Source organism: Phyllobates terribilis, unplaced genomic scaffold (genome assembly GCF_046119375.1).
Source record: "Phyllobates terribilis strain yellow unplaced genomic scaffold, ASM4611937v1 Scaffold_126__1_contigs__length_5098115, whole genome shotgun sequence".
NCBI lineage: Eukaryota > Metazoa > Chordata > Amphibia > Anura > Dendrobatidae > Phyllobates > Phyllobates terribilis.
The window spans coordinates 3,323,852-3,389,542 of NW_027362886.1; positions in this window are offsets into that span (position 1 = coordinate 3,323,852).

Genomic DNA, 65,691 nt, shown 5'->3' on the forward strand with positions numbered 1-65,691 from the left:
CATGCGAGTGTGTGCGTGTGAGTGTGTGCGTGCGAGTGTGTGTGACTGTGTGCGACTGTGTGCGAGTGTGTGAGTGCGAGTGTGTGCGAATGTGTGCGTGCGAGTGTGCACGAGTGTGTGCGTGTAAGTGTGTGTGTGCGAGTGTGTTTGAGTGTGTTTGTGCGAGTGTGTATGAGTGTGTGTGCGAGTGTGTGCAAGTGTGTTTGTGCGAGTGTGTATGAGTGTGTGTGTGCGAGTGTGTGCAAGTGTGTGTGATTGTGTGTGAGTGTGTGTATGAGTGAGTGTGTGGGAGTGTGTGCGAGTGTGTGTGCGAGTGTATGCACGAGTGTGTGCGTGCGAGTGTGTGCGTGCGAGTGTGTGCGAGTGTGCTCGAGTGAATGGGTGTGCGTGTGTGCGAGTTTGTGTGCGAGTGAGTGTGTGCGAATGTGTGCGAGTGTGTCTGTGCGAGTGTGTGTGCAAGTGTGTGCGTGCGAGTGTGTGCGTGCGAGTGTGTGCGTGCGATTGTGTGCGAGTGTGTGCGAGTGTGTGCAAATGTCCCCGAGTGTGCGTGAGTGTGCACGAGTGAGTGGGTGCGAGTGTGTGCGAGTGTGTGTGAGTGTGTACGTGTGAGTGTGTGCGAACGTGTGTGAGTGTGTGTGAGTGTGTGTGCGAGTGTGTGTGCATGTGTGTGTGTGCGAGTGTGTGCGAGTGTGTATGAGTGTGTGTGCGAGTGTGTGCAAGTGTGTGTGAGTGTGTGCGAGTAAGTATGTGTAAGTGTGTATGAGTGAGTGTGTGTGTGCGAGTTTGTGTGTGAGTGTGTGCGAGTGAGGGTTTGCGAGTGTGTGCAAGTTTGTGTGCGAGTGTGTGTGCGAGTGTGTGCGTGCGAGTGTGTGTGTTCGAGTGTGTGCGCGCGAGTGTGTGCGAGTGTGTGAGTGCGAATGTGTGTGCGTTTGAGTGTGTGCGAGTGTGTATGAGTGTATGTGCGAGTGTGTGCCAGTGTGTGCGAGTGTGTGCAAGTGTGTGCGAGTATGTGCGAGAGTGTGCGAGTGTGTGTGTGCGAGTGTGTGTGTGCGAGTGTGTGTGCATTTGTGTATGAGTGTGTGCGAGTGTGTGTGAGTTTGTGCAAGTGTGTGCGTGTGTTCGTGCGAGTGCGTGCAGGTGTGTGTATGCGAGTGTGTGTGCGATTGTGTATGAGTGTGTGTGAGTTTGTGCAAGTGTGTGCGTGTGTGTGCGAGTGCGTGCGAGTACTCGCAAATGTGTGCGAGCGTGTGCGAGTGTGCGAGTTTGTGTGCGAGTGTGCTCGAGTGAATGGGTGCGAGTGTGTGTGAGTGTGTGTTAGTGAGTGCAAGTGTGTGCGAGTGTGTGTGTGCGAGTGTGTGCGAGTGTGTGCGAGTATGTGCGACAGTGTGCGAGTGTGTGTGTGCGAGTGTGTGTGCATTTGTGTATGAGTGTGTGCGATTGTGTGCAAGTGTGTGTGAGTGTGTGCGAGTGTGTGCGTGCGAGTGTGTGCGACTGTGTGCGAGTGTGTGCGAGTGTGTGAGTGCGAGTGTGTGCGAATGTGTGCGAGTGTGTGCGTGCGAGTGTGCACGAGTGTGCACGAGTGTGTGCGTGTAAGTGTGTGCGTGCGAGTGTGTGCGAGTGTGCTCGAGTGAATGGGTGCGAGTGTGTGCGAATGTGTGTGAGTGTGTGCGAGTGAGTGTGTGTGAAAGTGTATTAGTGAGTGTGTGAGAGTGTGTGCGTGTGTGCGAGTTTGTGTGCGAGTGTGTGCGAGTGTGTGAGTGTGTGCGAGTGTGTGCGTGCGAGTGTGTGCGAGTGTGTGAGTGTGTGTGCGAATGTGTGTGCGAGTGAGTGTGTATGAGTGTGTGTAGGAGTGTGTGCGATTGTGTGTGTGAGTGTGTAGGACTGTATGTGCAAGTGTGTGCGAGTGTGTTTGAGTGTGTTTGTGCGAGTGTGTATGAGTGTGTGTGCGAGTGTGTGCAAGTGTGTTTGTGCGAGTGTGTATGAGTGTGTGTGTGCGAGTGTGTGCAAGTGTGTGTGATTGTGTGTGAGTGTGTGTATGAGTGAGTGTGTGGGAGTGTGTGCGAGTGTGTGTGCGAGTGTATGCACGAGTGTGTGCATGTGAGTGTGTGCGTGCGAGTGTGTGCGAGTGTGCTCGAGTGAATGGGTGTGCGTGTGTGCGAGTTTGTGTGCGAGTGAGTGTGTGCGAATGTGTGCGAGTGTGTCTGTGCGAGTGTGTGTGCAAGTGTGTGCGTGCGAGTGTGTGCGTGCGAGTGTGTGCGTGCGATTGTGTGCGAGTGTGTGCGAGTGTGTGCAAATGTGCCCCAGTGTGCGTGAGTGTGCACGAGTGAGTGGGTGCGAGTGTGTGTGAGTGTGTACGTGTGAGTGTGTGCGAACGTGTGTGAGTGTGTGTGAGTGTGTGTGCGAGTGTGTGTGCATGTGTGTGTGTGCGAGTGTGTGCGAGTGTGTATGAGTGTGTGTGCGAGTGTGTGCAAGTGTGTGTGAGTGTGTGCGAGTGTGTGCGACTGTGTGCGAGTGTGTGCGAGTGTGTGAGTGCGAGTGTGTCCGAATGTGTGCGAGTGTGTGCGTGCGAGTGTGCGCGAGTGTGCACGAGTGTGTGCATGTAAGTGTGTGCGTGCGAGTGTGTGCGAGCGTGCTCGAGTGAATGGGTGAGAGTGTGTGCGAGTGTGTGTGAGTGTGTGCGAGTAAGTATGTGTAAGTGTGTATGAGTGATTGTGTGTGTGTGCGAGTTTGTGTGTGAGTGTGTGCGAGTGAGGATTTGCGACTGTGTGCGAGTTTGTGTGCGAGTGTGTGTGCGAGTGTGTGCGTGCGAGTGTGTGTGTTTGAGTGTGTGTGCGCGAGTGTGTGCGAGTGTGTGAGTGCGAATGTGTGTGCGTTTGAGTGTGTGCGAGTGTGTATGAGTGTATGTGCGAGTGTGTGCCAGTGTGTGCGAGTGTGTGCAAGTGTGTGCGAGTATGTGCGAGAGTGTGCGAGTGTGTGCGAGTGTGTGTTTGCGAGTGTGTGTGCATTTGTGTATGAGTGTGTGCGAGTGTGTGTGAGTTTGTGCAAGTGTGTGCGTGTGTTCGTGCGAGTGCGTGCAGGTGTGTGTATGCGAGTGTGTGTGCGATTGTGTATGAGTGTGTGTGAGTTTGTGCAAGTGTGTGCGTGTGTGTGCGAGTGCGTGCGAGTACGCGCAAATGTGTGCGAGAGTGTGCAAGTGTGGGCGTGCGAGTGTGTGCTAGTGTGCGCGAGTGTGCGAGTTTGTGTGCGAGTGTGCTCGAGTGAATGGGTGCGAGTGTGTGTGAGTGTGTGCTAGTGAGTGCAAGTGTGTGCGAGTGTGTGTGTGCGAGTGTGTGCAAGTGTGTGCGAGTATGTGCGACAATGTGCGATTGTGTGCGAGTGTGTGTGTGCGAGTGTGTGTGCATCTGTGTATGAGTGTGTGCGAGTGTGTGCAAGTGTGTGTGAGTGTGTGCGACTGTGTGCGAGTGTGTGCGAGTGTGTGAGTGCGAGTGTGTGCGAATGTGTGCGAGTGTGTGTGTGCGAGTGTGCACGAGTGTGCACGAGTGTGTGCGTGTAAGTGTGTGCGTGCGAGTGTGTGCGACTGTGCTCGAGTGAATGGGTGCGAGTGTGTGCGAGTGTGTGTGAGTGTGTGCGAGTGAGTGTGTGTGAGAGTGTATTAGTGAGTGTGTGAGTGTGTGTGCTTGTGTGCGAGTTTGTGTGCGAGTGTGTGCGAGTGTGTGAGTGTGTGCGAGTGTGTGCGTGCGAGTGTGTGCGAGTGTGTGTGTGTGTGCGAATGTGTGTGCGAGTGAGTGTGTATGAGTGTGTGTAGGAGTGTGTGTGATTGTGTGTGTGAGTGTGTAGGACTGTATGTGCAAGTGTGTGTGAGTGTGTGCGAGTGTGTGTGAGTGTGTGTGAGTGTGTGCAAGTGTGTGTGTGCGAGTGTGTGTGTGTGAGTGTGTGCAAGTGTGTTCGAGTGTGTGTGCGAGTGTGTGTGAGTGTGTTTGTGCAAGTGTGTGCGCGTGTGTGTGAGTGTGTGTGAGTGTGTGCATGAGTGAGTGTGTGCGAGTGTATGTGAGTGTGTGTGTGTGTGAGTGTGTGCGAGTGTGTGTGTGCGAGTGTGTGCGTGCGAGTGTGTTCGAGTGTGTGCGAGTGTGTGTGTGTGAGTGTGTGCGAGTGTGTGTGTGCGATTGTGTATTAGTGAATGTGTGCGAGTGTGCGTGAGTGTGTGCGTGTGAGTGAGTGAGTGTGTGTGTGCGAGTGTGTGCGAGTGAGTGTGAGTGAGTGTGTGCGAGTGTATGTGTGCGATTGTGCATAAGTGTGTGCGAGTTTGAGTGTGTAGGACTGTGTGTGCGAGTGTGTGTGCGAGTGTGTGCGAGTGTGTGCGAGTGTGTGTGAGTGTGTGCGAGTGTGTGTAGGAGTGTGTGCGATTGTGTGTGTGAGTGTGTAGGACTGTATATGCGAGTGTGTGCGACTGTGTTCGAGTGTATGTGCGAGTGTGTGAGCATGTGTGAGTGTGTGCAAGTGTGTGCGTGCGAGTGTGTGTGTGTGAGTGTGTGTGATTGTGTATGAGTGAGTGTGTGCGAGTGTGTGCGAGTGTGTGTGAGTGTGTGTGTGAGTGTGTGCAAGTGTGTTTGAGTGTGTTTGTGCGAGTGTGTATGAGTGTGTGCAAGTGTGTTTGTGCGAGTGTGTATGATTGTGTGTGTGTGCGAGTGTGTGCAGGTGTGTGTGATTGTGTGTGAGTGTGTGTATGAGTGAGTGTGTGCGAGTGTGTGTGAGTGTGTGTGCGAGTGTGTGTGCGAGTGTATGCGCGAGTGTGTGCGTGCGAGTGTGTGCGAGTGTGTGCGTGCGAGTCTGTGTGTGCACACGAGTGTGTGCGAGTGTGTGAGTGTGTGTGCGAATGTGTGTGCGTGTGAGTGTGTGCGAGTGTGTATGAGTGTATGTGCGAGTGTGTGCCAGTGTGTGCGAGTGTGTGTGTGTGCAAGTGTGTGCGAGTGAGTGTGTGCGAGAGTGTGCGAGTGTGTGTGTGCGAGTGTGTGTGTGTGAGTGTGTGTGCAATTGTGTATGAGTGTGGGCGAGTGTGTGTGAGTTTGTGCAAGTGTGTGCGTGTGTGCGTGCGAGTGCGTGTGAGTGAGTGCGAGTGAGTGCGAGTGTGTGCGAGTGTGTGCGAGTGTGTGTATGCGAGTGTGTGTGCTATTGTGTATGAGTGTGTGCGAGTGTGTGTGAGTTTGTGCGAGTTTGTGTGTGTGTGTGTGCGTGTGTGTGCTAGTGTGCACGAGTGTTTGAGTGTGTGCGAGTGTGCCTGAGTAAGTGTGTGTGTGATTGTGTGCGAGTGTTTCCGAGTGTGTGTGTGAGTGAGTAGGACTGTGTGTGCGAGTGTTTGCGAGTGTGTGTGCGAGCATGTGTGTGCGAGTGTGTTCGAGTGAGTGCAATTGGGAGCGAGTGTGTGCCAGTGTGTGTGTGCGAGTGTGTGCGAGTGTGTGTATGAGTGTGTGTGTTCGATTGTGTATAAGTGTGTGCGAGTGAGTGTGTGTGAGTGTGTGTGCGAGTGTGTGCATGCGAGTGTGTGCGTGTGAGTGTGTGCGTGCGAGTGTGTGTGACTGTGTGCGACTGTGTGCGAGTGTGTGAGTGCGAGTGTGTGCGAATGTGTGCGTGCGAGTGTGCACGAGTGTGTGCGTGTAAGTGTGTGTGTGCGAGTGTGTTTGAGTGTGTTTGTGCGAGTGTGTATGAGTGTGTGTGCGAGTGTGTGCAAGTGTGTTTGTGCGAGTGTGTATGAGTGTGTGTGTGCGAGTGTGTGCAAGTGTGTGTGATTGTGTGTGAGTGTGTGTATGAGTGAGTGTGTGGGAGTGTGTGCGAGTGTGTGTGCGAGTGTATGCACGAGTGTGTGCGTGCGAGTGTGTGCGTGCGAGTGTGTGCGAGTGTGCTCGAGTGAATGGGTGTGCGTGTGTGCGAGTTTGTGTGCGAGTGAGTGTGTGCGAATGTGTGCGAGTGTGTCTGTGCGAGTGTGTGTGCAAGTGTGTGCGTGCGAGTGTGTGCGTGCGAGTGTGTGCGTGCGATTGTGTGCGAGTGTGTGCGAGTGTGTGCAAATGTGCCCGAGTGTGCGTGAGTGTGCACGAGTGAGTGGGTGCGAGTGTGTGCGAGTGTGTGAGTGTGTACGTGTGAGTGTGTGTGAACGTGTGTGAGTGTGTGTGAGTGTGTGTGCGAGTGTGTGTGCATGTGTGTGTGTGCGAGTGTGTGCGAGTGTGTATGAGTGTGTGTGCGAGTGTGTGCAAGTGTGTGTGAGTGTGTGCGAGTGTGTGCGACTGTGTGCGAGTGTGTGCGAGTGTGTGAGTGCGAGTGTGTCCGAATGTGTGCGAGTGTGTGCGTGCGAGTGTGCGCGAGTGTGCACGAGTGTGTGCATGTAAGTGTGTGCGTGCGAGTGTGTGCGAGCGTGCTCGAGTGAATGGGTGAGAGTGTGTGCGAGTGTGTGTGAGTGTGTGCGAGTAAGTATGTGTAAGTGTGTATGAGTGAGTGTGAGTGTGTGCGAGTGAGGATTTGCGACTGTGTGCGAGTGAGGGTTTGCGAGTTTGTGCGAGTTTGTGTGCGAGTGTGTGTGCGAGTGTGTGCGTGCGAGTGTGTGTGTTCGAGTGTGTGCGCGCGAGTGTGTGCGAGTGTGTGAGTGCGAATGTGTGTGCGTTTGAGTGTGTGCGAGTGTGTATGAGTGTATGTGCGAGTGTGTGCCAGTGTGTGCGAGTGTGTGCAAGTGTGTGCGAGTATGTGCGAGAGTGTGCGAGTGTGTGCGAGTGTGTGTGTGCGAGTGTGTGTGCATTTGTGTTTGAGTGTGTGAGTGTGTGTGAGTTTGTGCAAGTGTGTGCGTGTGTTCGTGCGAGTGCGTGCAGGTGTGTGTATGCGAGTGTGTGTGCGATTGTGTATGAGTGTGTGTGAGTTTGTGCAAGTGTGTGCGTGTGTGTGCGAGTGCGTGCGAGTACGCGCAAATGTGTGCGAGAGTGTGCAAGTTTGGCGTGCGAGTGTGTGCTAGTGTGCGCGAGTGTGCGAGTTTGTGTGCGAGTGTGCTCGAGTGAATGGGTGCGAGTGTGTGTGAGTGTGTGCTAGTGAGTGCAAGTGTGTGCGAGTGTGTGTGTGCGAGTGTGTGCAAGTGTGTGCGAGTATGTGCGATTGTGTGCGAGTGTGTGTGTGCGAGTGTGTGTGCATTTGTGTATGAGTGTGTGCGAGTGTGTGCAAGTGTGTGTGAGTGTGTGCGACTGTGTGCGAGTGTGTGCGAGTGTGTGAGTGCGAGTGTGTGCGAATGTGTGCGAGTGTGTGTGTGCGAGTGTGCACGAGTGTGCACGAGTGTGTGCGTGTAAGTGTGTGCGTGCGAGTGTGTGCGACTGTGCTCGAGTGAATGGGTGCGAGTGTGTGCGAGTGTGTGTGAGTGTGTGCGAGTGAGTGTGTGTGAGAGTGTATTAGTGAGTGTGTGAGTGTGTGTGCGTGTGTGCGAGTTTGTGTGCGAGTGTGTGCGAGTGTGTGAGTGTGTGCGAGTGTGTGTGTGTGTGCGAATGTGTGTGCGAGTGAGTGTGTATGAGTGTGTGTAGGAGTGTGTGCGATAGTGTGTGTGAGTGTGTAGGACTGTATGTGCAAGTGTGTGGGAGTGTGTTTGAGTGTGTGAGTGTGTGCGAGTGTGTGTGAGTGTGTGTGAGTGTGTGCAAGTGTGTGTGTGCGAGTGTGTGTGTGTGAGTGTGTGCAAGTGTGTTCGAGTGTGTGTGCGAGTGTGTATGAGTGTGTTTGTGCAAGTGTGTGCGCGTGTGTGTGAATGTGTGTGAGTGTGTGCATGAGTGAGTGTGTGCGAGTGTGTGTGAGTGTGTGTGTGTGAGTGTGTGCGAGTGTGTGTGTGCGAGTGTGTGCGTGCGAGTGTGTTCGAGTGTGTGCGAGTGTGTGCGAGTGTGTGTGTGCGAGTGTGTGTGTGCGATTGTGCATTAGTGAATGTGTGCGAGTGTGCGTGAGTGTGTGCGTGTGAGTGAGTGAGTGTGTGTGTGCGAGTGTGTGCGAGTGAGTGTGAGTGAGTGTGTGCGAGTGTGTGTGTGTGATTGTGCATAAGTGTGTGCGAGTGTCAGTGTGTAGGACTGTGTGTGCGAGTGTGTGTGCGAGTGTGTGCGAGTGTGTGTGAGTGTGTGCGAGTGTGTGTAGGAGTGTGTGCGATTGTGTGTGTGAGTGTGTAGGACTGTATATGCGAGTGTGTGCGACTGTGTTCGAGTGTATGTGCGAGTGTGTGAGCATGTGTGAGTGTGTGCAAGTGTGTGCGTGCGAGTGTGTGTGTGCGAGTGTGTGTGATTGTGTATGAGTGAGTGTGTGCGAGTGTGTGCGAGTGTGTGTGAGTGTGTGTGTGAGTGTGTGCAAGTGTGTTTGAGTGTATGTGCGAGTGTGTGTGCGAGTGTATGCGCGAGTGTGTGCGTGCAAGTGTGTGCGAGTGTGTGCGTGCGAGTCTGTGTGTGCACACGAGTGTGTGCGAGTGTGTGAGTGTGTGTGCGAATGTGTGTGCGTGTGAGTGTGTGCGAGTGTGTATGAGTGTATGTGCGAGTGTGTGCCAGTGTGTGCGAGTGTGTGTGTGCGAGTGTGTGCAAGTGTGTGCGAGTGAGTGTGTGCGAGTGTGTGCGAGAGTGTGCGAGTGTGTGTGTGCGAGTGTGTGTGTGAGTGTGTGTGCAATTGTGTTTGAGTGTGTGCGAGTGCGTGTGAGTGAGTGCGAGTGTGTGCGAGTGTGTGTATGCGAGTGTGTGTGCTATTGTGTATGAGTGTGTGCGAGTGTGTGTGAGTTTGTGCGAGTTTGTGTGTGTGTGTGCGAGTGTGTGCTAGTGTGCACGAGTGTTTGAGTGTGTGCGAGTGTGCCTGAGTAAGTGTGTGTGTGATTGTGTGCGAGTGCTTCCGAGTGTGTGTGTGAGTGAGTAGGACTGTGTGTGCGAGTGTTTGCGAGTGTGTGTGCGAGCATGTGTGTGCGAGTGTGTTCGAGTGAGTGCAATTGGGAGCGAGTGTGTGCCAGCGTGTGTGTGCGAGTGTGTGCGAGTGTGTGTATGAGTGTGTGTGTTCTATTGTGTATAAGTGTGTGCGAGTGAGTGTGTGTGAGTGTGTGTGCGAGTGTGTGCATGCGAGTGTGTGCGTGAGAGTGTGTGCGTGCGAGTGTGTGCGACTGTGTGCGACTGTGTGCGAGTGTGTGAGTGCGAGTGTGTGCGAATGTGTGCGTGCAAGTGTGCACGAGTGTGTGCGTGTAAGTGTGTGCGTGCGAGTGTGTGCGAGTGTGCTCGAGTGAATGGGTGCTAGTGTTTGCGAGTGTGTGTGAGTGTGTGCGAGTGAGTGTGTGTGAGAGTGTATTAGTGAGTGTGTGTGAGTGTGTGCCAGTGTGTGCGAGTTTGTGTGCGAGTGTGTGCGAGTGTGTGCGTGCGAGTGTGTGCGTGCGAGGGTGTGCGAGTGTGTGAGTGTGTGTGCAAATGTGTGTGCGAGTGAGTGTGTATGAGTGTTTGTAGGAGTGTGTGTGAGTGTGTGCGATTGTGTGTGTGAGTGTGTAGGACTGTATGTGCAAGTGTGTGCGAGTGTGTTCGAGTGTGTGCGAGTGTGTGTGAGTGTGTGTGAGTGTGTGCAAGTGTGTGTGTGAGTGTGTGCAAGTGTGTGTGCGTGTGTGTGAGTGTGTGTGAGTGTGTGTGAGTGTGTGTGTGCGAGTGTGTGTGTGCGAGTGTGTGCGTGCGAGTGTGTGCGAGTGTGTGCGAGTGTGTGTGTGTGAGTGTGTCCGAGTGTGTGTGCGATTGTGTATTAGTGAATGTGTGCGAGTGTGCGTGAGTGTGTGCGTGTGAGTGAGTGAGTGTGTGCGTGCGAGTGTGTGCGAGTGAGTGTGAGTGAGTGTGTGCGAGTGTGTGCGAGTGTGTGTGTGCGATTGTGCATAAGTGTGTGCGAGTGTGAGTGTGTAGGACTGTGTGTGCGAGTGTGTGTGCGAGTGTGTGCGAGTGTGTGCGAGTGTGTGTGAGTGTGTGCGAGTGTGTGCGAGTGTGTGAGTGCGAGTGTGTCCGAATGTGTGCGAGTGTGGGCGTGCGAGTGTGCGCGAGTGTGCACGAGTGTGTGCATGTAAGTGTGTGCGTGCGAGTGTGTGCGAGCGTGCTCGAGTGAATGGGTGAGAGTGTGTGCGAGTGTGTGTGAGTGTGTGCGAGTAAGTATGTGTAAGTGTGTATGAGTGAGTGTGTGTGTGTGCGAGTTTGTGTGTGAGTGTGTGCGAGTGAGGGTTTGCGAGTGTGTGCGAGTTTGTGTGCGAGTGTGTGTGCGAGTGTGTGCGTGCGAGTGTGTGTGTTCGAGTGTGTGCGCGCGAGTGTGTGCGAGTGTGTGAGTGCGAATGTGTGTGCGTTTGAGTGTGTGCGAGTGTGTATGAGTGTATGTGCGAGTGTGTGCCAGTGTGTGCGAGTGTGTGCAAGTGTGTGCGAGTATGTGCGAGAGTGTGCGAGTGTGTGCGAGTGTGTGTGTGCGAGTGTGTGTGCATTTGTGTATGAGTGTGTGCGAGTGTGTGTGAGTTTGTGCAAGTGTGTGCGTGTGTTCGTGCGAGTGCGTGCAGGTGTGTGTATGCGAGTGTGTGTGCGATTGTGTATGAGTGTGTGTGAGTTTGTGCAAGTGTGTGCGTGTGTGTGCGAGTGCGTGCGAGTACGCGCAAATGTGTGCGAGAGTGTGCGAGTGTGGGCGTGCGAGTGTGTGCTAGTGTGCGCGAGTGTGCGAGTTTGTGTGCGAGTGTGCTCGAGTGAATGGGTGCGAGTGTGTGTGAGTGTGTGCTAGTGAGTACAGTGTGTGCGAGTGTGTGTGTGCGAGTGTGTGCAAGTGTGTGCGAGTATGTGCGACAATGTGCGATTGTGTGCGAGTGTGTGTGTGCGAGTGTGTGTGCATTTGTGTATGAGTGTGTGCGAGTGTGTGCAAGTGTGTGTGAGTGTGTGCGAGTGTGTGCGACTGTGTGCGAGTGTGTGAGTGCGAGTGTGTGCGAATGTGTGCGAGTGTGTGTGTGCGAGTGTGCACGAGTGTGCACGAGTGTGTGCGTGTAAGTGTGTGCGTGCGAGTGTGTGCGACTGTGCTCGAGTGAATGGGTGCGAGTGTGTGCGAGTGTGTGTGAGTGTGTGCGAGTGAGTGTGTGTGAGAGTGTATTAGTAAGTGTGTGAGAGTGTGTGCGTGTGTGCGAGTTTGTGTGCGAGTGTGTGCGAGTGTGTGAGTGTGTGCGAGTGTGTGCGTGCGAGTGTGTGCGAGTGTGTGAGTGTGTGTGCGAATGTGTGTGCGAGTGAGTGTGTATGAGTGTGTGTAGGAGTGTGTGCGATTGTGTGTGTGAGTGTGTAGGACTGTATGTGCAAGTGTGTGCGAGTGTGTTTGAGTGTGTGAGTGTGTGCGAGTGTGTGTGAGTGTGTGTGAGTGTGTGCAAGTGTGTGTGTGCGAGTGTGTGTGTGTGAGTGTGTGCAAGTGTGTTCGAGTGTGTGTGCGAGTGTGTATGAGTGTGTTTGTGCAAGTGTGTGCGCGTGTGTGTGAGTGTGTGTGAGTGTGTGCATGAGTGAGTGTGTGCGAGTGTGTGTGAGTGTGTGTGAGTGTGTGCGAGTGTGTGTGTGCGAGTGTGTGCGTGCGAGTGTGTTCGATTGTGTGCGAGTGTGTGTGTGTGAGTGTGTGCGAGTGTGTGTGTGCGATTGTGTATTAGTGAATGTGTGCGAGTGTGCGTGAGTGTGTGCGTGTGAGTGAGTGAGTGTGTGTGTGCGAGTGTGTGCGAGTGAGTGTGAGTGAGTGTGTGCGAGTGTGTGTGTGCGATTGTGCATAAGTGTGTGCGAGTGTGAGTGTGTAGGACTGTGTGTGCGAGTGTGTGTGCGAGTGTGTGCGAGTGTGTGCGAGTGTGTGTGAGTGTGTTCGAGTGTGTGTAGGAGAGTGTGCGATTGTGTGAGTGAGTGTGTAGGACTGTATATGCGAGTGTGTGCGACTGTGTTCGAGTGTATGTGCGAGTGTGTGAGCATGTGTGAGTGTGTGCAATTGTGTGCGTGCGAGTGTGTGTGTGCGAGTGTGTGTGATTGTGTATGAGTGAGTGTGTGCGAGTGTGTGCGAGTGTGTGTGAGTGTGTGTGTGTGAGTGTGTGCAAGTGTGTTTGAGTGTGTTTGTGCGAGTGTGTATGAGTGTGTGCGAGTGTGTGCAAGTGTGTTTGTGCGAGTGTGTATGAGTGTGTGTGTGTGCGAGTGTGTGCAGGTGTGTGTGATTTTGTGTGAGTGTGTGTATGAGTGAGTGTGTGCGAGTGTGTGTGAGTGTGTGTGCGAGTGTGTGTGCGAGTGTATGCGCGAGTGTGTGCGTGCGAGTGTGTACGAGTGTGTGCGTGCGAGTCTGTGTGTGCACACGAGTGTGTGCGAGTGTGTGAGTGTGTGTGCGAATGTGTGTGCGTGTGAGTGTGTGCGAGTGTGTATGAGTGTATGTTCGAGTGTGTGCCAGTGTGTGCGAGTGTGTGTGTGCGAGTGTGTGCAAGTGTGTGCGAGTGAGTGTGTGCGAGTGTGTGCGAGAGTGTGCGAGTGTGTGTGTGCGAGTGTGTGTGTGTGAGTGTGTGTGCAATTGTGTATGAGTGTGGGCGAGTGTGTGTGAGTTTGTGCAAGTGTGTGCGTGTGTGTGTATGCGAGTGCGTGTGAGTGAGTGCGAGTGTGTGCGAGTGTGTGCGAGTGTGTGTATGCGAGTGTGTGTGCTATTGTGTATGAGTGTGTGCGAGTGTGCCTGAGTAAGTGTGTGTGTGATTGTGTGCGAGTGTTTGCGAGTGTGTGTGTGAGTGAGTAGGACTGTGTGTGCGAGTGTTTGCGAGTGTGTGTGCGAGCATGTGTGTGAGAGTGTGTTCGAGTGAGTGCAATTGGGAGCGAGTGTGTGCCAGTGTGTGTGTGCGAGTGTGTGCGAGTGTGTGTATGAGTGTGTGTGTTCGATTGTGTATAAGTGTGTGCGAGTGAGTGTGTGTGAGTGTGTGTGCGAGTGTGTGCATGCGAGTGTGTGCGTGTGAGTGTGTGCGTGCGAGTGTGTGCGAGTGTGTGCGACTGTGTGCGAGTGTGTGAGTGCGAGTGTGTGCGAATGTGTGCGTGCAAGTGTGCACGAGTGTGTGCGTGTAAGTGTGTGCGTGCGAATGTGTGCGAGTGTGCTCGAGTGAATGGGTGTGAGTGTTTGCGAGTGTGTGTGAGTGTATGCGAGTGAGTGTGTGTGAGAGTGTATTAGTGAGTGTGTGAGTGTGTGCTAGTGAGTGCAAGTGTGTGCGAGTGTGTGTGTGCGAGTGTGTGCAAGTGTGTGCGAGTATGTGCGACAATGTGCGATTGTGTGCGAGTGTGTGTGTGCGAGTGTGTGTGCATTTGTGTATGAGTGTGTGCGAGTGTGCGCAAGTGTGTGTGAGTGTGTGCGAGTGTGTGCGTGCGAGTGTGTGCGACTGTGTGCGAGTGTGTGTGTGCGAGTGTGCACGAGTGTGCACGAGTGTGTGCGTGTAAGTGTGTGCGTGCGAGTGTGTGCGACTGTGCTCGAGTGAATGGGTGCGAGTGTGTGCGAGTGTGTGTGAGTGTGTGCGAGTGAGTGTGTGTGAGAGTGTATTAGTGAGTGTGTGAGAGTGTGTGCGTGTGTGCGAGTGTGTGCGAGTGTGTGAGTGTGTGCGAGTGTGTGCGTGCGAGTGTGTGCGAGTGTGTGAGTGTGTGTGCGAATGTGTGTGCGAGTGAGTGTGTATGAGTGTGTGTAGGAGTGTGTGCGATTGTGTGTGTGAGTGTGTAGGACTGTATGTGCAAGTGTGTGCGAGTGTGTTTGAGTGTGTGAGTGTGTGCGAGTGTGTGTGAGTGTGTGTGAGTGTGTGCATGTGTGTGTGTGCGAGTGTGTGTGTGTGAGTGTGTGCAAGTGTGTTCGAGTGTGTGTGCGAGTGTGTATGAGTGTGTTTGTGCAAGTGTGTGCGCGTGTGTGTGAGTGTGTGTGAGTGTGTGCATGAGTGAGTGTGTGCGAGTGTGTGTGAGTGTGTGTGAGTGTGTGCGAGTGTGTGTGTGCGAGTGTGTGCGTGCGAGTGTGTTCGAGTGTGTGCGAGTGTGTGTGTGTGAGTGTGTGCGAGTGTGTGTGTGCGATTGTGCATTAGTGAATGTGTGCGAGTGTGCGTGAGTGTGTGCGTGTGAGTGAGTGAGTGTGTGTGTGCGAGTGTGTGCGAGTGAGTGTGAGTGAGTGTGTGCGAGTGTGTGTGTGCGATTGTGCATAAGTGTGTGCGAGTGTCAGTGTGTAGGACTGTGTGTGCGAGTGTGTGTGCGAGTGTGTGCGAGTGTGTGTGAGTGTGTGCGAGTGTGTGTAGGAGTGTGTGCGATTGTGTGTGTGAGTGTGTAGGACTGTATATGCGAGTGTGTGCGACTGTGTTCGAGTGTATGTGCGAGTGTGTGAGCATGTGTGAGTGTGTGCAAGTGTGTGCGTGCGAGTGTGTGTGTGCGAGTGTGTGTGATTGTGTATGAGTGAGTGTGTGCGAGAGTGTGCGAGTGTGTGTGTGCGAGTGTGTGTGTGTGAGTGTGTGTGCAATTGTGTATGAGTGTGGGCGAGTGTGTGTGAGTTTGTGCAAGTGTGTGCGTGTGTGCGTGCGAGTGCGTGTGAGTGAGTGCGAGTGTGTGCGAGTGTGTGCGAGTGTGTGTATGCGAGTGTGTGTGCTATTGTGTATGAGTGTGTGCGAGTGTGTGTGAGTTTGTGCGAGTTTGTGTGTGTGTGTGTGCGAGTGTGTGCTAGTGTGCACGAGTGTTTGAGTGTGTGCGAGTGTGCCTGAGTGTGTGTGATTATGTGCGAGTGCTTCCGAGTGTGTGTGTGAGTGAGTAGGACTGTGTGTGCGAGTGTTTGCGAGTGTGTGTTCGAGCATGTGTGTGCGAGTGTGTTCGAGTGAGTGCAATTGGGAGCGAGTGTGTGCCAGTGTGTGTGTGCGAGTGTGTGCGAGTGTGTGTGTGCGATTGTGCATAAGTGTGTGCGAGTGTGAGTGTGTAGGACTGTGTGTGCGAGTGTGTGTGCGAGTGTGTGCGAGTGTGTGCGAGTGTGTGTGAGTGTGTGCGAGTGTGTGTAGGAGTGTGTGCGATTGTGTGTGTGAGTGTGTAGGACTGTATATGCGAGTGTGTGCGACTGTGTGCGAGTGTGTGTGCGAGTGTGTGAGCATGTGTGAGTGTGTGCAAGTGTGTGCGTGCGAGTGTGTGTGTGCGAGTGTGTGTGATTGTGTATGAGTGAGTGTGTGCGAGAGTGTGCGAGTGTGTGTGTGCGAGTGTGTGTGTGTGAGTGTGTGTGCAATTGTGTATGAGTGTGGGCGAGTGTGTGTGAGTTTGTGCAAGTGTGTGCGTGTGTGCGTGCGAGTGCGTGTGAGTGAGTGCAAGTGTGTGCGAGTGTGTGCGAGTGTGTGTATGCGAGTGTGTGTGCTATTGTGTATGAGTGTGTGCGAGTGTGCTCGAGTGAGTGTGTGCAAGTGTGTGCGAGTGTGTGTGTGAGTGTGTGCAAGTGTGTTTGAGTGTGTTTGTGCGAGTGTGTATGAGTGTGTGTGCGAGTGTGTGCAAGTGTGTTTGTGCGAGTGTGTATGAGTGTGTGTGTGCGAGTGTGTGCAAGTGTGTGTGATTGTGTGTGAGTGTGTGTATGAGTGAGTGTGTGGGAGTGTGTGCGAGTGCGTGTGCGAGTGTGCTCGAGTGAGTGGGTGTGAGTGTGTGCGAGTGTGCATGAGTGAGTGTATGTGAGTGTGTGCGTGTGTGCAAGTTTGTGTGCGAGTGTGCTCGAGTGAATGCGTGCGAGTGTGTATGAGTGTGTGCGAGTGAGTGCAAGTGTGTGCGAGTGTGTGGGTGTGAGTGTGTGCAAATGTGTGCGAGTGTGTGTGAATGTGTGTTCGAGTGTGTGCGAGTGTGTGCGAGCGAGTATGTGCGAGTGTGCTCGAGTGAGTGTGTGCAAGTGTGTGCGAGTGTGTGTGTGAGTGTGTGCAAGTGTGTTTGAGTGTGTTTGTGCGAGTGTGTATGAGTGTGTGTGCGAGAGTGTGCAAGTGTGTTTGTGCGAGTGTGTATGAGTGTGTGTGTGCGAGTGTGTGCAAGTGTGTGTGATTGTGTGTGTGTGTGAGTGTGTGTATGAGTGAGTGTGTGCGAGTGTGTGTGAGTGTGTGCGAGTGTGTGTGTGAGTGTGTGCGAGTGTGTGTGAGTGTGTGCGAGTGAGTGTGTGTGAGTGTGTGTGCGAGTGTGTGCGAGTGTGTTTGGGTTTTTGCGTGTGAGTGAGTGCGAGTGTGTGCAAATGTGTGTGAGCGTGTGCGAGTGTGTGCAAGTGTGTGTGAGTGTGTGCGAGTGTGTGCGTGTGAGTGAGTGTGTGTGTGAGTGTGTGCGAGTGTGTGTTTGCTAGTGTGCGCGAGTGTGTGAGTGTGTGCGAGTGTGTGCATGTGAGTAAGTGAATGTGTGTGTGAGTGTGTGGGAGTGCTTGCGAGTGTGTGTGTGAGTGTGTGCGACTGTGTGTGCGAGTGTGTGCGCGTGTGTGCGAGTGTGTATGAGTTTATGTGCGAGTGTGTGTGCGAGTGTGTGCGAGTGTGTGTGTTCGAGTGTGTGCAAGTGTGTGCAAGTGTGTGTGCGAGTGCGTACAAGTGTGTGCGAGTGTGCATGAGTGTGTGCGTGTGAGTGTGTGCAAGTGTGTGCGTGCGAGTGTGTGCGAGTGTGCTCGAGTGAGTGTGTGCGAGTGTGTATGAGCGAGTGTGTGCGTGTGTGTGAGTTTGTGTGCGAGTGTGTGTGCGAATGTGTGTGAGTGTGTGTGAGTGTGTGTGAGTGTGTGTGCGAGTGCGTGAGAGTGTGTGCATTCGAGTGTGTGCAAGTGTGAGTGAGTGTGTGCGAGTGTGTGTGCGAGTGTGTGTGCGAGTGTGTGTGCGAGAGTGTGCGAGTGTGTGCGAGTGTGTGCAAATGTGCCTGAGTGTGCGGGAGTGTGCACGAGTGAGTGGGTGCGAGTGTGTGCGAGTGTGCATGAGCGAGTGTGTGTGAGTGTGTGCGTGTGTGCGAGTTTGTGTGCGAGTGAGTGTGTGCGAATGTGTGCGAGTGTGTCTGTGCGAGTGTGTGTGCAAGTGTGTGCGTGCGAGGGTGTGCGTGCGAGTGTGTGCGATTGTGTGCGAGTGTGTGTGAGTGTGTGTGCGAGTGTGTGTGCGAGAGTGTGCGAGTGTGTGCGAGTGAGTGGGTGCGAGTGTGTGCGAGTGTGCATGAGCGAGTGTGTGTGAGTGTGTGCGTGTGTGCGAGTTTGTGTGCGAGTGAGTGTGTGCGAGTGTGTATGAGTGTGTGTGCGAGAGTGTGCAAGTGTGTTTGTGCGAGTGTGTATGAATGTGTGTGCGGGAGTGTGCACGAGTGAGTGGGTGCGAGTGTGTGCGAGTGTGCATGAGCGAGTGTGTGTGAGTGTGTGCGTGTGTGCGAGTTTGTGTGCGAGTGAGTGTGTGCGAGTGTGTATGAGTGTGTGTGCGAGAGTGTGCAAGTGTGTTTGTGCGAGTGTGTATGAGTGTGTGTGTGCAAGTGTGTGTGATTGTGTGTGAGTGTGTGTATGAGTGAGTGTGTGCGAGTGTGTGTGAGTGTGTGCGAGTGTGTGTGTGAGTGTGTGCGAGTGTGTGTGAGTGTGTGTGCGAGTGTGTGTGTTCGAGTGTGTGCAAGTGTGTGCAAGTGTGTGTGCGAGTGCGTACAAGTGTGTGCGAGTGTGCATGAGTGTGTGCGTGTGAGTGTGTGCAAGTGTGTGCATGCGAGTGTGTGCGAGTGTGCTCGAGTGAGTGTGTGCGAGTGTGTATGAGCGAGTGTGTGCGTGTGTGTGAGTTTTTGTGCGAGTGTGTGTGCGAATGTGTGTGAGTGTGTGTGAGTGTGTGTGAGTGTGTGTGCGAGTGCGTGAGAGTGTGTGCATTCGAGTGTGTGCAAGTGTGAGTGAGTGTGTGCGAGTGTGTGTGCGAGTGTGTGTGCGAGTGTGTGTGCGAGAGTGTGCGAGTGTGTGCGAGTGTGTGCAAATGTGCCTGAGTGTGCGGGAGTGTGCACGAGTGAGTGAGTGCGAGTGTGTGCGAGTGTGCATGAGCGAGTGTGTGTGAGTGTGTGCGTGTGTGCGAGTTTGTGTGCGAGTGAGTGTGTGCGAATGTGTGCGAGTGTGTCTGTGCGAGTGTGTGTGCAAGTGTGTGCGTGCGAGTGTGTGCGTGCGAGTGTGTGCGATTGTGTGCGAGTGTGTGTGAGTGTGTGTGCGAGTGTGTGTGCGAGAGTGTGCGAGTGTGTGCGAGTGAGTGGGTGCGAGTGTGTGCGAGTGTGCATGAGCGAGTGTGTGTGAGTGTGTGCGTGTGTGCGAGTTTGTGTGCGAGTGAGTGTGTGCGAGTGTGTATGAGTGTGTGTGCGAGAGTGTGCAAGTGTGTTTGTGCGAGTGTGTATGAGTGTGTGTGCGGGAGTGTGCACGAGTGAGTGGGTGCGAGTGTGTGCGAGTGTGCATGAGCGAGTGTGTGTGAGTGTGTGCGTGTGTGCGAGTTTGTGTGCGAGTGAGTGTGTGCGAGTGTGTATGAGTGTGTGTGCGAGAGTGTGCAAGTGTGTTTGTGCGAGTGTGTATGAGTGTGTGTGTGCAAGTGTGTGTGATTGTGTGTGAGTGTGTGTATGAGTGAGTGTGTGCGAGTGTGTGTGAGTGTGTGCGAGTGTGTGTGTGAGTGTGTGCGAGTGTGTGTGAGTGTGTGCGAGTGAGTGTGTGTGAGTGTGTGTGCGAGTGTGTGCGAGTGTGTTTGGGTTTTTGCGTGTGAGTGAGTGCGAGTGTGTGCAAATGTGTGTGAGCGTGTGCGAGTGTGTGCAAGTGTGTGTGAGTGTGTGCGAGTGTGTGCGTGTGAGTGAGTGTGTGTGTGAGTGTGTGCGAGTGTGTGTTTGCTAGTGTGCGCGAGTGTGTGAGTGTGTGCGAGTGTGTGCATGTGAGTAAGTGAATGTGTGTGTGAGTGTGTGGGAGTGTTTGCGAGTGTGTGTGTGAGTGTGTGCGACTGTGTGTGCGAGTGTGTGCGCGTGTGTGCGACTGTGTATGAGTTTATGTGCGAGTGTGTGTGCGAGTGTGTGCGAGTGTGTGTGTTCGAGTGTGTGCAAGTGTGTGCAAGTGTGTGTGCGAGTGCGTACAAGTGTGTGCGAGTGTGCATGAGTGTGTGCGTGTGAGTGTGTGCAAGTGTGTGCGTGCGAGTGTGTGCGAGTGTGCTCGAGTGAGTGTGTGCGAGTGTGTATGAGCGAGTGTGTGCGTGTGTGCGAGTTTGTGTGCGAGTGTGTGTGCGATTGTGTGTGAGTGTGTGTGAGTGTGTGTGAGTGTGTGTGCGAGTGCGTGCGAGTGTGTGCATTCGAGTGTGTGCAAGTGTGAGTGAGTGTGTGCGAGTGTGTGTGCGAGTGTGTGTGCGAGAGTGTGCGAGTGTGTGCGAGTGTGTGCAAATGTGCCTGAGTGTGCGGGAGTGTGCACGAGTGAGTGGGTGCGAGTGTGTGCGAGTGTGCATGAGCGAGTGTGTGTGAGTGTGTGCGTGTGTGCGAGTTTGTGTGCGAGTGAGTGTGTGCGAATGTGTGCGAGTGTGTCTGTGCGAGTGTGTGTGCAAGTGTGTGCGTGCGAGTGTGTGCGTGCGAGTGTGTGCGATTGTGTGCGAGTGTGTGTGAGTGTGTGTGCGAGTGTGTGTGCAAGAGTGTGCGAGTGTGTGCGAGTGTGTGCAAATGTGCCCGAGTGTGCGTGAGTGTGCACGAGTGAGTGGGTGCGAGTGTGTGCGAGTGTGTGTGAGTGTGCATGTGAGTGTGTGCGAACGTGTGTGAGTGTGTGTGAGTGTGTGTGCGAGTGTGTGTGCATGTGTGTGTGTGCGAGTGTGTATGAGTGTGTGTGCGAGTGTGTGCAAGTGTGTGTGAGTGTGTGCGAGTGTGTGCGTGCGAGTGTGTGCGACTGTGTGCGAGTGTGTGCGAGTGTGTGAGTGCGAGTGTGTCCGAATGTGTGCGAGTGTGTGCGTGCGAGTGTGCGCGAGTGTGCACGAGTGTGTGCATGTAAGTGTGTGCGTGCGAGTGTGTGAGTGCGAGTGTGTCCAAATGTGTGCGAGTGTGTGCGTGCGAGTGTGCGCGAGTGTGCACGAGTGTGTGCATGTAAGTGTGTGCGTGCGAGTGTGTGCGAGCGTGCTCGAGTGAATGGGTGAGAGTGTCTGCGAGTGTGTGTGAGTGTGTGCGAGTAAGTATGTGTAAGTGTGTATGAGTGAGTGTGTGTGTGCGAGTTTGTGTGTGAGTGTGTGCGAGTGAGGGTTTGCGAGTGTGTGCGAGTTTGTGTGCGAGTGTGTGTGCGAGTGTGTGCGTGCGAGTGTGTGTGTTCGAGTGTGTGCGCGCGAGTGTGTGCGAGTGTGTGAGTGCGAATGTGTGTGCGTTTGAGTGTGTGCGAGTGTGTATGAGTGTATGTGCGAGTGTGTGCCAGTGTGTGCGAGTGTGTGCAAGTGTGTGCGAGTATGTGCGAGAGTGTGCGAGTGTGTGCGAGTGTGTTTGTGCGAGTGTGTGTGCATTTGTGTATGAGTGTGTGCGAGTGTGTGTGAGTTTGTGCAAGTGTGTGCGTGTGTTCGTGCGAGTGCGTGCAGGTGTGTGTATGCGAGTGTGTGTGCGATTGTGTATGAGTGTGTGTGAGTTTGTGCAAGTGTGTGCGTGTGTGTGCGAGTGCGTGCGAGTACGCGCAAATGTGTGCGAGCGTGTGCGAGTGTGGGCGTGCGAGTGTGTGCTAGTGTGCGCGAGTGTGCGAGTTTGTGTGCGAGTGTGCTCGAGTGAATGGGTGCGAGTGTGTGTGAGTGTGTGCTAGTGAGTGCAAGTGTGTGCGAGTGTGTGTGTGCGAGTGTGTGCAAGTGTGTGCGAGTATGTGCGACAGTGTGCGAGTGTGTGTGTGCGAGTGTGTGTGCATTTGTGTATGAGTGTGTGCGAGTGTGTGCAAGTGTGTGTGAATGTGTGCGAGTGTGTGCGTGCGAGTGTGTGCGAGTGTGTGCGAGTGTGTGCGAGTGTGTGAGTGCGAGTGTGTGCGAATGTGTGCGAGTGTGTGCGTGCGAGTGTGCACGAGTGTGCACGAGTGTGTGCGTGTAAGTGTGTGCGTGCGAGTGTGTGCGAGTGTGCTCGAGTGAATGGGTGCGAGTGTGTGCGAGTGTGTGTGAGTGTGTGCGAGTGAGTGTGTGTGAAAGTGTATTAGTGAGTGTGTGAGAGTGTGTGCGTGTGTGCGAGTTTGTGTGCGAGTGTGTGCGAGTGTGTGAGTGTGTGCGAGTGTGTGCGTGCGAGTGTGTGCGAGTGTGTGAGTGTGTGTGCGAATGTGTGTGCGAGTGAGTGTGTATGAGTGTGTGTAGGAGTGTGTGCGATTGTGTGTGTGAGTGTGTAGGACTGTATGTGCAAGTGTGTGCGAGTGTGTTTGAGTGTGTTTGTGCGAGTGTGTATGAGTGTGTGTGCGAGTGTGTGCAAGTGTGTTTGTGCGAGTGTGTATGAGTGTGTGTGTGCGAGTGTGTGCAAGTGTGTGTGATTGTGTGTGAGTGTGTGTATGAGTGAGTGTGTGGGAGTGTGTGCGAGTGTGTGTGCGAGTGTATGCACGAGTGTGTGCGTGCGAGTGTGTGCGTGCGAGTGTGTGCGAGTGTGCTCAAGTGAGTGGATGTGAGTGTGTGCGAGTGTGCATGAGTGAGTGTATGTGAGTGTGTGCGTGTGTGCGAGTTTGTGTGCGAGTGTGCTCGAGTGAATGGGTGCGAGTGTGTGTGAGTGTGTGCGAGTGAGTGCAAGTGTGTGCGAGTGTGTGGGTGTGAGTGTGTGCAAGTGTGTGCGAGTGTGTGTGAATGTGTGTTCGAGTGTGTGCGAGTGTGTGTGAGTGTGTGTGCGAGTGTGTGCAAGTGTGTGCGAGTGTGTGGGTGCGAGTGTGTGCAAGTGTGTGCGAGTGTGTGTGAATGTGTGTTCGAGTGTGTACGAGTGTGTGCGAGTGTGCTCGAGTGAGTGTGTGCAAGTGTGTGCGAGTGTGTGTGTGAGTGTGTGCAAGTGTGTTTGAGTGTGTTTGTGCGAGTGTGTATGAGTGTGTGTGCGAGAGTGTGCAAGTGTGTTTGTGCGAGTGTGTATGAGTGTGTGTGTGCGAGTGTGTGCAAGTGTGTGTGATTGTGTGTGAGTGTGTGTATGAGTGAGTGTGTGCGAGTGTGTGTGAGTGTGTGCGAGTGTGTGTGTGAGTGTGTGCGAGTGTGTGTGAGTGTGTGCGAGTGAGTGTGTGCGAGTGTGTGTGCGAGTGTGTGCGAGTGTGTTTGGGTTTTTGCGTGTGAGTGAGTGCGAGTGTGTGCAAATGTGTGTGAGCGTGTGCGAGTGTGTGCAAGTGTGTGTGAGTGTGTGCGAGTGTGTGCGTGTGAGTGAGTGTGTGTGTGAGTGTGTGCGAGTGTGTGTGACTGTGCACGAGTGTGCAAGTGTGAGTGAATTTGTGTGTGAGTCTGTGCGAGTGTGTGCTTGCGAGTGTTTGCTATTGTGCGTGAGTGTGTGAGTGTGTGCGAGTGTGCGCGAGTGTGCTCGAGTGAATTGGTGAGAGGGTGTGCGAGTGTGTGTGATTGTGTGCGAGTAAGTGTGTGTGAGTGTGTATGAGTGAGTGTGTGTGAGTGTGTGTGTGCGAGTTTGTGTGCGAGTGTGTGAGTGCGAGTGTGTCCGAATGTGTGCGAGTGTGTGCGTGCGAGTGTGTGCGAGTGTGCTCGAGTGAATTGGTGAGAGTGTGTGCGAGTGTGTGTGATTGTGTGCGAGTAAGTGTGTGTGTATGTGTGAGTGTGTGTGTGTGAGTGTGTGTGCGAGTGTGTTCGAGTGTGTGTGTGTGTGAGTGTGTGTGAGTGTGTGCAAGTGTGTGTGTGCGAGTATGTGTGTGAGTGTGTGCGACTGTGTGTACACGTGTGTGTGCGAGTGTGTATGAGTTTATGTGCGAGTGTGTGTGCGAGTGTGTGCGAGTGTTGGTGCGAGTGTGTGTGTTTGAGTGTGTGCAAGTGTGTGCGAGTGGGTGCGTACGAGTGTGTGCATGTGTGCGAGTGTGTGCTTGCGAGTGTGTGCGAGTGTGCTCGAGTGAGAGGGTGCGAGTGTGTGTGAGTGTGTGCGAGTGAGTGTGTGCTAGTGTGCGCGAGTGTGTGAGTTTGTGCGAGTGTGCGCGAGTGTGTGTGTGAGTGTGTGCAAGTGTGTGCAAGTGTGTTTGTGAGTGTGTGCAAGTGTGTGCGTGCGAGTGTGTGCGTGCGAGTGTGTGCGAGTGTGTGTGCGTGTGTGTGCGAGTGTGTACGAGTGTGTATGAGTGTGTGTGTGCGATTGTGTATGAGTGAGTGTGTGAGTGTGTGCGAGTGTGTGTGAAAGTGCGTGCGAGTGTGTGTGTGAGTGTGTGCGAGTGTGTGTGAGTGTGTGCGGGTGTGTGCGTGCGAGTGAGTGCGAGTGTGTGCAAGCATGTGCGAGTGTGTGCGAGTGTGTGTGACTGTGCACGAGTGTGCAAGTGTGAGTGAATGTGTGTGTGAATCTGTGCGAGTGTGTGCTTGCGAGTGTTTTCTAATGTGCGTGAGTGTGTGAGTGTGTGCGAGTGTGCGCGAGTGTGCAAGTGTGAGTGTTTGCGAGTCTTTGTGAGTTTGTGTGTGAATGTGTGCGACTGTGTGTGCGAGTGTGTGCGCGTGTGTGCGAGTGTGTATGAGTGTATGTGCGAGTGTGTGTGCGAGTGTGCATGAGTGTGTGCGTGTGAGTGTGTGCGTGCGAGTGTGTGCGAGTGTGTATGAGTGTGTGTGTGTGAGTATGTGCATGCGAGTGTGTGCCAGCGAGTGCGTGCGAGTGTGTGCAAGTGTGAGTGAGTGTTTGTGAGTGTGTGTGCAAGTGTGTGTGCGAGAGTGTGTGAGTGTGTGCAAATGTGCCCGAGTGTGCGCGAGTGTGCACGAGTGAGTGCGTGCGAGTGTGTGCGAGTGTATGTGCGAGTGTGTGCGTGTGAATGTGTGTGAGTGTGTGCGAGTGTGTCTGTGCGAGTGTGTGTGCGAGTGTGTGTGCGAGTGTGTGCGTGCGAGTGTGTGTGCGAGAGTGTGCGAGTGTGTGCGAGTGTGTGCAAATGTGCCCGAGTGTGCACGAGTGTGCACGAGTGAGTGGGTGCGAGTGTGTGTGAGTGTGTGCATGTGAGTGTGTGCGAGTGTGTGCGAGTGTGTGTGATTGTGTGCGAGTGTGTGCGTGCGAGTGTGTTTGGGTTTGTGCGTGTGAGTGAGTGTGAGTGTGTGCAAATGTGTGTGAGCGTGTGCGAGTGTGTGCGAGTGTGTGTGAGTGTGTGCGTGTGAGTGAGTGTGTGTGAGTCTGTGCGAGTGTGTGCTTGTGAGTGTTTGCTAGTGTGAGTGTGTGCGAGTGTGTGTGAAAGTGCGTGCGAGTGTGTGTGAGTGTGTGCGAGTGTGTGTGAGTGTGTGCGGGTGTGTGCGTGCGAGTGAGTGCGAGTGTGTGCAAGCGTGTGCGAGTGTGTGCGAGTGTGTGTGACTGTGCACGAGTGTGCAAGTGTGAGTGAATGTGTGTGTGAATCTGTGCGAGTGTGTGCTTGCGAGTGTTTGCTAGTGTGCGTGAGTGTGTGAGTGTGTGCGAGTGTGCGTGAGTGTGTGCGTGTGAGTAAGTGAGTGTGTGTGTGAGTGTGTGCGAGTGTTTGTGAGTTTGTGTGTGAATGTGTGAGACTGTGTGTGCGAGTTTGTGCGCGTGTGTGCGAGTGTGTATGAGTGTATGTGCGAGTGTGTATGAGTGTATGTGCGAGTGTGTGTGCGAGTGTGCATGAGTGTGTGCGTGTGAGTGTGTGCGTGTGAGTGTGTGCGAGTGTGTATGAGTGAGTGTGTGTGAGTGTGTGCGTGTGTGCGAGTTTGTGTGCGAGTGAGTGTGTGCGAATTTGTGCGAGTGTGTGTGAGTGTGTGTGTGAGTGTGTGTGTGTGAGTATGTGCGTGCGAGTGTGTGCCAGCGAGTGCGTGCGAGTGTGTGCAAGTGTGAGTGAGTGTTTGCGAGTGTGTGTGCGAGAGTGTGTGAGTGTGTGCAAATGTGCCCAAGTGTGCGCGAGTGTGCACGAGTGAGTGGGTGCGAGTGTGTGTAAGTGTGTGCATGTGAGTGTGTGCGAGTGTGTGAGAGTGTGTGTGAGTGTGTGCGAGTGTGTGTGAGTGTGTGTGAGTGTGTGTGCATGTGTGTGCGAGTGTGTGCGAGTGTGTGTGCGAGTGTGTGAAAGTGTGTGTGAGTGTGTGCGAGTGTGTGTGTGCAAGTGTGTGCGAGTGTGTGCGAGTGTGTGCGAGTGTGTGTGAGTGTGTGTGCGAGTGTGTGTGCGAGTGTGTTCAATTGTGTGCGAGTGTGTGTGTGAGTGTGAGTGAGTGTGTACGAGTGTGTGCGAGTGTGTGCGAGTGTGTGTGCGAGTGTGTGTGAGCGTGTGCGAGTGTGTGCTTGCGAGTGTTTGCTAGTGTGCGCGAGTGTGTGAGTGTGTGCGACTGTGTGTGCGAGTGTGTGCGCGTGTGTGCGAGTGTGTATGAGTGTATGTGCGAGTGTTTGTGCGATTGTGTGCGATTGTGTGTGTTCGAGTGTGTGCAAGTGTGTGCAAGTGTGTGTGCGAGTGCGTACAAGTGTGTGCGTGCGAGTGTGTGCGAGTGTGTGCATGCGAGTGTGTGCGAGTGTGCTCGAGTGAGTGTGTGCGAGTGTTTATGAGCGAGTGTGTGCGAGTGTGCTCGAGTGAGTGTGTGCGAGTGTGTATGAGCGAGTGTGTGCGTGTGTGTGCGAATGTGTGTGCGAGTGAGTGTGTATGAGTGTGTGTAGGAGTGTGTGCGATTGTGTGTGTGAGTGTGTAGGACTGTATGTGCAAGTGTGTGCGAGTGTGTTTGAGTGTGTGAGTGTGTGCGAGTGTGTGTGAGTGTGTGTGAGTGTGTGCAAGTGTGTGTGTGCGAGTGTGTGTGTGTGAGTGTGTGCAAGTGTGTTCGAGTGTGTGTGCGAGTGTGTATGAGTGTGTTTGTGCAAGTGTGTGCGCGTGTGTGTGAGTGTGTGTGAGTGTGTGCATGAGTGAGTGTGTGCGAGTGTGTGTGAGTGTGTGTGAGTGTGTGCGAGTGTGTGTGTGCGAGTGTGTGCGTGCGAGTGTGTTCGATTGTGTGCGAGTGTGTGTGTGTGAGTGTGTGCGAGTGTGTGTGTGCGATTGTGTATTAGTGAATGTGTGCGAGTGTGCGTGAGTGTGTGCGTGTGAGTGAGTGAGTGTGTGTGTGCGAGTGTGTGCGAGTGAGTGTGAGTGAGTGTGTGCGAGTGTGTGTGTGCGATTGTGCATAAGTGTGTGCGAGTGTGAGTGTGTAGGACTGTGTGTGCGAGTGTGTGTGCGAGTGTGTGCGAGTGTGTGCGAGTGTGTGTGAGTGTGTTCGAGTGTGTGTAGGAGAGTGTGCGATTGTGTGAGTGAGTGTGTAGGACTGTATATGCGAGTGTGTGCGACTGTGTTCGAGTGTATGTGCGAGTGTGTGAGCATGTGTGAGTGTGTGCAATTGTGTGCGTGCGAGTGTGTGTGTGCGAGTGTGTGTGATTGTGTATGAGTGAGTGTGTGCGAGTGTGTGCGAGTGTGTGTGAGTGTGTGTGTGTGAGTGTGTGCAAGTGTGTTTGAGTGTGTTTGTGCGAGTGTGTATGAGTGTGTGCGAGTGTGTGCAAGTGTGTTTGTGCGAGTGTGTATGAGTGTGTGTGTGTGCGAGTGTGTGCAGGTGTGTGTGATTTTGTGTGAGTGTGTGTATGAGTGAGTGTGTGCGAGTGTGTGTGAGTGTGTGTGCGAGTGTGTGTGCGAGTGTATGCGCGAGTGTGTGCGTGCGAGTGTGTACGAGTGTGTGCGTGCGAGTCTGTGTGTGCACACGAGTGTGTGCGAGTGTGTGAGTGTGTGTGCGAATGTGTGTGCGTGTGAGTGTGTGCGAGTGTGTATGAGTGTATGTTCGAGTGTGTGCCAGTGTGTGCGAGTGTGTGTGTGCGAGTGTGTGCAAGTGTGTGCGAGTGAGTGTGTGCGAGTGTGTGCGAGAGTGTGCGAGTGTGTGTGTGCGAGTGTGTGTGTGTGAGTGTGTGTGCAATTGTGTATGAGTGTGGGCGAGTGTGTGTGAGTTTGTGCAAGTGTGTGCGTGTGTGTGTATGCGAGTGCGTGTGAGTGAGTGCGAGTGTGTGCGAGTGTGTGCGAGTGTGTGTATGCGAGTGTGTGTGCTATTGTGTATGAGTGTGTGCGAGTGTGCCTGAGTAAGTGTGTGTGTGATTGTGTGCGAGTGTTTGCGAGTGTGTGTGTGAGTGAGTAGGACTGTGTGTGCGAGTGTTTGCGAGTGTGTGTGCGAGCATGTGTGTGAGAGTGTGTTCGAGTGAGTGCAATTGGGAGCGAGTGTGTGCCAGTGTGTGTGTGCGAGTGTGTGCGAGTGTGTGTATGAGTGTGTGTGTTCGATTGTGTATAAGTGTGTGCGAGTGAGTGTGTGTGAGTGTGTGTGCGAGTGTGTGCATGCGAGTGTGTGCGTGTGAGTGTGTGCGTGCGAGTGTGTGCGAGTGTGTGCGACTGTGTGCGAGTGTGTGAGTGCGAGTGTGTGCGAATGTGTGCGTGCAAGTGTGCACGAGTGTGTGCGTGTAAGTGTGTGCGTGCGAATGTGTGCGAGTGTGCTCGAGTGAATGGGTGTGAGTGTTTGCGAGTGTGTGTGAGTGTATGCGAGTGAGTGTGTGTGAGAGTGTATTAGTGAGTGTGTGAGTGTGTGCTAGTGAGTGCAAGTGTGTGCGAGTGTGTGTGTGCGAGTGTGTGCAAGTGTGTGCGAGTATGTGCGACAATGTGCGATTGTGTGCGAGTGTGTGTGTGCGAGTGTGTGTGCATTTGTGTATGAGTGTGTGCGAGTGTGCGCAAGTGTGTGTGAGTGTGTGCGAGTGTGTGCGTGCGAGTGTGTGCGACTGTGTGCGAGTGTGTGTGTGCGAGTGTGCACGAGTGTGCACGAGTGTGTGCGTGTAAGTGTGTGCGTGCGAGTGTGTGCGACTGTGCTCGAGTGAATGGGTGCGAGTGTGTGCGAGTGTGTGTGAGTGTGTGCGAGTGAGTGTGTGTGAGAGTGTATTAGTGAGTGTGTGAGAGTGTGTGCGTGTGTGCGAGTGTGTGCGAGTGTGTGAGTGTGTGCGAGTGTGTGCGTGCGAGTGTGTGCGAGTGTGTGAGTGTGTGTGCGAATGTGTGTGCGAGTGAGTGTGTATGAGTGTGTGTAGGAGTGTGTGCGATTGTGTGTGTGAGTGTGTAGGACTGTATGTGCAAGTGTGTGCGAGTGTGTTTGAGTGTGTGAGTGTGTGCGAGTGTGTGTGAGTGTGTGTGAGTGTGTGCATGTGTGTGTGTGCGAGTGTGTGTGTGTGAGTGTGTGCAAGTGTGTTCGAGTGTGTGTGCGAGTGTGTATGAGTGTGTTTGTGCAAGTGTGTGCGCGTGTGTGTGAGTGTGTGTGAGTGTGTGCATGAGTGAGTGTGTGCGAGTGTGTGTGAGTGTGTGTGAGTGTGTGCGAGTGTGTGTGTGCGAGTGTGTGCGTGCGAGTGTGTTCGAGTGTGTGCGAGTGTGTGTGTGTGAGTGTGTGCGAGTGTGTGTGTGCGATTGTGCATTAGTGAATGTGTGCGAGTGTGCGTGAGTGTGTGCGTGTGAGTGAGTGAGTGTGTGTGTGCGAGTGTGTGCGAGTGAGTGTGAGTGAGTGTGTGCGAGTGTGTGTGTGCGATTGTGCATAAGTGTGTGCGAGTGTCAGTGTGTAGGACTGTGTGTGCGAGTGTGTGTGCGAGTGTGTGCGAGTGTGTGTGAGTGTGTGCGAGTGTGTGTAGGAGTGTGTGCGATTGTGTGTGTGAGTGTGTAGGACTGTATATGCGAGTGTGTGCGACTGTGTTCGAGTGTATGTGCGAGTGTGTGAGCATGTGTGAGTGTGTGCAAGTGTGTGCGTGCGAGTGTGTGTGTGCGAGTGTGTGTGATTGTGTATGAGTGAGTGTGTGCGAGAGTGTGCGAGTGTGTGTGTGCGAGTGTGTGTGTGTGAGTGTGTGTGCAATTGTGTATGAGTGTGGGCGAGTGTGTGTGAGTTTGTGCAAGTGTGTGCGTGTGTGCGTGCGAGTGCGTGTGAGTGAGTGCGAGTGTGTGCGAGTGTGTGCGAGTGTGTGTATGCGAGTGTGTGTGCTATTGTGTATGAGTGTGTGCGAGTGTGTGTGAGTTTGTGCGAGTTTGTGTGTGTGTGTGTGCGAGTGTGTGCTAGTGTGCACGAGTGTTTGAGTGTGTGCGAGTGTGCCTGAGTGTGTGTGATTATGTGCGAGTGCTTCCGAGTGTGTGTGTGAGTGAGTAGGACTGTGTGTGCGAGTGTTTGCGAGTGTGTGTTCGAGCATGTGTGTGCGAGTGTGTTCGAGTGAGTGCAATTGGGAGCGAGTGTGTGCCAGTGTGTGTGTGCGAGTGTGTGCGAGTGTGTGTGTGCGATTGTGCATAAGTGTGTGCGAGTGTGAGTGTGTAGGACTGTGTGTGCGAGTGTGTGTGCGAGTGTGTGCGAGTGTGTGCGAGTGTGTGTGAGTGTGTGCGAGTGTGTGTAGGAGTGTGTGCGATTGTGTGTGTGAGTGTGTAGGACTGTATATGCGAGTGTGTGCGACTGTGTGCGAGTGTGTGTGCGAGTGTGTGAGCATGTGTGAGTGTGTGCAAGTGTGTGCGTGCGAGTGTGTGTGTGCGAGTGTGTGTGATTGTGTATGAGTGAGTGTGTGCGAGAGTGTGCGAGTGTGTGTGTGCGAGTGTGTGTGTGTGAGTGTGTGTGCAATTGTGTATGAGTGTGGGCGAGTGTGTGTGAGTTTGTGCAAGTGTGTGCGTGTGTGCGTGCGAGTGCGTGTGAGTGAGTGCAAGTGTGTGCGAGTGTGTGCGAGTGTGTGTATGCGAGTGTGTGTGCTATTGTGTATGAGTGTGTGCGAGTGTGCTCGAGTGAGTGTGTGCAAGTGTGTGCGAGTGTGTGTGTGAGTGTGTGCAAGTGTGTTTGAGTGTGTTTGTGCGAGTGTGTATGAGTGTGTGTGCGAGTGTGTGCAAGTGTGTTTGTGCGAGTGTGTATGAGTGTGTGTGTGCGAGTGTGTGCAAGTGTGTGTGATTGTGTGTGAGTGTGTGTATGAGTGAGTGTGTGGGAGTGTGTGCGAGTGCGTGTGCGAGTGTGCTCGAGTGAGTGGGTGTGAGTGTGTGCGAGTGTGCATGAGTGAGTGTATGTGAGTGTGTGCGTGTGTGCAAGTTTGTGTGCGAGTGTGCTCGAGTGAATGCGTGCGAGTGTGTATGAGTGTGTGCGAGTGAGTGCAAGTGTGTGCGAGTGTGTGGGTGTGAGTGTGTGCAAATGTGTGCGAGTGTGTGTGAATGTGTGTTCGAGTGTGTGCGAGTGTGTGCGAGCGAGTATGTGCGAGTGTGCTCGAGTGAGTGTGTGCAAGTGTGTGCGAGTGTGTGTGTGAGTGTGTGCAAGTGTGTTTGAGTGTGTTTGTGCGAGTGTGTATGAGTGTGTGTGCGAGAGTGTGCAAGTGTGTTTGTGCGAGTGTGTATGAGTGTGTGTGTGCGAGTGTGTGCAAGTGTGTGTGATTGTGTGTGTGTGTGAGTGTGTGTATGAGTGAGTGTGTGCGAGTGTGTGTGAGTGTGTGCGAGTGTGTGTGTGAGTGTGTGCGAGTGTGTGTGAGTGTGTGCGAGTGAGTGTGTGTGAGTGTGTGTGCGAGTGTGTGCGAGTGTGTTTGGGTTTTTGCGTGTGAGTGAGTGCGAGTGTGTGCAAATGTGTGTGAGCGTGTGCGAGTGTGTGCAAGTGTGTGTGAGTGTGTGCGAGTGTGTGCGTGTGAGTGAGTGTGTGTGTGAGTGTGTGCGAGTGTGTGTTTGCTAGTGTGCGCGAGTGTGTGAGTGTGTGCGAGTGTGTGCATGTGAGTAAGTGAATGTGTGTGTGAGTGTGTGGGAGTGCTTGCGAGTGTGTGTGTGAGTGTGTGCGACTGTGTGTGCGAGTGTGTGCGCGTGTGTGCGAGTGTGTATGAGTTTATGTGCGAGTGTGTGTGCGAGTGTGTGCGAGTGTGTGTGTTCGAGTGTGTGCAAGTGTGTGCAAGTGTGTGTGCGAGTGCGTACAAGTGTGTGCGAGTGTGCATGAGTGTGTGCGTGTGAGTGTGTGCAAGTGTGTGCGTGCGAGTGTGTGCGAGTGTGCTCGAGTGTGTGCGAGTGTGTATGAGCGAGTGTGTGCGTGTGTGTGAGTTTGTGTGCGAGTGTGTGTGCGAATGTGTGTGAGTGTGTGTGAGTGTGTGTGAGTGTGTGTGCGAGTGCGTGAGAGTGTGTGCATTCGAGTGTGTGCAAGTGTGAGTGAGTGTGTGCGAGTGTGTGTGCGAGTGTGTGTGCGAGTGTGTGTGCGAGAGTGTGCGAGTGTGTGCGAGTGTGTGCAAATGTGCCTGAGTGTGCGGGAGTGTGCACGAGTGAGTGGGTGCGAGTGTGTGCGAGTGTGCATGAGCGAGTGTGTGTGAGTGTGTGCGTGTGTGCGAGTTTGTGTGCGAGTGAGTGTGTGCGAATGTGTGCGAGTGTGTCTGTGCGAGTGTGTGTGCAAGTGTGTGCGTGCGAGGGTGTGCGTGCGAGTGTGTGCGATTGTGTGCGAGTGTGTGTGAGTGTGTGTGCGAGTGTGTGTGCGAGAGTGTGCGAGTGTGTGCGAGTGAGTGGGTGCGAGTGTGTGCGAGTGTGCATGAGCGAGTGTGTGTGAGTGTGTGCGTGTGTGCGAGTTTGTGTGCGAGTGAGTGTGTGCGAGTGTGTATGAGTGTGTGTGCGAGAGTGTGCAAGTGTGTTTGTGCGAGTGTGTATGAATGTGTGTGCGGGAGTGTGCACGAGTGAGTGGGTGCGAGTGTGTGCGAGTGTGCATGAGCGAGTGTGTGTGAGTGTGTGCGTGTGTGCGAGTTTGTGTGCGAGTGAGTGTGTGCGAGTGTGTATGAGTGTGTGTGCGAGAGTGTGCAAGTGTGTTTGTGCGAGTGTGTATGAGTGTGTGTGTGCAAGTGTGTGTGATTGTGTGTGAGTGTGTGTATGAGTGAGTGTGTGCGAGTGTGTGTGAGTGTGTGCGAGTGTGTGTGTGAGTGTGTGCGAGTGTGTGTGAGTGTGTGTGCGAGTGTGTGTGTTCGAGTGTGTGCAAGTGTGTGCAAGTGTGTGTGCGAGTGCGTACAAGTGTGTGCGAGTGTGCATGAGTGTGTGCGTGTGAGTGTGTGCAAGTGTGTGCATGCGAGTGTGTGCGAGTGTGCTCGAGTGAGTGTGTGCGAGTGTGTATGAGCGAGTGTGTGCGTGTGTGTGAGTTTTTGTGCGAGTGTGTGTGCGAATGTGTGTGAGTGTGTGTGAGTGTGTGTGAGTGTGTGTGCGAGTGCGTGAGAGTGTGTGCATTCGAGTGTGTGCAAGTGTGAGTGAGTGTGTGCGAGTGTGTGTGCGAGTGTGTGTGCGAGTGTGTGTGCGAGAGTGTGCGAGTGTGTGCGAGTGTGTGCAAATGTGCCTGAGTGTGCGGGAGTGTGCACGAGTGAGTGAGTGCGAGTGTGTGCGAGTGTGCATGAGCGAGTGTGTGTGAGTGTGTGCGTGTGTGCGAGTTTGTGTGCGAGTGAGTGTGTGCGAATGTGTGCGAGTGTGTCTGTGCGAGTGTGTGTGCAAGTGTGTGCGTGCGAGTGTGTGCGTGCGAGTGTGTGCGATTGTGTGCGAGTGTGTGTGAGTGTGTGTGCGAGTGTGTGTGCGAGAGTGTGCGAGTGTGTGCGAGTGAGTGGGTGCGAGTGTGTGCGAGTGTGCATGAGCGAGTGTGTGTGAGTGTGTGCGTGTGTGCGAGTTTGTGTGCGAGTGAGTGTGTGCGAGTGTGTATGAGTGTGTGTGCGAGAGTGTGCAAGTGTGTTTGTGCGAGTGTGTATGAGTGTGTGTGCGGGAGTGTGCACGAGTGAGTGGGTGCGAGTGTGTGCGAGTGTGCATGAGCGAGTGTGTGTGAGTGTGTGCGTGTGTGCGAGTTTGTGTGCGAGTGAGTGTGTGCGAGTGTGTATGAGTGTGTGTGCGAGAGTGTGCAAGTGTGTTTGTGCGAGTGTGTATGAGTGTGTGTGTGCAAGTGTGTGTGATTGTGTGTGAGTGTGTGTATGAGTGAGTGTGTGCGAGTGTGTGTGAGTGTGTGCGAGTGTGTGTGTGAGTGTGTGCGAGTGTGTGTGAGTGTGTGCGAGTGAGTGTGTGTGAGTGTGTGTGCGAGTGTGTGCGAGTGTGTTTGGGTTTTTGCGTGTGAGTGAGTGCGAGTGTGTGCAAATGTGTGTGAGCGTGTGCGAGTGTGTGCAAGTGTGTGTGAGTGTGTGCGAGTGTGTGCGTGTGAGTGAGTGTGTGTGTGAGTGTGTGCGAGTGTGTGTTTGCTAGTGTGCGCGAGTGTGTGAGTGTGTGCGAGTGTGTGCATGTGAGTAAGTGAATGTGTGTGTGAGTGTGTGGGAGTGTTTGCGAGTGTGTGTGTGAGTGTGTGCGACTGTGTGTGCGAGTGTGTGCGCGTGTGTGCGACTGTGTATGAGTTTATGTGCGAGTGTGTGTGCGAGTGTGTGCGAGTGTGTGTGTTCGAGTGTGTGCAAGTGTGTGCAAGTGTGTGTGCGAGTGCGTACAAGTGTGTGCGAGTGTGCATGAGTGTGTGCGTGTGAGTGTGTGCAAGTGTGTGCGTGCGAGTGTGTGCGAGTGTGCTCGAGTGAGTGTGTGCGAGTGTGTATGAGCGAGTGTGTGCGTGTGTGCGAGTTTGTGTGCGAGTGTGTGTGCGATTGTGTGTGAGTGTGTGTGAGTGTGTGTGAGTGTGTGTGCGAGTGCGTGCGAGTGTGTGCATTCGAGTGTGTGCAAGTGTGAGTGAGTGTGTGCGAGTGTGTGTGCGAGTGTGTGTGCGAGAGTGTGCGAGTGTGTGCGAGTGTGTGCAAATGTGCCTGAGTGTGCGGGAGTGTGCACGAGTGAGTGGGTGCGAGTGTGTGCGAGTGTGCATGAGCGAGTGTGTGTGAGTGTGTGCGTGTGTGCGAGTTTGTGTGCGAGTGAGTGTGTGCGAATGTGTGCGAGTGTGTCTGTGCGAGTGTGTGTGCAAGTGTGTGCGTGCGAGTGTGTGCGTGCGAGTGTGTGCGATTGTGTGCGAGTGTGTGTGAGTGTGTGTGCGAGTGTGTGTGCAAGAGTGTGCGAGTGTGTGCGAGTGTGTGCAAATGTGCCCGAGTGTGCGTGAGTGTGCACGAGTGAGTGGGTGCGAGTGTGTGCGAGTGTGTGTGAGTGTGCATGTGAGTGTGTGCGAACGTGTGTGAGTGTGTGTGAGTGTGTGTGCGAGTGTGTGTGCATGTGTGTGTGTGCGAGTGTGTATGAGTGTGTGTGCGAGTGTGTGCAAGTGTGTGTGAGTGTGTGCGAGTGTGTGCGTGCGAGTGTGTGCGACTGTGTGCGAGTGTGTGCGAGTGTGTGAGTGCGAGTGTGTCCGAATGTGTGCGAGTGTGTGCGTGCGAGTGTGCGCGAGTGTGCACGAGTGTGTGCATGTAAGTGTGTGCGTGCGAGTGTGTGAGTGCGAGTGTGTCCAAATGTGTGCGAGTGTGTGCGTGCGAGTGTGCGCGAGTGTGCACGAGTGTGTGCATGTAAGTGTGTGCGTGCGAGTGTGTGCGAGCGTGCTCGAGTGAATGGGTGAGAGTGTCTGCGAGTGTGTGTGAGTGTGTGCGAGTAAGTATGTGTAAGTGTGTATGAGTGAGTGTGTGTGTGCGAGTTTGTGTGTGAGTGTGTGCGAGTGAGGGTTTGCGAGTGTGTGCGAGTTTGTGTGCGAGTGTGTGTGCGAGTGTGTGCGTGCGAGTGTGTGTGTTCGAGTGTGTGCGCGCGAGTGTGTGCGAGTGTGTGAGTGCGAATGTGTGTGCGTTTGAGTGTGTGCGAGTGTGTATGAGTGTATGTGCGAGTGTGTGCCAGTGTGTGCGAGTGTGTGCAAGTGTGTGCGAGTATGTGCGAGAGTGTGCGAGTGTGTGCGAGTGTGTTTGTGCGAGTGTGTGTGCATTTGTGTATGAGTGTGTGCGAGTGTGTGTGAGTTTGTGCAAGTGTGTGCGTGTGTTCGTGCGAGTGCGTGCAGGTGTGTGTATGCGAGTGTGTGTGCGATTGTGTATGAGTGTGTGTGAGTTTGTGCAAGTGTGTGCGTGTGTGTGCGAGTGCGTGCGAGTACGCGCAAATGTGTGCGAGCGTGTGCGAGTGTGGGCGTGCGAGTGTGTGCTAGTGTGCGCGAGTGTGCGAGTTTGTGTGCGAGTGTGCTCGAGTGAATGGGTGCGAGTGTGTGTGAGTGTGTGCTAGTGAGTGCAAGTGTGTGCGAGTGTGTGTGTGCGAGTGTGTGCAAGTGTGTGCGAGTATGTGCGACAGTGTGCGAGTGTGTGTGTGCGAGTGTGTGTGCATTTGTGTATGAGTGTGTGCGAGTGTGTGCAAGTGTGTGTGAATGTGTGCGAGTGTGTGCGTGCGAGTGTGTGCGAGTGTGTGCGAGTGTGTGCGAGTGTGTGAGTGCGAGTGTGTGCGAATGTGTGCGAGTGTGTGCGTGCGAGTGTGCACGAGTGTGCACGAGTGTGTGCGTGTAAGTGTGTGCGTGCGAGTGTGTGCGAGTGTGCTCGAGTGAATGGGTGCGAGTGTGTGCGAGTGTGTGTGAGTGTGTGCGAGTGAGTGTGTGTGAAAGTGTATTAGTGAGTGTGTGAGAGTGTGTGCGTGTGTGCGAGTTTGTGTGCGAGTGTGTGCGAGTGTGTGAGTGTGTGCGAGTGTGTGCGTGCGAGTGTGTGCGAGTGTGTGAGTGTGTGTGCGAATGTGTGTGCGAGTGAGTGTGTATGAGTGTGTGTAGGAGTGTGTGCGATTGTGTGTGTGAGTGTGTAGGACTGTATGTGCAAGTGTGTGCGAGTGTGTTTGAGTGTGTTTGTGCGAGTGTGTATGAGTGTGTGTGCGAGTGTGTGCAAGTGTGTTTGTGCGAGTGTGTATGAGTGTGTGTGTGCGAGTGTGTGCAAGTGTGTGTGATTGTGTGTGAGTGTGTGTATGAGTGAGTGTGTGGGAGTGTGTGCGAGTGTGTGTGCGAGTGTATGCACGAGTGTGTGCGTGCGAGTGTGTGCGTGCGAGTGTGTGCGAGTGTGCTCAAGTGAGTGGATGTGAGTGTGTGCGAGTGTGCATGAGTGAGTGTATGTGAGTGTGTGCGTGTGTGCGAGTTTGTGTGCGAGTGTGCTCGAGTGAATGGGTGCGAGTGTGTGTGAGTGTGTGCGAGTGAGTGCAAGTGTGTGCGAGTGTGTGGGTGTGAGTGTGTGCAAGTGTGTGCGAGTGTGTGTGAATGTGTGTTCGAGTGTGTGCGAGTGTGTGTGAGTGTGTGTGCGAGTGTGTGCAAGTGTGTGCGAGTGTGTGGGTGCGAGTGTGTGCAAGTGTGTGCGAGTGTGTGTGAATGTGTGTTCGAGTGTGTACGAGTGTGTGCGAGTGTGCTCGAGTGAGTGTGTGCAAGTGTGTGCGAGTGTGTGTGTGAGTGTGTGCAAGTGTGTTTGAGTGTGTTTGTGCGAGTGTGTATGAGTGTGTGTGCGAGAGTGTGCAAGTGTGTTTGTGCGAGTGTGTATGAGTGTGTGTGTGCGAGTGTGTGCAAGTGTGTGTGATTGTGTGTGAGTGTGTGTATGAGTGAGTGTGTGCGAGTGTGTGTGAGTGTGTGCGAGTGTGTGTGTGAGTGTGTGCGAGTGTGTGTGAGTGTGTGCGAGTGAGTGTGTGCGAGTGTGTGTGCGAGTGTGTGCGAGTGTGTTTGGGTTTTTGCGTGTGAGTGAGTGCGAGTGTGTGCAAATGTGTGTGAGCGTGTGCGAGTGTGTGCAAGTGTGTGTGAGTGTGTGCGAGTGTGTGCGTGTGAGTGAGTGTGTGTGTGAGTGTGTGCGAGTGTGTGTGACTGTGCACGAGTGTGCAAGTGTGAGTGAATTTGTGTGTGAGTCTGTGCGAGTGTGTGCTTGCGAGTGTTTGCTATTGTGCGTGAGTGTGTGAGTGTGTGCGAGTGTGCGCGAGTGTGCTCGAGTGAATTGGTGAGAGGGTGTGCGAGTGTGTGTGATTGTGTGCGAGTAAGTGTGTGTGAGTGTGTATGAGTGAGTGTGTGTGAGTGTGTGTGTGCGAGTTTGTGTGCGAGTGTGTGAGTGCGAGTGTGTCCGAATGTGTGCGAGTGTGTGCGTGCGAGTGTGTGCGAGTGTGCTCGAGTGAATTGGTGAGAGTGTGTGCGAGTGTGTGTGATTGTGTGCGAGTAAGTGTGTGTGTATGTGTGAGTGTGTGTGTGTGAGTGTGTGTGCGAGTGTGTTCGAGTGTGTGTGTGTGTGAGTGTGTGTGAGTGTGTGCAAGTGTGTGTGTGCGAGTATGTGTGTGAGTGTGTGCGACTGTGTGTACACGTGTGTGTGCGAGTGTGTATGAGTTTATGTGCGAGTGTGTGTGCGAGTGTGTGCGAGTGTTGGTGCGAGTGTGTGTGTTTGAGTGTGTGCAAGTGTGTGCGAGTGGGTGCGTACGAGTGTGTGCATGTGTGCGAGTGTGTGCTTGCGAGTGTGTGCGAGTGTGCTCGAGTGAGAGGGTGCGAGTGTGTGTGAGTGTGTGCGAGTGAGTGTGTGCTAGTGTGCGCGAGTGTGTGAGTTTGTGCGAGTGTGCGCGAGTGTGTGTGTGAGTGTGTGCAAGTGTGTGCAAGTGTGTTTGTGAGTGTGTGCAAGTGTGTGCGTGCGAGTGTGTGCGTGCGAGTGTGTGCGAGTGTGTGTGCGTGTGTGTGCGAGTGTGTACGAGTGTGTATGAGTGTGTGTGTGCGATTGTGTATGAGTGAGTGTGTGAGTGTGTGCGAGTGTGTGTGAAAGTGCGTGCGAGTGTGTGTGTGAGTGTGTGCGAGTGTGTGTGAGTGTGTGCGGGTGTGTGCGTGCGAGTGAGTGCGAGTGTGTGCAAGCATGTGCGAGTGTGTGCGAGTGTGTGTGACTGTGCACGAGTGTGCAAGTGTGAGTGAATGTGTGTGTGAATCTGTGCGAGTGTGTGCTTGCGAGTGTTTTCTAATGTGCGTGAGTGTGTGAGTGTGTGCGAGTGTGCGCGAGTGTGCAAGTGTGAGTGTTTGCGAGTCTTTGTGAGTTTGTGTGTGAATGTGTGCGACTGTGTGTGCGAGTGTGTGCGCGTGTGTGCGAGTGTGTATGAGTGTATGTGCGAGTGTGTGTGCGAGTGTGCATGAGTGTGTGCGTGTGAGTGTGTGCGTGCGAGTGTGTGCGAGTGTGTATGAGTGTGTGTGTGTGAGTATGTGCATGCGAGTGTGTGCCAGCGAGTGCGTGCGAGTGTGTGCAAGTGTGAGTGAGTGTTTGTGAGTGTGTGTGCAAGTGTGTGTGCGAGAGTGTGTGAGTGTGTGCAAATGTGCCCGAGTGTGCGCGAGTGTGCACGAGTGAGTGCGTGCGAGTGTGTGCGAGTGTATGTGCGAGTGTGTGCGTGTGAATGTGTGTGAGTGTGTGCGAGTGTGTCTGTGCGAGTGTGTGTGCGAGTGTGTGTGCGAGTGTGTGCGTGCGAGTGTGTGTGCGAGAGTGTGCGAGTGTGTGCGAGTGTGTGCAAATGTGCCCGAGTGTGCACGAGTGTGCACGAGTGAGTGGGTGCGAGTGTGTGTGAGTGTGTGCATGTGAGTGTGTGCGAGTGTGTGCGAGTGTGTGTGATTGTGTGCGAGTGTGTGCGTGCGAGTGTGTTTGGGTTTGTGCGTGTGAGTGAGTGTGAGTGTGTGCAAATGTGTGTGAGCGTGTGCGAGTGTGTGCGAGTGTGTGTGAGTGTGTGCGTGTGAGTGAGTGTGTGTGAGTCTGTGCGAGTGTGTGCTTGTGAGTGTTTGCTAGTGTGAGTGTGTGCGAGTGTGTGTGAAAGTGCGTGCGAGTGTGTGTGAGTGTGTGCGAGTGTGTGTGAGTGTGTGCGGGTGTGTGCGTGCGAGTGAGTGCGAGTGTGTGCAAGCGTGTGCGAGTGTGTGCGAGTGTGTGTGACTGTGCACGAGTGTGCAAGTGTGAGTGAATGTGTGTGTGAATCTGTGCGAGTGTGTGCTTGCGAGTGTTTGCTAGTGTGCGTGAGTGTGTGAGTGTGTGCGAGTGTGCGTGAGTGTGTGCGTGTGAGTAAGTGAGTGTGTGTGTGAGTGTGTGCGAGTGTTTGTGAGTTTGTGTGTGAATGTGTGAGACTGTGTGTGCGAGTTTGTGCGCGTGTGTGCGAGTGTGTATGAGTGTATGTGCGAGTGTGTATGAGTGTATGTGCGAGTGTGTGTGCGAGTGTGCATGAGTGTGTGCGTGTGAGTGTGTGCGTGTGAGTGTGTGCGAGTGTGTATGAGTGAGTGTGTGTGAGTGTGTGCGTGTGTGCGAGTTTGTGTGCGAGTGAGTGTGTGCGAATTTGTGCGAGTGTGTGTGAGTGTGTGTGTGAGTGTGTGTGTGTGAGTATGTGCGTGCGAGTGTGTGCCAGCGAGTGCGTGCGAGTGTGTGCAAGTGTGAGTGAGTGTTTGCGAGTGTGTGTGCGAGAGTGTGTGAGTGTGTGCAAATGTGCCCAAGTGTGCGCGAGTGTGCACGAGTGAGTGGGTGCGAGTGTGTGTAAGTGTGTGCATGTGAGTGTGTGCGAGTGTGTGAGAGTGTGTGTGAGTGTGTGCGAGTGTGTGTGAGTGTGTGTGAGTGTGTGTGCATGTGTGTGCGAGTGTGTGCGAGTGTGTGTGCGAGTGTGTGAAAGTGTGTGTGAGTGTGTGCGAGTGTGTGTGTGCAAGTGTGTGCGAGTGTGTGCGAGTGTGTGCGAGTGTGTGTGAGTGTGTGTGCGAGTGTGTGTGCGAGTGTGTTCAATTGTGTGCGAGTGTGTGTGTGAGTGTGAGTGAGTGTGTACGAGTGTGTGCGAGTGTGTGCGAGTGTGTGTGCGAGTGTGTGTGAGCGTGTGCGAGTGTGTGCTTGCGAGTGTTTGCTAGTGTGCGCGAGTGTGTGAGTGTGTGCGACTGTGTGTGCGAGTGTGTGCGCGTGTGTGCGAGTGTGTATGAGTGTATGTGCGAGTGTTTGTGCGATTGTGTGCGATTGTGTGTGTTCGAGTGTGTGCAAGTGTGTGCAAGTGTGTGTGCGAGTGCGTACAAGTGTGTGCGTGCGAGTGTGTGCGAGTGTGTGCATGCGAGTGTGTGCGAGTGTGCTCGAGTGAGTGTGTGCGAGTGTTTATGAGCGAGTGTGTGCGAGTGTGCTCGAGTGAGTGTGTGCGAGTGTGTATGAGCGAGTGTGTGCGTGTGTGCGAGTTTGTGTGCGAGTGAGTGTTTGCGAATGTGTGTGAGTGTGTGCGAGTGTGTGTGAGTGTGTGTGCAAGTGCGTGCGAGTGTGTGCGTTCGAGTGTGTGCAAGTGTGAGTGAGTGTGTGCGAGTGTGTGTGCGAATGTGTGTGCGAGAGTGTGCGTGTGTGTGCGAGTGTGTGCAAATGTGCCTGAGTGTGCGGGAGTGTGCAAGAGTGAGTGGGTGCGAGTGTGTGCGAGTGTGCATGAGCAAGTGTGTGTGAGTGTGTGCGTGTGTGCGAGTTTGTGTGCGAGTGAGTGTGTGCGAATGTGTGCGAGTGTGTCTGTGCGAGTGTGTGTGTGCATGTGTGTGCGTGCGAGTGTGTGCGTGCGAGTGTGTGCGTGCAATTGTGTGCGAGTGTGTGTGAGTGTGTGTGAGTGTGTGTGCGAGTGTGTGTGCGAGAGTGTGCGAGTGTGTGCTAGTGTGTGCAAATGTGCCCGAGTGTGCATGAGTGTGCACGAGTGAGTGGGTGCGAGTGTGTGCGAGTGTGTGTGAGTGTGTGCATGTGAGTGTGTGCGAACATGTGTGAGTGTGTGTGAGTGTGTGTGCGAGTGTGTGTGCATGTGTGTGTGTGCGAGTGTGTGCGAGTGTGTATGAGTGTGTGTGCGAGTGTGTGCAAGTGTGTGTGAGTGTGTGCGAGTGTGTGCGTGCGAGTGTGTGCAACTGTGTGCGAGTGTGTGCGAGTGTGTGAGTGCGAGTGTGTCTGAATGTGTGCGAGTGTGTGCGTGCGAGTGTGCGCGAGTGTGCACGAGTGTGTGCATGTAAGTGTGTGCGTGCGAGTGTGTGCGAGTGTGCTCGAGTGAATGGGTGAGAGTGTGTGCGAGTGTGTGTGAGTGTGTGCGAGTGTGTGTGAGTGTGTATGAGTGAGTGTGTGTGTGTGCGAATGTGTGCGAGTGTGTGCGAGTGTGTCTGTGCGAGTGTGTGTGCGAGTGTGTGTGCGAGTGTGTGCGAGCGAGTGTGTGTGTGAGAGTGTGCGAGTGTGTGCAAATGTGCCCGAGTGTGCGCGAGTGTGCACGAGTGAGTGGGTGCGAGTGTGTGTGAGTGTGTGCATGTGAGTGTGTGCGAGTGTGTGCGAGTGTGTGTGAGTGTGTGCAAGTGTGTGTGCATGTGTGTGTGCGAGTGTGTGCGATTGTGTGTGCGAGTGTGTGAAAGTGTGTGTGAGTGTGTGCGAGTGTGTGTGCAAGCGTGTATGAGTGTGTGCGTGTGAGTGTGTGTGACAGCGTGCGAGTGTGTGCGAGTGGGTGAGTGTGTGCAAGTGTGTGCGAGTGTGTGCCAGTGTGTGCATGTGAGTGAGTGCGAGTGTGTGCGAGTGTGTGCGAGTGTGTCTATGCGAGTGTGTGTGCGATTGTGTATGAGTGTGTGCGAGTGTGTGTGAGTTTGTGTGTGTGTGTGTGCGAGTGTGTGCTAGAGCGCACGAGTGTTTGAGTGTGTGCGAGTGTGCCTGAGTAAGTGTGTGTGTGATTGTGTGCTAGTGTTTCCAAGTGTGTGTGTGAGTGAGTAGGACTGTGTGTGCGAGTGTTTGCGAGTGTGTGTGCGAGCATGTGTGTGCGAGTGTGTTTGAGGGTGTGTAATTGTGTGCAAGTGTGTGTGTGCGACTGCGAGTCCATATGAGTGATTGTGTGAATGTGTGCGAGTGTGTTCCAGAGTGTGTGTTCGAGCGTGTGTATGAGTGTGTGCGAGTGTGTGCATGCGAGTGTGTGCGAGTGTGTATGAGTGTATGTGCGAATGTGTGTGCGAGTGTGTGCGAGTGTGTGTGCGAGTGTGTGTGTTCGCGTGTGTGCAAGTGTGTGCGAGTGTGTGTGCGAGTGCGTACGAGTGTGTGTGAGTGTGCACGAGTGTGTGCGTGTGAGTGTGTGCGAGTGGGTGATTGTGTGTGCGAATGTGTGTGTGTGTGAGTGTGTGCGAGTGTGTATGAGTGTATGTGCGAGTGTGTGCCAGTGTGTGCAAGTGTGTGTGTGTGAGTGCGTGCAAGTGTGTGCGAGAGTGTGCGAGTGTGTGTGTGCGAGTGTGTGTGTGCGAGTGTGTGTGTACGAGTGTGTGTGCAATTGTGTATGAGTGTGTGCGAGTGTGTGTGAGTTTGTGCAAGTGTGTGCGTGTGTGCGTGCGAGTGCGTGCGAGTGAGTGCGAGTGTGTGCGAGTGTGTGTATGCGAGTGTGTGTGCGATTGTGTATGAGTGTGTGCGAGTGTGAGTGAGTTTGTGCGAGTGTGTGCGTGTGTGTGCGAGTGTGTGTGCATGTGTGTGTGCGAGTGTGTGCGAGTGTGTGTGCGAGTGTGTGTGCGAGTGTGTGAAAGTGTGTGTGAGTGTGTGCGAGTGTGTGTGTGCAAGTGTGTGCGAGTGTGTGCGAGTGTGTGCGAGTGTGTGTGCGAGTGTGTGTGCGAGTGTGTTCAATTGTGTGCGAGTGTGTGTGTACGAGTGTGTGCGAGTGTGTGCGAGTGCGTGTGAGTGTGTGTGAGTGTGTGTGTGAGTGTGTGCGAGTGTGTGTGAGTGTTTGCGAGTGAGTGTGTGCGAGTGTGTGTGCGAGTGTGTGCGAGTGTGTGCGAGTGCGTGTGAGTGTGTGTGAGTGTGTGTGCGAGTGTGTGTGTGCGATTGTGTGCGAGTGTGTGTGAGTGTGTGCGAGTGTGTGTGCGAGTGTGTGCGAGTGTGTTTGGGTTTTTGCGTGTGAGTGAGTGCGAGTGTGTGCAAATGTGTGTGAGCGTGTGCGAGTGTGTGCAAGTGTGTGTGAGTGTGTGCGAGTGTGTGCGTGTGAGTGAGTGTGTGTGTGAGTGTGTGCGAGTGTGTGTTTGCTAGTGTGCGCGAGTGTGTGAGTGTGTGCGAGTGTGTGCATGTGAGTAAGTGAATGTGTGTGTGAGTGTGTGCGAGTGTTTGCGAGTGTGTGTGTGAGTGTGTGTGACTGTGTGTGCGAGTGTGTGCGCGTGTGTGCGAGTGTGTATGAGTTTATGTGCGAGTGTGTGTGCGAGTGTGTGCGAGTGTGTGTGTTCGAGTGTGTGCAAGTGTGTGCAAGTGTGTGTGCGAGTGCGTACAAGTGTGTGCGAGTGTGCATGAGTGTGTGCGTGTGAGTTTGTGCGAGTGTGTGCGTGCGAGTGTGTGCGAGTGTGCTCGAGTGAGTGTGTGCGAGTGTGTGCGAGTGTGTATGAGCGAGTGTGTGCGAGTTTGTGTGCGAGTGTGTGTGTGCGAATGTGTGTGAGTGTGTGCGAGTGTGTGTGAGTGTGTGTGCGAGTGCGTGCGAGTGTGTGCGTTCGAGTGTGTGCAAGTGTGAGTGAGTGTGTGCGAGTGTGTGTGCGAGTGTGTGTGCGAGTGTGTGCGAGTGTGTGCAAATGTGCCTGAGTGTGCGGGAGTGTGCACGAGTGAGTGGATGCGAGTGTGTGCGAGTGTGCATGAGCGAGTGTGTGTGAGTGTGTGCGTGTGTGCGAGTTTGTGTGCGAGTGAGTGTGTGCGAATGTGTGCGAGTGTGTCTGTGCGAGTGTGTGTGCAAGTGTGTGTGTGCGAGTGTGTGCGTGCGAGTGTGTGTGTGCGATTGTGTGCGAGTGTGTGTGAGTGTGTGTGCGAGTGTGTGTGCGAGAATGTGCGAGTGTGTGCGAGTGTGTGCAAATGTGCCCGAGTGTGCGTGAGTGTGCACGAGTGAGTGGGTGCGAGTGTGTGCGAGTGTGTGTGAGTGTGTACGTGTGAGTGTGTGCGAATGTGTGTGAGTGTGTGTGAGTGTGTGTGCGAGTGTGTGTGCATGTGTGTGTGCGAGTGTGTGCGAGTGTGTATGAGTGTGTGTGCGAGTGTGTGCAAGTGTGTGTGAGTGTGTGCGAGTGTGTGCGTGCGAGTGTGTGCGACTGTGTGCGAGTGTGTGCGAGTGTGTGAGTGCGAGTGTGTCCGAATGTGTGCGAGTGTGTGCGTGCGAGTGTGCGCGAGTGTGCACGAGTGTGTGCATGTAAGTGTGTGCGTGCGAGTGTGTGCGAGTGTGCTCGAGTGAATTGGTGAGAGTGTGTGCGAGTGTGTGTGAGTGTGTGCGAGTAAGTGTGTGTAAGTGTGTATGAGTGAGTGTGTGTGTGTGCGAGTTTGTGTGTGAGTGTGTGCGAGTGAGGATTTGCGACTGTGTGCGAGTTTGTGTGTGAGTGTGTGTGCGAGTGTGAGCGTGCGAGTGTGTGTGTTCGAGTGTGTGCGCGCGAGTGTGTGCGAGTGTGTGAGTGCGAATGTGTGTGCGTTTGAGTGTGTGCGAGTGTGTTTGAGTGTGTTTGTGCGAGTGTGTATGAGTGTGTGCAAGTGTGTTTGTGCGAGTGTGTATGAGTGTGTGTGTGTGCGAGTGTGTGCAGGTGTGTGTGATTGTGTGTGAGTGTGTGTATGAGTGAGTGTGTGCGAGTGTGTGTGAGTGTGTGTGCGAGTGTGTGTGCGAGTGTATGCGCGAGTGTGTGCGTGCGAGTGTGTGCGAGTGTGTGCGTGCGAGTCTGTGTGTGCACACGAGTGTGTGCGAGTGTGTGAGTGTGTGTGCGAATGTGTGTGCGTGTGAGTGTGTGCGAGTGTGTATGAGTGTATGTGCGAGTGTGTGCCAGTGTGTGCGAGTGTGTGTGTGTGTGCAAGTGTGTGCGAGTGAGTGTGTGCGAGTGTGTGCGAGAGTGTGCGAGTGTGTGTGTGCGAGTGTGTGTGTGTGAGTGTGTGTGCAATTGTGTATGAGTGTGGGCGAGTGTGTGTGAGTTTGTGCAAGTGTGTGCGTGTGTGCGTGCGAGTGCGTGTGAGTGAGTGCGAGTGAGTGCGAGTGTGTGCGAGTGTGTGCGAGTGTGTGTATGCGAGTGTGTGTGCTATTGTGTATGAGTGTGTGCGAGTGTGTGTGAGTTTGTGCGAGTTTGTGTGTGTGTGTGTGCGTGTGTGTGCTAGTGTGCACGAGTGTTTGAGTGTGTGCGAGTGTGCCTGAGTAAGTGTGTGTGTGATTGTGTGCGAGTGTTTCCGAGTGTGTGTGTGAGTGAGTAGGACTGTGTGTGCGAGTGTTTGCGAGTGTGTGTGCGAGCATGTGTGTGCGAGTGTGTTCGAGTGAGTGCAATTGGGAGCGAGTGTGTGCCAGTGTGTGTGTGCGAGTGTGTGCGAGTGTGTGTATGAGTGTGTGTGTTCGATTGTGTATAAGTGTGTGCGAGTGAGTGTGTGTGAGTGTGTGTGCGAGTGTGTGCATGCGAGTGTGTGCGTGTGAGTGTGTGCGTGCGAGTGTGTGTGACTGTGTGCGACTGTGTGCGAGTGTGTGAGTGCGAGTGTGTGCGAATGTGTGCGTGCGAGTGTGCACGAGTGTGTGCGTGTAAGTGTGTGTGTGCGAGTGTGTTTGAGTGTGTTTGTGCGAGTGTGTATGAGTGTGTGTGCGAGTGTGTGCAAGTGTGTTTGTGCGAGTGTGTATGAGTGTGTGTGTGCGAGTGTGTGCAAGTGTGTGTGATTGTGTGTGAGTGTGTGTATGAGTGAGTGTGTGGGAGTGTGTGCGAGTGTGTGTGCGAGTGTATGCACGAGTGTGTGCGTGCGAGTGTGTGCGTGCGAGTGTGTGCGAGTGTGCTCGAGTGAATGGGTGTGCGTGTGTGCGAGTTTGTGTGCGAGTGAGTGTGTGCGAATGTGTGCGAGTGTGTCTGTGCGAGTGTGTGTGCAAGTGTGTGCGTGCGAGTGTGTGCGTGCGAGTGTGTGCGTGCGATTGTGTGCGAGTGTGTGCGAGTGTGTGCAAATGTCCCCGAGTGTGCGTGAGTGTGCACGAGTGAGTGGGTGCGAGTGTGTGCGAGTGTGTGTGAGTGTGTACGTGTGAGTGTGTGCGAACGTGTGTGAGTGTGTGTGAGTGTGTGTGCGAGTGTGTGTGCATGTGTGTGTGTGCGAGTGTGTGCGAGTGTGTATGAGTGTGTGTGCGAGTGTGTGCAAGTGTGTGTGAGTGTGTGCGAGTGTGTGCGACTGTGTGCGAGTGTGTGCGAGTGTGTGAGTGCGAGTGTGTCCGAATGTGTGCGAGTGTGTGCGTGCGAGTGTGCGCGAGTGTGCACGAGTGTGTGCATGTAAGTGTGTGCGTGCGAGTGTGTGCGAGCGTGCTCGAGTGAATGGGTGAGAGTGTGTGCGAGTGTGTGTGAGTGTGTGCGAGTAAGTATGTGTAAGTGTGTATGAGTGAGTGTGTGTGTGTGCGAGTTTGTGTGTGAGTGTGTGCGAGTGAGGATTTGCGACTGTGTGCGAGTTTGTGTGCGAGTGTGTGTGCGAGTGTGTGCGTGCGAGTGTGTGTGTTCGAGTGTGTGCGCGCGAGTGTGTGCGAGTGTGTGAGTGCGAATGTGTGTGCGTTTGAGTGTGTGCGAGTGTGTATGAGTGTATGTGCGAGTGTGTGCCAGTGTGTGCGAGTGTGTGCAAGTGTGTGCGAGTATGTGCGAGAGTGTGCGAGTGTGTGCGAGTGTGTGTTTGCGAGTGTGTGTGCATTTGTGTATGAGTGTGTGCGAGTGTGTGTGAGTTTGTGCAAGTGTGTGCGTGTGTTCGTGCGAGTGCGTGCAGGTGTGTGTATGCGAGTGTGTGTGCGATTGTGTATGAGTGTGTGTGAGTTTGTGCAAGTGTGTGCGTGTGTGTGCGAGTGCGTGCGAGTACGCGCAAATGTGTGCGAGAGTGTGCAAGTGTGGGCGTGCGAGTGTGTGCTAGTGTGCGCGAGTGTGCGAGTTTGTGTGCGAGTGTGCTCGAGTGAATGGGTGCGAGTGTGTGTGAGTGTGTGCTAGTGAGTGCAAGTGTGTGCGAGTGTGTGTGTGCGAGTGTGTGCAAGTGTGTGCGAGTATGTGCGACAATGTGCGATTGTGTGCGAGTGTGTGTGTGCGAGTGTGTGTGCATTTGTGTATGAGTGTGTGCGAGTGTGTGCAAGTGTGTGTGAGTGTGTGCGACTGTGTGCGAGTGTGTGCGAGTGTGTGAGTGCGAGTGTGTGCGAATGTGTGCGAGTGTGTGTGTGCGAGTGTGCACGAGTGTGCACGAGTGTGTGCGTGTAAGTGTGTGCGTGCGAGTGTGTGCGACTGTGCTCGAGTGAATGGGTGCGAGTGTGTGCGAGTGTGTGTGAGTGTGTGCGAGTGAGTGTGTGTGAGAGTGTATTAGTGAGTGTGTGAGTGTGTGTGCTTGTGTGCGAGTTTGTGTGCGAGTGTGTGCGAGTGTGTGAGTGTGTGCGAGTGTGTGCGTGCGAGTGTGTGCGAGTGTGTGTGTGTGTGCGAATGTGTGTGCGAGTGAGTGTGTATGAGTGTGTGTAGGAGTGTGTGCGATTGTGTGTGTGAGTGTGTAGGACTGTATGTGCAAGTGTGTGTGAGTGTGTGCAAGTGTGTGTGAGTGTGTGTGAGTGTGTGCAAGTGTGTGTGTGCGAGTGTGTGTGTGTGAGTGTGTGCAAGTGTGTTCGAGTGTGTGTGCGAGTGTGTATGAGTGTGTTTGTGCAAGTGTGTGCGCGTGTGTGTGAGTGTGTGTGAGTGTGTGCATGAGTGAGTGTGTGCGAGTGTGTGTGAGTGTGTGTGTGTGTGAGTGTGTGCGAGTGTGTGTGTGCGAGTGTGTGCATGCGAGTGTGTTCGAGTGTGTGCGAGTGTGTGTGTGTGAGTGTGTGCGAGTGTGTGTGTGCGATTGTGTATTAGTGAATGTGTGCGAGTGTGCGTGAGTGTGTGCGTGTGAGTGAGTGAGTGTGTGTGTGCGAGTGTGTGCGAGTGAGTGTGAGTGAGTGTGTGCGAGTGTATGTGTGCGATTGTGCATAAGTGTGTGCGAGTTTGAGTGTGTAGGACTGTGTGTGCGAGTGTGTGTGCGAGTGTGTGCGAGTGTGTGCGAGTGTGTGTGAGTGTGTGCGAGTGTGTGTAGGAGTGTGTGCGATTGTGTGTGTGAGTGTGTAGGACTGTATATGCGAGTGTGTGCGACTGTGTTCGAGTGTATGTGCGAGTGTGTGAGCATGTGTGAGTGTGTGCAAGTGTGTGCGTGCGAGTGTGTGTGTGTGAGTGTGTGTGATTGTGTATGAGTGAGTGTGTGCGAGTGTGTGCGAGTGTGTGTGAGTGTGTGTGTGAGTGTGTGCAAGTGTGTTTGAGTGTGTTTGTGCGAGTGTGTATGAGTGTGTGCATGTGTGTTTGTGCGAGTGTGTATGAGTGTGTGTGTGTGCGAGTGTGTGCAGGTGTGTGTGATTGTGTGTGAGTGTGTGTATGAGTGAGTGTGTGCGAGAGTGTGTGAGTGTGTGTGCGAGTGTGTGTGCGAGTGTATGCGCGAGTGTGTGCGTGCGAGTGTGTGCGAGTGTGTGCGTGCGAGTCTGTGTGTGCACACGAGTGTGTGCGAGTGTGTGAGTGTGTGTGCGAATGTGTGTGCGTGTGAGTGTGTGCGAGTGTGTATGAGTGTATGTGCGAGTGTGTGCCAGTGTGTGCGAGTGTGTGTGTGTGCAAGTGTGTGCGAGTGAGTGTGTGCGAGTGTGTGCGAGAGTGTGCGAGTGTGTGTGTGCGAGTGTGTGTGTGTGAGTGTGTGTGCAATTGTGTATGAGTGTGGGCGAGTGTGTGTGAGTTTGTGCAAGTGTGTGCGTGTGTGCGTGCGAGTGCGTGTGAGTGAGTGCGAGTGAGTGCGAGTGTGTGCGAGTGTGTGCGAGTGTGTGTATGCGAGTGTGTGTGCTATTGTGTATGAGTGTGTGCGAGTGTGTGTGAGTTTGTGCGAGTTTGTGTGTGTGTGTGTGCGTGTGTGTGCTAGTGTGCACGAGTGTTTGAGTGTGTGCGAGTGTGCCTGAGTAAGTGTGTGTGTGATAGTGTGCGAGTGTTTCCGAGTGTGTGTGTGAGTGAGTAGGACTGTGTGTGCGAGTGTTTGCGAGTGTGTGTGCGAGCATGTGTGTGCGAGTGTGTTCGAGTGAGTGCAATTGGGAGCGAGTGTGTGCCAGTGTGTGTGTGCGAGTGTGTGCGAGTGTGTGTATGAGTGTGTGTGTTCGATTGTGTATAAGTGTGTGCGAGTGAGTGTGTGTGAGTGTGTGTGCGAGTGTGTGCATGCGAGTGTGTGCGTGTGAGTGTGTGCGTGCGAGTGTGTGACTGTGTGCGACTGTGTGCGAGTGTGTGAGTGCGAGTGTGTGCGAATGTGTGCGTGCGAGTGTGCACGAGTGTGTGCGTGTAAGTGTGTGTGTGCGAGTGTGTTTGAGTGTGTTTGTGTGAGTGTGTATGAGTGTGTGTGCGAGTGTGTGCAAGTGTGTTTGTGCGAGTGTGTATGAGTGTGTGTGTGCGAGTGTGTGCAAGTGTGTGTGATTGTGTGTGAGTGTGTGTATGAGTGAGTGTGTGGGAGTGTGTGCGAGTGTGTGTGCGAGTGTATGCACGAGTGTTTGCGTGCAAGTGTGTGCGTGCGAGTGTGTGCGAGTGTGCTCGAGTGAATGGGTGTGCGTGTGTGCGAGTTTGTGTGCGAGTGAGTGTGTGCGAATGTGTGCGAGTGTGTCTGTGCGAGTGTGTGTGCAAGTGTGTGCGTGCGAGTGTGTGCGTGCGAGTGTGTGCGTGCGATTGTGTGCGAGTGTGTGCGAGTGTGTGCAAATGTGCCCGAGTGTGCGTGAGTGTGCACGAGTGAGTGGGTGCGAGTGTGTGCGAGTGTGTGTGCATGTGTGTGTGTGCGAGTGTGTGCGAGTGTGTATGAGTGTGTGCGAGTGTGTGCGACTGTGTGCGAGTGTGTGCGAGTGTGTGAGTGCGAGTGTGTCCGAATGTGTGCGAGTGTGTGCGTGCGAGTGTGCGCGAGTGTGCACGAGTGTGTGCATGTAAGTGTGTGCGTGCGAGTGTGTGCGAGCGTGCTCGAGTGAATGGGTGAGAGTGTGTGCGAGTGTGTGTGAGTGTGTGCGAACGTGTGTGAGTGTGTGTGAGTGTGTGTGCGAGTGTGTGTGCATGTGTGTGTGTGCGAGTGTGTGTGCGAGTGTGTATGAGTGTGTTTGTGCAAGTGTGTGCGCGTGTGTGTGAGTGTGTGTGAGTGTGTGCATGAGTGAGTGTGTGCGAGTGTGTGTGAGTGTGTGTGCGAGTGTGTGTGAGTGTGTGCGAACGTGTGTGAGTGTGTGTGAGTGTGTGTGCGAGTGTGTGTGAGTGTGTGCAAGTGTGTTCGAGTGTGTGTGCGAGTGTGTATGAGTGTGTTTGTGCAAGTGTGTGCGCGTGTGTGTGAGTGTGTGTGAGTGTGTGCATGAGTGAGTGTGTGTGTGTGAGTGTGTGCGAGTGTGTGTGTGCGAGTGTGTGCGTGCGAGTGTGTTCGAGTGTGTGCGAGTGTGTGTGTGTGAGTGTGTGCGAGTGTGTGTGTGCGATTGTGTATTAGTGAATGTGTGTGAGTGTGCGTGAGTGTGTGCGTGTGAGTGAGTGAGTGTGTGTGTGCGAGTGTCTGCGAGTGTGTGTGAGTGTGTGTGCGAGTGTGTGCAAGTGTGTGCGAGTGTGTGGGTGCGAGTGTGTGCAAGTGTGTGCGAGTGTGTGTGAATGTGTGTTCGAGTGTGTGCGAGTGTGTGGGTGCGAGTGTGTGCAAGTGTGTGCGAGTGTGTGTGAATGTGTGTTCGAGTGTGTGCGAGTGCGTGCGTGCGAGTATGTGCGAGTGTGCTCGAGTGAGTGTGTGCAAGTGTGTGCGAGTGTGTGTGTGAGTGTGTGCAAGTGTGTTTGAGTGTGTTTGTGCGAGTGTGTATGAGTGTGTGTGCGAGAGTGTGCAAGTGTGTTTGTGCGAGTGTGTATGAGTGTGTGTGCGAGTGTGTGCAAGTGTGTGTGATTGTGTGTGAGTGTGTGTATGAGTGAGTGTGTGCGAGTGTGTGTGAGTGTGTGCGAGTGTGTGTGTGAGTGTGTGCGAGTGTGTGTGAGTGTGTGCGAGTGAGTGTGTGCGAGTGTGTGTGCGAGTGTGTGCGAGTGTGTTTGGGTTTTTGCGTGTGAGTGAGTGCGAGTGTGTGCAAATGTGTGTGAGCGTGTGCGAGTGTGTGTGAGTGTGTGCGAGTGTGTGCGTGTGAGTGAGTGTGTGTGTGAGTGTGTGCGAGTGTGTGTTTGCTAGTGTGCATGAGTGTGTGAGTGTGTGCGAGTGTGTGCATGTGAGTAAGTGAATGTGTGTGTGAGTGTGTGGGAGTGTTTGCGAGTGTGTGTGTGAGTGTGTGCGACTGTGTGTGCGAGTGTGTGCGCGTGTGTGCGAGTGTGTATGAGTTTATGTGCGAGTGTGTGCGAGTGTGTGCGAGTGTGTGTGTTCGAGTGTGTGCAAGTGTGTGCAAGTGTGTGTGCGAGTGCGTACAAGTGTGTGCGAGTGTGCATGAGTGTGTGCGTGTGAGTGTGTGCAAGTGTGTGCGTGCGAGTGTGTGCGAGTGTGCTCGAGTGAGTGTGTGCGAGTGTGTATGAGCGAGTGTGTGCGTGTGTGCGAGTTTGTGTGCGAGTGTGTGTGCAAATGTGTGTGAGTGTGTGTGAGTGTGTGTGAGTGTGTGTGCGAGTGCGTGCGAGTGTGTGCATTCGAGTGTGTGCAAGTGTGAGTGAGTGTGTGCGAGTGTGTGTGCGAGTGTGTGTGCGAGAGTGTGCGAGTGTGTGCGAGTGTGTGCAAATGTGCCTGAGTGTGCGGGAGTGTGCACGAGTGAGTGGGTGCGAGTGTGTGCGAGTGTGCATGAGCGAGTGTGTGTGAGTGTGTGCGTGTGTGCGAGTTTGTGTGCGAGTGAGTGTGTGCGAATGTGTGCGAGTGTGTCTGTGCGAGTGTGTGTGCAAGTGTGTGCGTGCGAGTGTGTGCGTGCGAGTGTGTGCGTGCGAGTGTGTGTGAGTGTGTGTGCGAGTGTGTGTGCGAGAGTGTGCGAGTGTGTGCGAGTGTGTGCAAATGTGCCCGAGTGTGCGTGAGTGTGCATGAGTGAGTGGGTGCGAGTGTGTGCGAGTGTGTGTGAGTGTGCATGTGAGTGTGTGCGAACGTGTGTGAGTGTGTGTGAGTCTGTGTGCGAGTGTGTGTGCATGTGTGTGTGCGAGTGTGTATGAGTGTGTGTGCGAGTGTGTGCAAGTGTGTGTGAGTGTGTGCGAGTGTGTGCGTGCGAGTGTGTGCGACTGTGTGCGAGTGTGTGCGAGTGTGTGAGTGCGAGTGTGTCCGAATGTGTGCGAGTGTGTGCGTGCGAGTGTGCGCGAGTGTGCACGAGTGTGTGCATGTAAGTGTGTGCGTGCGAGTGTGTGCGAGCGTGCTCGAGTGAATGGGTGAGAGTGTGTGCGAGTGTGTGTGAGTGTGTGCGAGTAAGTATGTGTAAGTGTGTATGAGTGAGTGTGTGTGTGCGAGTTTGTGTGTGAGTGTGTGCGAGTGAGGGTTTGCGAGTGTGTGCAAGTTTGTGTGCGAGTGTGTGTGCGAGTGTGTGCGTGCGAGTGTGTGTGTTCGAGTGTGTGCGCGCGAGTGTGTGCGAGTGTGTGAGTGCGAATGTGTGTGCGTTTGAGTGTGTGCGAGTGTGTATGAGTGTATGTGCGAGTGTGTGCCAGTGTGTGCGAGTGTGTGCAAGTGTGTGCGAGTATGTGCGAGAGTGTGCGAGTGTGTGTGTGCGAGTGTGTGTGTGCGAGTGTGTGTGCATTTGTGTATGAGTGTGTGCGAGTGTGTGTGAGTTTGTGCAAGTGTGTGCGTGTGTTCGTGCGAGTGCGTGCAGGTGTGTGTATGCGAGTGTGTGTGCGATTGTGTATGAGTGTGTGTGAGTTTGTGCAAGTGTGTGCGTGTGTGTGTGAGTGCGTGCGAGTACGCGCAAATGTGTGCGAGCGTGTGCGAGTGTGCGAGTTTGTGTGCGAGTGTGCTCGAGTGAATGGGTGCGAGTGTGTGTGAGTGTGTGCTAGTGAGTGCAAGTGTGTGCGAGTGTGTGTGTGCGAGTGTGTGCGAGTGTGTGCGAGTATGTGCGACAGTGTGCGAGTGTGTGTGTGCGAGTGTGTGTGCATTTGTGTATGAGTGTGTGCGATTGTGTGCAAGTGTGTGTGAGTGTGTGCGAGTGTGTGCGTGCGAGTGTGTGCGACTGTGTGCGAGTGTGTGCGAGTGTGTGAGTGCGAGTGTGTGCAAATGTGTGCGAGTGTGTGCGTGCGAGTGTGCACGAGTGTGCACGAGTGTGTGCGTGTAAGTGTGTGCGTGCGAGTGTGTGCGAGTGTGCTCGAGTGAATGGGTGCGAGTGTGTGCGAATGTGTGTGAGTGTGTGCGAGTGAGTGTGTGTGAAAGTGTATTAGTGAGTGTGTGAGAGTGTGTGCGTGTGTGCGAGTTTGTGTGCGAGTGTGTGCGAGTGTGTGAGTGTGTGCGAGTGTGTGCGTGCGAGTGTGTGCGAGTGTGTGAGTGTGTGTGCGAATGTGTGTGCGAGTGAGTGTGTATGAGTGTGTGTAGGAGTGTGTGCGATTGTGTGTGTGAGTGTGTAGGACTGTATGTGCAAGTGTGTGCGAGTGTGTTTGAGTGTGTTTGTGCGAGTGTGTATGAGTGTGTGTGCGAGTGTGTGCAAGTGTGTTTGTGCGAGTGTGTATGAGTGTGTGTGTGCGAGTGTGTGCAAGTGTGTGTGATTGTGTGTGAGTGTGTGTATGAGTGAGTGTGTGGGAGTGTGTGCGAGTGTGTGTGCGAGTGTATGCACGAGTGTGTGCATGTGAGTGTGTGCGTGCGAGTGTGTGCGAGTGTGCTCGAGTGAATGGGTGTGCGTGTGTGCGAGTTTGTGTGCGAGTGAGTGTGTGCGAATGTGTGCGAGTGTGTCTGTGCGAGTGTGTGTGCAAGTGTGTGCGTGCGAGTGTGTGCGTGCGAGTGTGTGCGTGCGATTGTGTGCGAGTGTGTGCGAGTGTGTGCAAATGTGCCCCAGTGTGCGTGAGTGTGCACGAGTGAGTGGGTGCGAGTGTGTGTGAGTGTGTACGTGTGAGTGTGTGCGAACGTGTGTGAGTGTGTGTGAGTGTGTGTGCGAGTGTGTGTGCATGTGTGTGTGTGCGAGTGTGTGCGAGTGTGTATGAGTGTGTGTGCGAGTGTGTGCAAGTGTGTGTGAGTGTGTGCGAGTGTGTGCGACTGTGTGCGAGTGTGTGCGAGTGTGTGAGTGCGAGTGTGTCCGAATGTGTGCGAGTGTGTGCGTGCGAGTGTGCGCGAGTGTGCACGAGTGTGTGCATGTAAGTGTGTGCGTGCGAGTGTGTGCGAGCGTGCTCGAGTGAATGGGTGAGAGTGTGTGCGAGTGTGTGTGAGTGTGTGCGAGTAAGTATGTGTAAGTGTGTATGAGTGATTGTGTGTGTGTGCGAGTTTGTGTGTGAGTGTGTGCCAGTGAGGATTTGCGACTGTGTGCGAGTTTGTGTGCGAGTGTGTGTGCGAGTGTGTGCGTGCGAGTGTGTGTGTTTGAGTGTGTGTGCGCGAGTGTGTGCGAGTGTGTGAGTGCGAATGTGTGTGCGTTTGAGTGTGTGCGAGTGTGTATGAGTGTATGTGCGAGTGTGTGCCAGTGTGTGCGAGTGTGTGCAAGTGTGTGCGAGTATGTGCGAGAGTGTGCGAGTGTGTGCGAGTGTGTGTTTGCGAGTGTGTGTGCATTTGTGTATGAGTGTGTGCGAGTGTGTGTGAGTTTGTGCAAGTGTGTGCGTGTGTTCGTGCGAGTGCGTGCAGGTGTGTGTATGCGAGTGTGTGTGCGATTGTGTATGAGTGTGTGTGAGTTTGTGCAAGTGTGTGCGTGTGTGTGCGAGTGCGTGCGAGTACGCGCAAATGTGTGCGAGAGTGTGCAAGTGTGGGCGTGCGAGTGTGTGCTAGTGTGCGCGAGTGTGCGAGTTTGTGTGCGAGTGTGCTCGAGTGAATGGGTGCGAGTGTGTGTGAGTGTGTGCTAGTGAGTGCAAGTGTGTGCGAGTGTGTGTGTGCGAGTGTGTGCAAGTGTGTGCGAGTATGTGCGACAATGTGCGATTGTGTGCGAGTGTGTGTGTGCGAGTGTGTGTGCATCTGTGTATGAGTGTGTGCGAGTGTGTGCAAGTGTGTGTGAGTGTGTGCGACTGTGTGCGAGTGTGTGCGAGTGTGTGAGTGCGAGTGTGTGCGAATGTGTGCGAGTGTGTGTGTGCGAGTGTGCACGAGTGTGCACGAGTGTGTGCGTGTAAGTGTGTGCGTGCGAGTGTGTGCGACTGTGCTCGAGTGAATGGGTGCGAGTGTGTGCGAGTGTGTGTGAGTGTGTGCGAGTGAGTGTGTGTGAGAGTGTATTAGTGAGTGTGTGAGTGTGTGTGCTTGTGTGCGAGTTTGTGTGCGAGTGTGTGCGAGTGTGTGAGTGTGTGCGAGTGTGTGCGTGCGAGTGTGTGCGAGTGTGTGTGTGTGTGCGAATGTGTGTGCGAGTGAGTGTGTATGAGTGTGTGTAGGAGTGTGTGCGATTGTGTGTGTGAGTGTGTAGGACTGTATGTGCAAGTGTGTGTGAGTGTGTGCGAGTGTGTGTGAGTGTGTGTGAGTGTGTGCAAGTGTGTGTGTGCGAGTGTGTGTGTGTGAGTGTGTGCAAGTGTGTTCGAGTGTGTGTGCGAGTGTGTGTGAGTGTGTTTGTGCAAGTGTGTGCGCGTGTGTGTGAGTGTGTGTGAGTGTGTGCATGAGTGAGTGTGTGCGAGTGTATGTGAGTGTGTGTGTGTGTGAGTGTGTGCGAGTGTGTGTGTGCGAGTGTGTGCGTGCGAGTGTGTTCGAGTGTGTGCGAGTGTGTGTGTGTGAGTGTGTGCGAGTGTGTGTGTGCGATTGTGTATTAGTGAATGTGTGCGAGTGTGCGTGAGTGTGTGCGTGTGAGTGAGTGAGTGTGTGTGTGCGAGTGTGTGCGAGTGAGTGTGAGTGAGTGTGTGCGAGTGTATGTGTGCGATTGTGCATAAGTGTGTGCGAGTTTGAGTGTGTAGGACTGTGTGTGCGAGTGTGTGTGCGAGTGTGTGCGAGTGTGTGCGAGTGTGTGTGAGTGTGTGCGAGTGTGTGTAGGAGTGTGTGCGATTGTGTGTGTGAGTGTGTAGGACTGTATATGCGAGTGTGTGCGACTGTGTTCGAGTGTATGTGCGAGTGTGTGAGCATGTGTGAGTGTGTGCAAGTGTGTGCGTGCGAGTGTGTGTGTGTGAGTGTGTGTGATTGTGTATGAGTGAGTGTGTGCGAGTGTGTGCGAGTGTGTGTGAGTGTGTGTGTGAGTGTGTGCAAGTGTGTTTGAGTGTGTTTGTGCGAGTGTGTATGAGTGTGTGCAAGTGTGTTTGTGCGAGTGTGTATGATTGTGTGTGTGTGCGAGTGTGTGCAGGTGTGTGTGATTGTGTGTGAGTGTGTGTATGAGTGAGTGTGTGCGAGTGTGTGTGAGTGTGTGTGCGAGTGTGTGTGCGAGTGTATGCGCGAGTGTGTGCGTGCGAGTGTGTGCGAGTGTGTGCGTGCGAGTCTGTGTGTGCACACGAGTGTGTGCGAGTGTGTGAGTGTGTGTGCGAATGTGTGTGCGTGTGAGTGTGTGCGAGTGTGTATGAGTGTATGTGCGAGTGTGTGCCAGTGTGTGCGAGTGTGTGTGTGTGTGCAAGTGTGTGCGAGTGAGTGTGTGCGAGTGTGTGCGAGAGTGTGCGAGTGTGTGTGTGCGAGTGTGTGTGTGTGAGTGTGTGTGCAATTGTGTATGAGTGTGGGCGAGTGTGTGTGAGTTTGTGCAAGTGTGTGCGTGTGTGCGTGCGAGTGCGTGTGAGTGAGTGCGAGTGAGTGCGAGTGTGTGCGAGTGTGTGCGAGTGTGTGTATGCGAGTGTGTGTGCTATTGTGTATGAGTGTGTGCGAGTGTGTGTGAGTTTGTGCGAGTTTGTGTGTGTGTGTGTGCGTGTGTGTGCTAGTGTGCACGAGTGTTTGAGTGTGTGCGAGTGTGCCTGAGTAAGTGTGTGTGTGATTGTGTGCGAGTGTTTCCGAGTGTGTGTGTGAGTGAGTAGGACTGTGTGTGCGAGTGTTTGCGAGTGTGTGTGCGAGCATGTGTGTGCGAGTGTGTTCGAGTGAGTGCAATTGGGAGCGAGTGTGTGCCAGTGTGTGTGTGCGAGTGTGTGCGAGTGTGTGTATGAGTGTGTGTGTTCGATTGTGTATAAGTGTGTGCGAGTGAGTGTGTGTGAGTGTGTGTGCGAGTGTGTGCATGCGAGTGTGTGCGTGTGAGTGTGTGCGTGCGAGTGTGTGTGACTGTGTGCGACTGTGTGCGAGTGTGTGAGTGCGAGTGTGTGCGAATGTGTGCGTGCGAGTGTGCACGAGTGTGTGCGTGTAAGTGTGTGTGTGCGAGTGTGTTTGAGTGTGTTTGTGCGAGTGTGTATGAGTGTGTGTGCGAGTGTGTGCAAGTGTGTTTGTGCGAGTGTGTATGAGTGTGTGTGTGCGAGTGTGTGCAAGTGTGTGTGATTGTGTGTGAGTGTGTGTATGAGTGAGTGTGTGGGAGTGTGTGCGAGTGTGTGTGCGAGTGTATGCACGAGTGTGTGCATGTGAGTGTGTGCGTGCGAGTGTGTGCGAGTGTGCTCGAGTGAATGGGTGTGCGTGTGTGCGAGTTTGTGTGCGAGTGAGTGTGTGCGAATGTGTGCGAGTGTGTCTGTGCGAGTGTGTGTGCAAGTGTGTGCGTGCGAGTGTGTGCGTGCGAGTGTGTGCGTGCGATTGTGTGCGAGTGTGTGCGAGTGTGTGCAAATGTGCCCCAGTGTGCGTGAGTGTGCACGAGTGAGTGGGTGCGAGTGTGTGTGAGTGTGTACGTGTGAGTGTGTGCGAACGTGTGTGAGTGTGTGTGAGTGTGTGTGCGAGTGTGTGTGCATGTGTGTGTGTGCGAGTGTGTGCGAGTGTGTATGAGTGTGTGTGCGAGTGTGTGCAAGTGTGTGTGAGTGTGTGCGAGTGTGTGCGACTGTGTGCGAGTGTGTGCGAGTGTGTGAGTGCGAGTGTGTCCGAATGTGTGCGAGTGTGTGCGTGCGAGTGTGCGCGAGTGTGCACGAGTGTGTGCATGTAAGTGTGTGCGTGCGAGTGTGTGCGAGCGTGCTCGAGTGAATGGGTGAGAGTGTGTGCGAGTGTGTGTGAGTGTGTGCGAGTAAGTATGTGTAAGTGTGTATGAGTGATTGTGTGTGTGTGCGAGTTTGTGTGTGAGTGTGTGCGAGTGAGGATTTGCGACTGTGTGCGAGTTTGTGTGCGAGTGTGTGTGCGAGTGTGTGCGTGCGAGTGTGTGTGTTTGAGTGTGTGTGCGCGAGTGTGTGCGAGTGTGTGAGTGCGAATGTGTGTGCGTTTGAGTGTGTGCGAGTGTGTATGAGTGTATGTGCGAGTGTGTGCCAGTGTGTGCGAGTGTGTGCAAGTGTGTGCGAGTATGTGCGAGAGTGTGCGAGTGTGTGCGAGTGTGTGTTTGCGAGTGTGTGTGCATTTGTGTATGAGTGTGTGCGAGTGTGTGTGAGTTTGTGCAAGTGTGTGCGTGTGTTCGTGCGAGTGCGTGCAGGTGTGTGTATGCGAGTGTGTGTGCGATTGTGTATGAGTGTGTGTGAGTTTGTGCAAGTGTGTGCGTGTGTGTGCGAGTGCGTGCGAGTACGCGCAAATGTGTGCGAGAGTGTGCAAGTGTGGGCGTGCGAGTGTGTGCTAGTGTGCGCGAGTGTGCGAGTTTGTGTGCGAGTGTGCTCAAGTGAATGGGTGCGAGTGTGTGTGAGTGTGTGCTAGTGAGTGCAAGTGTGTGCGAGTGTGTGTGTGCGAGTGTGTGCAAGTGTGTGCGAGTATGTGCGACAATGTGCGATTGTGTGCGAGTGTGTGTGTGCGAGTGTGTGTGCATCTGTGTATGAGTGTGTGCGAGTGTGTGCAAGTGTGTGTGAGTGTGTGCGACTGTGTGCGAGTGTGTGCGAGTGTGTGAGTGCGAGTGTGTGCGAATGTGTGCGAGTGTGTGTGTGCGAGTGTGCACGAGTGTGCACGAGTGTGTGCGTGTAAGTGTGTGCGTGCGAGTGTGTGCGACTGTGCTCGAGTGAATGGGTGCGAGTGTGTGCGAGTGTGTGTGAGTGTGTGCGAGTGAGTGTGTGTGAGAGTGTATTAGTGAGTGTGTGAGTGTGTGTGCTTGTGTGCGAGTTTGTGTGCGAGTGTGTGCGAGTGTGTGAGTGTGTGCGAGTGTGTGCGTGCGAGTGTGTGCGAGTGTGTGTGTGTGTGCGAATGTGTGTGCGAGTGAGTGTGTATGAGTGTGTGTAGGAGTGTGTGCGATTGTGTGTGTGAGTGTGTAGGACTGTATGTGCAAGTGTGTGTGAGTGTGTGCGAGTGTGTGTGAGTGTGTGTGAGTGTGTGCAAGTGTGTGTGTGCGAGTGTGTGTGTGTGAGTGTGTGCAAGTGTGTTCGAGTGTGTGTGCGAGTGTGTGTGAGTGTGTTTGTGCAAGTGTGTGCGCGTGTGTGTGAGTGTGTGTGAGTGTGTGCATGAGTGAGTGTGTGCGAGTGTATGTGAGTGTGTGTGTGTGTGAGTGTGTGCGAGTGTGTGTGTGCGAGTGTGTGCGTGCGAGTGTGTTCGAGTGTGTGCGAGTGTGTGTGTGTGAGTGTGTGCGAGTGTGTGTGTGCGATTGTGTATTAGTGAATGTGTGCGAGTGTGCGTGAGTGTGTGCGTGTGAGTGAGTGAGTGTGTGTGTGCGAGTGTGTGCGAGTGAGTGTGAGTGAGTGTGTGCGAGTGTATGTGTGCGATTGTGCATAAGTGTGTGCGAGTTTGAGTGTGTAGGACTGTGTGTGCGAGTGTGTGTGCGAGTGTGTGCGAGTGTGTGCGAGTGTGTGTGAGTGTGTGCGAGTGTGTGTAGGAGTGTGTGCGATTGTGTGTGTGAGTGTGTAGGACTGTATATGCGAGTGTGTGCGACTGTGTTCGAGTGTATGTGCGAGTGTGTGAGCATGTGTGAGTGTGTGCAAGTGTGTGCGTGCGAGTGTGTGTGTGTGAGTGTGTGTGATTGTGTATGAGTGAGTGTGTGCGAGTGTGTGCGAGTGTGTGTGAGTGTGTGTGTGAGTGTGTGCAAGTGTGTTTGAGTGTGTTTGTGCGAGTGTGTATGAGTGTGTGCAAGTGTGTTTGTGCGAGTGTGTATGATTGTGTGTGTGTGCGAGTGTGTGCAGGTGTGTGTGATTGTGTGTGAGTGTGTGTATGAGTGAGTGTGTGCGAGTGTGTGTGAGTGTGTGTGCGAGTGTGTGTGCGAGTGTATGCGCGAGTGTGTGCGTGCGAGTGTGTGCGAGTGTGTGCGTGCGAGTCTGTGTGTGCACACGAGTGTGTGCGAGTGTGTGAGTGTGTGTGCGAATGTGTGTGCGTGTGAGTGTGTGCGAGTGTGTATGAGTGTATGTGCGAGTGTGTGCCAGTGTGTGCGAGTGTGTGTGTGTGTGCAAGTGTGTGCGAGTGAGTGTGTGCGAGTGTGTGCGAGAGTGTGCGAGTGTGTGTGTGCGAGTGTGTGTGTGTGAGTGTGTGTGCAATTGTGTATGAGTGTGGGCGAGTGTGTGTGAGTTTGTGCAAGTGTGTGCGTGTGTGCGTGCGAGTGCGTGTGAGTGAGTGCGAGTGAGTGCGAGTGTGTGCGAGTGTGTGCGAGTGTGTGTATGCGAGTGTGTGTGCTATTGTGTATGAGTGTGTGCGAGTGTGTGTGAGTTTGTGCGAGTTTGTGTGTGTGTGTGTGCGTGTGTGTGCTAGTGTGCACGAGTGTTTGAGTGTGTGCGAGTGTGCCTGAGTAAGTGTGTGTGTGATTGTGTGCGAGTGTTTCCGAGTGTGTGTGTGAGTGAGTAGGACTGTGTGTGCGAGTGTTTGCGAGTGTGTGTGCGAGCATGTGTGTGCGAGTGTGTTCGAGTGAGTGCAATTGGGAGCGAGTGTGTGCCAGTGTGTGTGTGCGAGTGTGTGCGAGTGTGTGTATGAGTGTGTGTGTTCGATTGTGTATAAGTGTGTGCGAGTGAGTGTGTGTGAGTGTGTGTGCGAGTGTGTGCATGCGAGTGTGTGCGTGTGAGTGTGTGCGTGCGAGTGTGTGTGACTGTGTGCGACTGTGTGCGAGTGTGTGAGTGCGAGTGTGTGCGAATGTGTGCGTGCGAGTGTGCACGAGTGTGTGCGTGTAAGTGTGTGTGTGCGAGTGTGTTTGAGTGTGTTTGTGCGAGTGTGTATGAGTGTGTGTGCGAGTGTGTGCAAGTGTGTTTGTGCGAGTATGTATGAGTGTGTGTGTGCGAGTGTGTGCAAGTGTGTTTGATTGTGTGTGAGTGTGTGTATGAGTGAGTGTGTGGGAGTGTGTGCGAGTGTGTGTGCGAGTGTATGCACGAGTGTGTGCGTGCGAGTGTGTGCGTGCGAGTGTGTGCGAGTGTGCTCGAGTGAATGGGTGTGCGTGTGTGCGAGTTTGTGTGCGAGTGAGTGTGTGCGAATGTGTGCGAGTGTGTCTGTGCGAGTGTGTGTGCAAGTGTGTGCGTGCGAGTGTGTGCGTGCGAGTGTGTGCGTGCGATTGTGTGCGAGTGTGTGCGAGTGTGTGCAAATGTGCCCGAGTGTGCGTGAGTGTGCACGAGTGAGTGGGTGCGAGTGTGTGCGAGTGTGTGTGAGTGTGTACGTGTGAGTGTGCGTGAACGTGTGTGAGTGTGTGTGAGTGTGTGTGCGAGTGTGTGTGCATGTGTGTGTGTGCGAGTGTGTGCGAGTGTGTATGAGTGTGTGTGCGAGTGTGTGCAAGTGTGTGTGAGTGTGTGCGAGTGTGTGCGACTGTGTGCGAGTGTGTGCGAGTGTGTGAGTGCGAGTGTGTCCGAATGTGTGCGAGTGTGTGCGTGCGAGTGTGCGCGAGTGTGCACGAGTGTGTGCATGTAAGTGTGTGCGTGCGAGTGTGTGCGAGCATGCTCGAGTGAATGGGTGAGAGTGTGTGCGAGTGTGTGTGAGTGTGTGCGAGTAAGTATGTGTAAGTGTGTATGAGTGAGTGTGAGTGTGTGCGAGTGAGGATTTGCGACTGTGTGCGAGTGAGGGTTTGCGAGTTTGTGCGAGTTTGTGTGCGAGTGTGTGTGCGAGTGTGTGCGTGCGAGTGTGTGTGTTCGAGTGTGTGCGCGCGAGTGTGTGCGAGTGTGTGAGTGCGAATGTGTGTGCGTTTGAGTGTGTGCGAGTGTGTATGAGTGTATGTGCGAGTGTGTGCCAGTGTGTGCGAGTGTGTGCAAGTGTGTGCGAGTATGTGCGAGAGTGTGCGAGTGTGTGCGAGTGTGTGTGTGCGAGTGTGTGTGCATTTGTGTTTGAGTGTGTGAGTGTGTGTGAGTTTGTGCAAGTGTGTGCGTGTGTTCGTGCGAGTGCGTGCAGGTGTGTGTATGCGAGTGTGTGTGCGATTGTGTATGAGTGTGTGTGAGTTTGTGCAAGTGTGTGCGTGTGTGTGCGAGTGCGTGCGAGTACGCGCAAATGTGTGCGAGAGTGTGCAAGTTTGGCGTGCGAGTGTGTGCTAGTGTGCGCGAGTGTGCGAGTTTGTGTGCGAGTGTGCTCGAGTGAATGGGTGCGAGTGTGTGTGAGTGTGTGCTAGTGAGTGCAAGTGTGTGCGAGTGTGTGTGTGAGAGTGTGTGCAAGTGTGTGCGAGTATGTGCGATTGTGTGCGAGTGTGTGTGTGCGAGTGTGTGTGCATTTGTGTATGAGTGTGTGCGAGTGTGTGCAAGTGTGTGTGAGTGTGTGCGACTGTGTGCGAGTGTTTGCGAGTGTGTGAGTGCGAGTGTGTGCGAATGTGTGCGAGTGTGTGTGTGCGAGTGTGCACGAGTGTGCACGAGTGTGTGCGTGTAAGTGTGTGCGTGCGAGTGTGTGCGACTGTGCTCGAGTGAATGGGTGCGAGTGTGTGCGAGTGTGTGTGAGTGTGTGCGAGTGAGTGTGTGTGAGAGTGTATTAGTGAGTGTGTGAGTGTGTGTGCGTGTGTGCGAGTTTGTGTGCGAGTGTGTGCGAGTGTGTGAGTGTGTGCGAGTGTGTGTGTGTGTGCGAATGTGTGTGCGAGTGAGTGTGTATGAGTGTGTGTAGGAGTGTGTGCGATTGTGTGTGTGAGTGTGTAGGACTGTATGTGCAAGTGTGTGCGAGTGTGTTTGAGTGTGTGAGTGTGTGCGAGTGTGTGTGAGTGTGTGTGAGTGTGTGCAAGTGTGTGTGTGCGAGTGTGTGTGTGTGAGTGTGTGCAAGTGTGTTCGAGTGTGTGTGCGAGTGTGTATGAGTGTGTTTGTGCAAGTGTGTGCGCGTGTGTGTGAGTGTGTGTGAGTGTGTGCATGAGTGAGTGTGTGCGAGTGTGTGTGAGTGTGTGTGTGTGTGAGTGTGTGCGAGTGTGTGCGTGCGAGTGTGTTCGAGTGTGTGCAAGTGTGTGTGTGTGAGTGTGTGCGAGTGTGTGTGTGCGATTGTGTATTAGTGAATGTGTGTGAGTGTGCGTGAGTGTGTGCGTGTGAGTGAGTGAGTGTGTGTGTGCGAGTGTGTGCGAGTGAGTGTGAGTGAGTGTGTGCGAGTGTATGTGTGCGATTGTGCATAAGTGTGTGCGAGTTTGAGTGTGTAGGACTGTGTGTGCGAGTGTGTGCGAGTGTGTGTGAGTGTGTGCGAGTGTGTGTAGGAGTGTGTGCGATTGTGTGTGTGAGTGTGTAGGACTGTATATGCGAGTGTGTGCGACTGTGTTCGAGTGTATGTGCGAGTGTGTGAGCATGTGTGAGTGTGTGCAAGTGTGTGCGTGCGAGTGTGTGTGTGTGAGTGTGTGTGATTGTGTATGAGTGAGTGTGTGCGAGTGTGTGCGAGTGTGTGTGAGTGTGTGTGTGAGTGTGTGCAAGTGTGTTTGAGTGTGTTTGTGCGAGTGTGTATGAGTGTGTGCAAGTGTGTGCAAGTGTGTTTGTGCGAGTGTGTATGAGTGTGTGTGTGTGCGAGTGTGTGCAGGTGTGTGTGATTGTGTGTGAGTGTGTGTATGAGTGAGTGTGTGCGAGTGTGTGTGAGTGTGTGTGCGAGTGTGTGTGCGAGTGTATGCGCGAGTGTGTGCGTGCGAGTGTGTGCGAGTGTGTGCGTGCGAGTCTGTGTGTGCACACGAGTGTGTGCGAGTGTGTGAGTGTGTGTGCGAATGTGTGTGCGTGTGAGTGTGTGCGAGTGTGTATGAGTGTATGTGCGAGTGTGTGCCAGTGTGTGCGAGTGTGTGTGCAAGTGTGTGCGAATGAGTGTGTGCGAGTGTGTGCGAGAGTGTGCGAGTGTGTGTGTGCGAGTGTGTGTGTGAGTGTGTGTGCAATTGTGTATGAGTGTGGGCGAGTGTGTGTGAGTTTGTGCAAGTGTGTGCGTGTGTGCGTGCGAGTGCGTGTGAGTGAGTGCGAGTGAGTGCGAGTGTGTGCGAGTGTGTGCGAGTGTGTGTATGCGAGTGTGTGTGCTATTGTGTATGAGTGTGTGCGAGTGTGTGTGAGTTTGTGCGAGTTTGTGTGTGTGTGTGTGCGTGTGTGTGCTAGTGTGCACGAGTGTTTGAGTGTGTGCGAGTGTGCCTGAGTAAGTGTGTGTGTGATTGTGTGCGAGTGTTTCCGAGTGTGTGTGTGAGTGAGTAGGACTGTGTGTGCGAGTGTTTGCGAGTGTGTGTGCGAGCATGTGTGTGCGAGTGTGTTCGAGTGAGTGCAATTGGGAGCGAGTGTGTGCCAGTGTGTGTGTGCGAGTGTGTGCGAGTGTGTGTATGAGTGTGTGTGTTCGATTGTGTATAAGTGTGTGCGAGTGAGTGTGTGTGAGTGTGTGTGCGAGTGTGTGCATGCGAGTGTGTGCGTGTGAGTGTGTGCGTGCGAGTGTGTGTGACTGTGTGCGACTGTGTGCGAGTGTGTGAGTGCGAGTGTGTGCGAATGTGTGCGTGCGAGTGTGCACGAGTGTGTGCGTGTAAGTGTGTGCGTGCGAGTGTGTGCGAGTGTGCTCGAGTGAATGGGTGCGAGTGTTTGCGAGTGTGTGTGAGTGTGTGCGAGTGAGTGTGTGTGAGAGTGTATTAGTGAGTGTGTGTGAGTGTGTACCAGTGTGTGCGAGTTTGTGTGCGAGTGTGTGCGAGTGTGTGCGTGCGAGTGTGTGCATGCGAGGGTGTGCGAGTGTGTGAGTGTGTGTGCAAATGTGTGTGCGAGTGAGTGTGTATGAGTGTGTGTAGGAGTGTGTGTGAGTGTGTGCGATTGTGTGTGTGAGTGTGTAGGACTGTATGTGCAAGTGTGTGCGAGTGTGTTCGAGTGTGTGCGAGTGTGTGTGAGTGTGTGTGAGTGTGTGCAAGTGTGTGTGTGAGTGTGTGCAAGTGTGTGTGCGTGTGTGTGAGTGTGTGTGAGTGTGTGCATGAGTGAGTGTGTGCGAGTGTGTGTGAGTGTGTGTGTGTGTGAGTGTGTGCGAGTGTGTGTGTGCGAGTGTGTGCATGCGAGTGTGTGCGAGTGTGTGCGAGTGTGTGTGTGTGAGTGTGTGCGAGTGTGTGTGCGATTGTGTATTAGTGAATGTGTGCGAGTGTGCGTGAGTGTGTGCGTGTGAGTGAGTGAGTGTGTGCGTGCGAGTGTGTGCGAGTGAGTGTGAGTGAGTGTGTGCGAGTGTGTGCGAGTGTGTGTGTGCGATTGTGCATAAGTGTGTGCGAGTGTGAGTGTGTAGGACTGTGTGTGCGAGTGTGTGTGCGAGTGTGTGCGAGTGTGTGTGTGTGTGCGAATGTGTGTGCGAGTGAGTGTGTATGAGTGTGTGTAGGAGTGTGTGCGATTGTGTGTGTGAGTGTGTAGGACTGTATGTGCAAGTGTGTGCGAGTGTGTTTGGGTGTGTGAGTGTGTGCGAGTGTGTGTGAGTGTGTGTGCGAGTGTGTGTGCGAGTGTGTGCGTGCGAGTGTGTGCGAGTGTGTGCGTGCGAGTCTGTGTGTGCACACGAGTGTGTGCGAGTGTGTGAGTGTGTGTGCGAATGTGTGTGCGTGTGAGTGTGTGCGAGTGTGTATGAGTGTATGTGCGAG